Genomic DNA, 72,089 nt, shown 5'->3' with positions numbered 1-72,089 from the left:
TATATGGATATTCAAACTCGTTGTGCTGCTTGCCACAAAAAATGTTATCTTTGCTGCAATAAATGTAAGGTAGCACTAAAACGATTTTTTTATAAATATCATACAAACTAGATATTAACGATTTTTTTTTATTTTACTTTGTTGAAATAATAAGAATAAAAAACTTTGTTTTAAAATTTTGGTACTTTTAGTTATTTGTTATTCACAATCATTGATTATGCTACCGGGCTGATAAAAGGACACCCTTTTTTGAAAAATATATCGTATTTTTTGCAAAATTTATTCCATACTTTTGTCGTCTCCGGTGTAATTAATAAACGTATGAAAAACTGATTGCAACTTGGTGCAAAAATTCCATGTTTATTAATTTGTCCAACTATTGCGCAATATGGTGTTATATTGCGTAGTTGGCCGGTACGCTCTTATTGTGGCATTATCTTGAAGAGACAATGCCATTATGGTTTTATTAAAGGTGGAAATAAAACACATTCTTTCTAAGAAGAAAAAAACTCAGCTTCAGAGTCTTAGAAAGATTCAGAGCCCTTCTAGGAAAGTGCTCTAGGGAGCTACCCTACACGGGTAAAACCATGAGTTAGACCCTACTATCACAACTGACTTGAGATCCGAAAATGTCCCATATTTAAAGATAAATTAACTTTTATATGAAACTTTTTCATTTCTCAACCAATTAAATTTAATTATGTGTTCCAGAAGGAAGGGCGATGAACATCGAAGTGCGTGATTGGTGGCACTTGATGACACTTCATTTCTGTCAACCTTACCAAGTCTAAAAATTAAATATCGCATCAAAATAAGGGAATAAAAGTTTCGGCCTTAAATGGGTTAAGTGATTAAAGTAGAGCACATGTTAGCAGATTACAAAAAAACCTGAAATGAAAAATATTTTGCAATCAAAGAAAAATCTTTAATAAGATAGACAACGAGTTGTTATAGAAATATAGAAAACAATTTGTATTAGTTTCAAAATAAGGCCTGGGACTTACTAAGCCTAACTAATAAACAAAAGTAATGGTTTTTATCTAAAATCAACAAAAATTTGTAATTAATATAGAGTTGTCACTAACTAAATGCCACAATATTTATTAAAATACAATAACGAATGATATCTTTCGTGAAATAAGGCAACGATCGATTATTGTCTAGTATTCCATGTCACTCGTCGAAGGTGGTGAATGTTGTTAATTAAAGGAATGGGTTATGGGCGACGACATTAATAAATTACTTGACCAAATACACAATATTTAAAAGAAACATAATTTACTTAATAAATAATTAATCACAATGAATATCGCAAATAATAGATACAGTCGAAAGTGGTGAATGCTATTAATTGAATAAATGGCCTGGTGAGAATGAAGTCAATAATAAATCACTTGATAAAATACATAATATTGTTCTGAAGCTATTTTCTTGTGGCTTCTTAATGTAGTTAGTATTTTTATTATGAATAAGCCACAATTCAAGTTTAAAACTAGTTTATTATAATAAACTTATTTTAAACTTAAATTGAGGCTAATTCCCAATAAAAATAGTAATTGCAAATTCGTAATGTTCATAATAAACTCAAAAAGACAAATGTTTAAGATTACACAAATACACATTTTTTTTTCATGCAAAATATTTTAAGTTTAATAGACGTCTTATAGCTGAAGATCTAGGTATGGCAGGGATAACGGAGAGAAACTTTTAAAAGTGAGCTGCGCACATGCCTAGAGAGAAAGGTATTTGATCAGTGCGTCCTCCCAGTCTTGACGTAAGGAGCAGAAACACTTACCTTAATAAAAGCAGCAGCTACAAAACTGAGAGTCACGCAGAGAAGAATGGAGCGGTCCATGTTAGGAATAACTCTGCGAGACAGAATAACCAAGTGACTGACATCATCGAGAAGATAGCCAGACTAAAATGGAGATGGGCAGGACACATAGCCAAAATGACAGATGGGCGATGGACAAAGAGGTTATTGGAATGGAGGCCAAGGGAAGACAAGAGAAGCGTCGGTCGATCACCTACAAGATGAACTGACGATTTAAGAAGACTCAATAAAAACTGGATAAGAGCGGCGCAAGATAGACGGGGAAACATGAGGAAGAGGCCTGTGTTCAGCAGTGGACTCTTGAGGCTGGATGATGATGATGATGAGACGTCCTATACTAAATGAGGTGGACTGATCATAAATCTATGCTTATTTTTACTCCAGTACGTCAGATTTTCAGGAAAAGTGTGTTTAAAATTTTTCATAGAAACTTCCAAAAAGACTGGGAAAATATATATTAGTCCAGTCGTCAGAGAGTTGACGATTTTAATTATAGGACCCCAAAGTAAAGGGGCAGCACGGGTTCTGCGTATTTTCCCATGTTAAATCCCATAAAAAATCGCTTAGGTCCATTCTGGTCATTTTTGACGCTTTTTGTGGTGGACGCGCGACGGCTCGTCGGATCGTGACGTGTGTGGTATCGTCGGAAAAGGGAGGGGGTAACGAATACGCTAACACAAAAAACAAAGATGGCGGCATTGCCAAAAGAACACTAAGCTTGTAACGTCTAAACGGCTCAACGTTCAACAATGTGCAAGGTATCGATGGAAAAGGGAGGTAGTAATGAATATGTAAAGATGAAAAACAAACGCAAAGACAATGCCAAAACGGCACTATATCGTTTCTCTGTTGTTATTAGTCAGATTACTATATGTAACACGTTAAATAAAAGAGGATGGGATGTCAAATATGACTACAATAAAATCCAACATGGCAACATTGCCAAAACGGCACTATATTGTATCCTCGTTGCTATTGGTCCGATTTTGACGTATGGGACGTCAAATGAAAGAGGATGGGATATCGAATATGACAACAATACAATCAAATATAGCAACATTGGCAAAACGGCACTATATCGTACCAAAATGGGAGAAGAACCTCAAAAATCGCTCGCGTCGATTAGCTAGATGGAATTTAGATCTACAACATTACGACTTTGGGGTAATATACACAAAGAGAGTCTTCAACAAGGTAGGAGATATTGAGTTTGCTCTCTAAAAGGTCTACTTGCCACATGGTTTCAATATCGATTCCCAATAAATGAATTCTAACTACAATAATCTTGTAGAAATATTTTTATTGTATGGGTGTAGTGATATTGCTTTTTGGCCAACTAGAGTGGCAAATACTTCAATTTCACGTATCGAGTCCTACATGTGTACTTGATAATGTTTTTAACGTCAAGTTAACAATAAAAATGGTTTTAAATTTGTTTATCCAGAAAAAGTTACATAAATTGCTAATTTAAAAATTAAAAAATACCAGATCTCGTGCTGTTTTTTAGTTTTTGTAAAAGTTGTTTAATAAAAGTAGCGTTTCTATTATTACAAAAAATGTTTGTAAGTCACTGAAAGAATATTCATTCATCAAAAATACTTCTAAATATTCATTACCAGTTCTTGGAATTTGGTGCCTATAGTTTTAAAAATATATTTTTTTTAATTTGTTGTCTTCTGAAAGTTATCTATGAAAAAAAATTAAATAAGTCATTTCTGAAAAATTGATTTTGCAACAGTCATAGCAAAAAATATTTTTAAAAGTAGACGCAACGATTTGCCAGAGGCCATTGTAACATCTATTGTTTAGTTGATGTTAATTTTTTCTTCATTTAACAATGTCGTCAAAATAAGTTACGAAATTAATAATATTCGGCTTTATATACTTACAAGGTTTTACGATCAGATAAAATCATATGCATACAAATATGATCTTCTAAATTATGCAGATAAGAACCGATAATCAATATAAACTTGTCAGATGTACTTATGTAATATTATTTAAGTAGATAGTTCTACATAACCCTGTCAAAATAAAATTAATCTTATTAATGAATCTATTAACAACACATACATACAGTTTAGGGGGGGCAAAGGCTCTCGTTACGTTCAAGAATTCTGTCGGATTATTTAATACATTGTTTTATAGGTTTATTTCCCCTCATTTGTATAATATTATTATAAAATATTATATAAATAATAATCATGGATAATAGTGACGTAGGTCATGACATATTCTTCTTCTTCTACGGCACTACAGCCCAAATTGAACCTTGGCCTTCTTTATTTTTTGCCTCCACCCTTGCTTGTCTGTGGCTGATCTTCATACATGGACTCCTCAAAGGGTTTGTGCATCGATGTTAACTGCGTCTTCCCAGTGCTTTCTTGGCTTTCCAACCGGTCTCTTTCCCTGCATTCTAGCAGTTCTATGCAGGTCTTCAGTGCTCTTTTTGGTAGCCTATCCTCTCCCATTCTTATCACATGCCCGGCCCATTGCGATCTTTGTATTCTAATGAAGTGTGACATTGGTGCTTCCTTATAAAGTTGATAAAGCTCGTTGTTGTATCGACTTCTGAAGATTCCGTTTTCCCTCACAGGTCCTAGTATTCTCCTCAATACTTTCCTTTCGAATGTGTCGAGTTTGCTTTTGAATGTTTCTTTCAGGACCCATGCTTTACTGCCATAGCATGCTATGTGTCGAATTAAGGTTTTATATATTCTCATCTTTGTATTTCGGTAGACATTTTTAGACCAAAATATATTGGAGGGGCAAAATAAGCTCTGTTTGCCTGCGTTATTCTCTTCTGTATTTCTCCAGCTTCTTATCCGTCGGCATATATTTCTACTCCCAGGTATGTAAACCTTCCAACCTTTTCAATGTTATCTTCATGTATAGTGTTTTATGAGACTATATTTCTTCTCGTCTGTATCATTATTTTTATTTTTTTTTGTTTTAATTTGCAGACCTAACCTTTTTGGTTGTGCTTTTTACTCTGCGTATGTTTCCTGTGCCCCTGTTGATGTTCTACTCATAATATTAATATCATCGGCATAAGCGGTCAGTTGAACAGTTTGGTTGGTCAGTAGGTTTCCTCATCCAGTTTGTATTTGCCTACAGTGCCAGGTACCTGCTTTAGTACCTGCGAAATTTTGAAAAAGTCTGTCCGATGGTTTTGTATTCGTAGACATGTCTGAGTGTCATCCATTGTGGCTTTAATAAGTCTAATTAGCTTGTGTGGTATTGCCAATTTAGCCAATATATTGTAAAGGTCATGACGTATGGATAATGAAAAAAGCAAAACATGGTAAAGGAAAATGCTCAGTACTATATATGGAGGTAAAAACACGGTGAAAAGTTAAGGACGACGAACAAACAGGGGGATTGGGCAACTGTATAATGAATCAAGCATCAGTCAACCCATAAAGGCACAAAGAGGTATGTGGCACGTAATAAGAATAGAGAGGAAGAGGGTGCCAAAGATGATTCTAAAATGAACCCCAATGAAAAAAAAAAAAAAAACGGGAAAGGTCGATCCAGACAAAGATGGTTTGGTAGCGTATAAAAAGATCTAAGAAAAGAAAGAATTGATGGTTGGGAAAAAAGAGCAATAAACAGGGATGGATAAAGGAGAATAGTAAGCCAATTTAGTAGGCAAGAAGCATGATTGGACAAGAAGCCACCCCAGTTGATACAAGTTTTGTAATACATAAGGATTATATTAATTGTATTTAGCCTAAGGCCTGCAAGGCCTTTAAGGCTTGTTGAGCTTTGTATATAAATAATATTCATGGAAAATAAATAATGCATCCCGATCGATTATGTCTTATTTAACTTCTTTAATTCCCTCGTATCTACAATAACTGTAGCCTTAACTTATTGGAGAGTTCATTTAAACTCTCCAATAAAGTCACAAATACATTTTTTTTTCTTCTTTATAATATATATATATATATATATATATATATATATATATATATATATATATATATATATATATATATATATATATATATATATATATAGATCCTCCAGACATTGGTGCGTCCTTACATTTATGTTTTTGCATGTAATGCTGCATCCGCCGCATTGTTGCGTCAATATACGGACGCAGTATTACAATCGCTTATATTTCAAAAATGGTCGTAACCAATTTCTTCTAACTGACATCAGAAGACACTCGTAATCCAAACAAGGGATGTGACAAACTTGCATATAGTTCTGAGTTATAGCGACAAATATATTAAGGATTTTAAGTGACGTAAGAATGGTGTTAGCATGAAATATTTGTGTATATATTAGTTCACGATATCTCCTTCAGGAGGCGCATGAAACAATGGAGTATAATTCATTGGTGTATATTATTTTCATTCTCTCGATTATTCTGCGTCATTTCAATTTGGCAACATTGCTAACCGTCTGAAATACCATCAAATATATAGATGTTTTGCATTGGAATAACAGTAACATGTAGGTAATAGAGTTTAAGTTGTAAATATATTATTTTTACGATATTACTTTGATTAAATTTCATATTTAAGCTTTTTACTAAAATGCATCATTTGAAAATGTTTACAGCAACATTCATCTAGAAGTTGTGGTACTTTACTCTCGTACTTTTGTTTTTTGTGATTTTTCAAGAATGTATATTTCCGACATGTGCACGGCTGGGGCTGGCCTTGCGAACAACTTTTATTCGAAAAACCTTTCGATATTGTAAAAGAACAAATTCAGATTCGGGGTGGTTAATTAGAGATAAATTTAAATACAGGGACAGATTTTTAGACGTTTTTCAAAAACTAGATACTAATATCTTTTTGTGCATGATAAACCTGATGATGAAAGTCGCATAACCCACCCACCTTGAAGCGATGTCAGGTACATGACGGGTCAACATCAGATTTTTTAACATTTTAACAGATAGGTGTTAGAAGTTTTATTTTATGAGTAGAGAATTGAACAAAATACGATAGTTAAACAATCCCTTCGGAACAAAATTAAATACTTCTAAAATGTGTATTTTGTACAATTATTTATATTTAATTTAAACACGAATGCACAAGTTTAAATTGATTTATTTACGTTACTTAATTTAACACAAAGATTGTTTTATTGAGTTTGCTTTATACAGTATCAATTAATCTATAGGCTGAAAACTGAACATACCAAGAAGAGAATTTTAAATCTGCTAAAAGATGAATGGTCCATACTAAATCATGACATCACTAAAGGAACATCTCTGAAGAATAAAATGATAGGTTGGTGTACATTCACGATTACTAACTGATGCAGTGATAATAGCACAGCCCCACAAAATAAAAAAAAGTGTCTACTACGCATTACGCTAGTGTTTTTCGATGTATTTTTGTGCGTATTTGTTAAATATTTATTAGTAGATCCTCAGTTAAGGAAAGTTTCTTTAGTGGCAAAGAAAGATTTATTGATTTGTAAATTCCGAGCTCGCTATTTAAAAACTCACAGAGAAAAATGAGAGAGCTTACTAAATCGTTGATAGAAATACACACTTTACAACCAATAATCAAAAATTTATATGATGCACTTCAGCCAGTATAGTTCGATTTATTTGTTGACGCTACTAAAAAAGTAGCAAAATATGATGCAGTCAGGAAAGTTTTTGCTTATCCTACATTACAATGAACATTCAAACTTCTTTAAAACAGTGCTGTGATATCGCCATATTGCTTATTCTGAAACGAAAATATCATATTTCCACGTTGACAACAGCTAAAGCAGCGTCAAATTTTAAAACTTTTAAGCAGTTACAGGAGGATGCTTGAAAGTTTGAGATATCAACCGTTGCTACTGCAGATTTAAATATTAAGAAATGGAACAAGTTAACGATTTTGGCGAAATGGAGCGCATGCCACTTCACGTTTATTCTGAAAGAAGTACTCATCAAACATATGAAGAGTTTTCAGAAGCCATAACACATACTGAAAAACATTGCCAACTAAATTCAAAAGAGTTGTGATTCGTGACAAACGAGGAAGGGGTGTTCCGGTGCTCTTCAGCATTGGCCTACAAGAACACACAGGTGTTTTGACAAATTGAAGAAAAAAGCTTTGTTGGTGATTCAAATATATATTTGTTCCCGAAAATCGGTACAAATAATCCTATGACCGGTTATAAAGTTAAGGAAACATATGTCAAAATGAGTGGAGTAAAAAATCCTGGTACCATTACATCGACGAGATTATGCAAACATTTAGCCACCCAAATCTTCAACATGTCGCCGAATGATATCGAACAACTAACAACTTTTATGGATCACAATAATGGCGTACATATACAGGTGTATAGATTGCCCGATGACGTATATAAAACGGCAAAAATTTTCAAGCTCTTAATGCTGATGGAAAAACGAAGCAGGGTGATATAAAGGCAATACTTTAGATGAAATCAACTTAAACATGGAGGATGAGTTATGACGAAACAAGTGATGCCGAATTAGATGCTAGTGAGTGAGTTAGTTTAAGTCGAACCTAAAAATGTTCCTACTATCAACAAAAAAAGTCATACTCTTGTGCCATGGACTTTAGACCAAAAAGAAATTGCAAAAATAAATCTTTACAGATCACATAAGAAACAAGACACCACCAAAAAAAAGAGAGTGTGAAGAACTTAAATCCAGAAATACAAATATTTTTGGCAATAAAACATGACTCCAAATTAAAGTTTTTATACGAAACATTTACCGGTTGAGTTAATTTGTGATGCAATTTTACACTGGGCTGACAATCACGAGATACATTAATGCCTGCCGCTAGTTTACGATTTATTCTTACTTCTGTGCTTATAGCACATTCGAAGTTATTTTTTGTTTTCAGTGTATTTTATTCAATATAATGTATTTTGTATTAGTTTACTATTGTTAACAATCTTCAGAGTTTCAGAGCTTAATCTTTAGTCTCATCTGAATCAATTTTGAAATAATCTTAATATACCGAAACGTTTTTTAAATTTTTGGTCTTATCAAAAATTGTTTAAAAAAAAATAATCACCACAGTTACAACTGTTTGCTACTTATAATGTTTTTTGAGATATTCACCTACTTTGAAGTAATCATTAGAACGAAAAAACTTTCAACTGCATTTTTCTCAAAAATTATACTGTATGATTTATATTTAATATTGGTCTGGGTATATAAATAATATGCTTTTTCGAATTTTGTTACAAAAAAATGGGATTTGTTGTTTAAAAAATGTCGATGCCATTACAGGCACCATTTTCTCATTTTAAATTAGTGATATTCCTGTGAGTCAATAATTCATGAATAACACTATATCAGTTTTTCCTGATTTACGATTTCTTTTCGTTTTGTCATTATGGAGTACTGTACTTTCCTTCATTTACAAAATGATGCTACTCATTATCTAGCAGACAACCTTGAAAATATAAGTTGGCATATTCTACGCAGACATATTTTCTAACAGAGTACAAATAGTATTTAGGATCACATCAAAATGAATAATAAACTGAACCGAGGTATTTGATAATGGCAACGTTGCGGATGCAGGAACAGCTTTCCTATGAACAAAAATACCCGTTGCGGACACAGAAATGTCGGCGTGCTATAATATGGTATATTGGGACGTTCCAACGATGGCAAAATATGTGGATGCAAAACTGCTGTCTTAGTGAAAGTAAAAATCATCTTCTTTATTCTTAAAGTATATAGAAAACTGAGTTGACACCGAAGTAGCCATTGTTGCAAGATAGTCAACAACAGTTTAAAATTTAGATATATTTCAATTTTTCGAGTGGACGCACAAACATACCTATAATAAAATGATGCAGCAATGATGGTAAGATTTATATATATATATATATATATATATTATATATTATATATTATATATTATATATTATATATTAAATATATATATATATATATATATATTATATATTATATATTATATATTATATATTATATATTATATATTATATATTATATATTAAATATATATATATATATATATATATATATATATATATTCCCAAACCAAAAGATTAATGAACACGAACAGTGTCCTACAAAGATCATTATTTGGAGCGATGGCTGTTGCTATCAAAATAGAAACATCAAACTATCCAACGCCTTACTCGATATTTTCAAAAAGTGTTCAGTTACCATAAGAGCAGAAATATCTGGAACTAAGCCATACCCAAAAGGAGGTAGACTCAGTACATAATCTAATAAAACGAAAGTTGATACGCAGAAAGGAAATCTACCTCGCTACTGATTATTTGCGTATTATGAGAGAAGCAAGGTATACTCCCTATCCTTTTTAAGTAGTTGAATTGACGCATACAGATTTTTATAAGTTTGGGTCAAATTTTTTTTCTAGCATAAGACCTGGCCGTAAAACAGGAGACCCAACGGTGACCGATATCTACCAATACAATCCAAATGGAACAATTTGATATAAACTGCAGTTCTCAGATACTTGGATCGACATGCCTCATCTTCAGCGTTCGATAATTACCAATGATCAATTGTCTCATCTTTACGAAGGCCCGTGTCCAATTGAGCGTACTAAGTATGCCCATTTACAAGAACTAAAAGAGTATATATTCCTGCAGATTGCAGATTATTTTATGAAAATTTGTTGCATAAATAAGTTTTAATTTGGCACTTACATAGAGAAATATTTTTGTATTTTATGCCTTATATTTACCTTCTATTACTTAAGAAAATAAAACATTAAAATATCATACAATTAGGTTTCGGTTCTTTATTACACTACATTATATGTCAAAAAATGTAACCAAGCGGTAGCAAGCAAATTATCTTATGTCATTAAAAACGGGTTTATAAGCCCTAGTTAGTTGATCTGTTAATATAACATTAATATTATTCGGCAAAAGTATAGTTTGTCCCAAAGAGGAGATCAAAAATACGAAAGTTCTACAATTCATATTATTTTTTTCATCTTCCGAAAAATCGTTTATTTTGACATACGACCTATTGGAGTAACGGCGACGATATGGCATTTTAGTTGCTATCAACAGATTATCACACACATTTCGTCTAAGGCCTAACAACTTCTTTTATAACTTAAACACCCTAGGTTTTAATAACAAAGATGTAATTTAAAGTTAATCTTATTACATTTAAAGGGTTTTTATCCATATATTCAGTGGCTTCAATCATGTAAATGCAGTAAGTGTTAAACCACATTTTTTAATAACATTGGTCAAAATTTTAACTTTCACATTTGCATTTGCTATATTCTGTGACGTAGCCCAATAGGGTTTTTATATTAATGTACAATTTATATATATATATATATATATATATATATATATATATATATATATATATATATATATATATATATATATATATATTTATATTTATAGTTATAAATCAATTTTTTTAATAAACATTTTTTATGATGATTGCCGACCTCCGTCACGGAGATGGCACTTAAAGAACTGTACTATTTGATAATGATTAGTAATTTTCAGTTGCATATCTATACAGAAAATCATTAAAGTTATTACAGTTAATATTGTTCTGAAGATATTTTCTTGTGGCATTACAAGTAATTACTATTTAAATGGTAATAAACCATAACTAAAGGTTAAAGTAAGCTTACTGACGTTTCAGTTTCAGTTTCCTTCCTCGTCAAATTGATTCGAACTAGTACATACCGCTGTGTGAATCGGTGTAAAAATTCGCTGTTTATCGCAGTAAATACCAGTTTTTAAAAGTATTTTAACATCAAAAAGTGATTAGTAATTGTTGTGTAGAGTTTTCAACGTCAAGAGCTGCAATATTATTCAGTAAGAAATTGTTTATTAATACTTTTCTAATCAAACCATTCAGCTGTGTTGTCATTTTTTGCCATATATGACATAAGTCAGTCCTATCAAGGACTAGCTTGGCGAAGTTTCAGACAGGCAACCAGTAATACAGATATGTGTTATAATTTCTGCGTATTAGTCGAAACTTGAATACAATAAAACCAAAAATAGTTACTTTTGACTACATAAGTAACAACTTAAATCAATGTTCTCCTACAGTTAGCAACACCATGTCTGGAAACAACATCATCAGTAATAATCCAAATTCATATGCAACTGCTACTATGTCAAAACAAAAACCGAAATATCCCAAAAAAAGATCAAGCCATATTAATACATGCTGAACCAAACTTATTACTACTCGATTACGTCAAAGTCGGACGTGTACGAACTCATCACTATATAGCCCCCCATAAAATTATTAGACCCTCGGAGATATAGTAAACTGATCACCGGCATCCTTTGGAGATTGGTAAACTCATCACCGCAGATAGGTAAACTCATCACCGGGATTTTTGCCTGGTTTCTAATGCGAAAGATTGCTCTTACCTGTTATACTTCTTGTTTATGTGATAATTTAATAAATTCAGAAATTATTTTAAGCACGTTGCTTTAAAATTTAACTGAGATATTAATATGTCTCACGGCTCATTAAATCTGCCAATTTAAATGGTTTTGAGATCTAAAAATTTAGTTGCATAGGATTTCGATAGTGAACTTTAAAATGAAAATATTTGTCAATATGTGCTATTTTTGTTTATATCGGAGGTAGTCCTTAACTTCGTTATTTGATTTTCATTGCATTTTATATTTCTTATTGAATTCTCGAGATAATTTGTTAAGCATACATTCGGTCTAAATCTTACCGTTTTGGCGTTATTTGACTATCTTAAAAATAATAGACGATTTTGGACAGTTAGTAAATATAAAATATCTAAAAAATAGGAAAAGCTGAAAACTTGAGTGTGCTATTAGTGCATAGAAGTCGAAGGAAAATTTAATTTTTGACACGTGCAAAGCTTTACATTTTATGGCATCATTTGAGGAAATTTTTAAATTTAAAGTAATTAGCAATGCATTTATTGTGACAGAATGCATCAAAATGCTTAAGTACAGTTCCCTGTACTTTATCTTTTAATGACTTGTACAAAGATCCCACGACTACAGTGCTTTTAAAAGCAATTTTTTTACATTTTTTGGTTAATTTTTGCCATTATTTGTAGGAGTCAGATGAATTGTTCATTTCATTTTATAAACAACTAACCTCAATTATTAGTGAAAGATACAAAATATTCAGTGTAAGATATTATTCTGTAATTTGTATTAATTTTGTTTATTGTAGCACCCTGATGATGCAAATAAAGATTTGCAAAAGCTTGGTAGACTAAAAAGAGTACTTCTTTGTCCCATCTTCGGGTGTCTTATCTGCACACCCAAATAGTCGTGTTTTGTAGTGTAACTGATCAGCGGTGACTACAAACGTTTATCGCTTTTTCAGTATATATATATATATATATATATATATATATATATCTACGGCATAAAGTAAACTCCGCCCATGTTAAAATTAAGGTTCAAGTGAGCTCCGCGGTGAAGTGGACACCGATATACGGAGCTCACTTGACCATTCCATAATATTGGCTGTGTCGATTCGTTAACATGTATAGTTTCATAATTTTTAAAAATTTTGTAGAGTCCATAAGTACCCCTGTATCATAAATGTATATCGCTTAGTTCACTTGTATATATTATAGGGGTCGTTCAGGTCTTTTTCACTGTATATTGGAACCATAAGTATATCGGTTTAAGTAAGCTCTGATAGTTTGGCAACTATGCGATTAAGCCGTATATTTTCACCGTATATTCTAAACGGTTCATACGGACTCCTTAGTCTTTATTTTTGTTATCATTCATACGCATTACAGTATATAATAGATATGTCTACTACCAAATACCTGTTTTTGGTAGGTACGTGCTTTTCTAAAATAGCTTTATAGATACAAAAGGATTTCGTTACCAAGTTGGATGTTTTTTTCATATGCGAAAATTTCCTAATGCATTTTGTTAACGTCAGTATGTCTTTATACGTTTTATTTAAGAATCCGATTAATATGAACTTGATTTATTTCATCCATCTATTGTTTTACGATATCTTGTAGCTTCTTTATTATTTTATTTCTGGTTTTGTTTGTATACTACATATAATTCTGGATAGGTTATCTTAAAATAAATATTTAAGTGCTAAAATAGATATTTTTGTGTAAAAATGGATAGTAGTCCACAAAAAATGAAAGAATGCTTAATTTATCTAGCCAGAATATATCACTTTACCAATATTACATACTTCTGTATGGTAAGGTAATTTAGGGGTAATATCTAATCAATATAAGTGGAGTTAGTGTCCAATTTGCAATGATTTTTATAAGCATTAGCTTACTGACTGTACTCTACATGTTCAGTTTAAATAATTAAACCTTGTCCCTTCAGAAAAGAGCAATTTAAATGACAAAGTCAACTAAGAAGGTGTGAAGAATCTTTTACCACCCCACATTCACACAAGTTAACCGGTGTTTGCAGGCAAGAGTCCTCCCGAGGGTTCAGATGGCGAGGATTAGCTTTTTTTTTTGGTATATCTTACACACGTGTTGATCTGGCCAGTTTTTTCTCGATTTTAGTCATAAAATGGGCTTGTATTCGTGGAGTACATGTTGCGAATCTAGATTTTGTTTCTTTCGTTCCTTAGCTACTTATCTTCGAATATTAGGTGTCTTGGTAGCTACGATATTGTAGAGCTTATGTATGGATGTGAGTCTTAATATCCGCTGAATTTGAATGACTAATTTATAGCTAAATCTACGAGTTAAGTATGTGTTGGTGTCATTCATACTGGCAAGGTATATTCGGCAGCAGAAGCATAGAATGCAAGCGTTTACGTTTTAAGGGTGGAAGGATGTGCTTCTCATTTTTAGCTGACAAGTTTGCGGAGAATAATACTTCTGGTCCTCAGTGTGCCTTTTAGTTTTAAACAAAGTTCTGTGAATGACTAAGTGTAATACAAACTATCTTCAAGATATTTATAGCAAGTCCAGAGTATAAGGATTTCATGACACTATTGGATGTTCAGATTTGTGAAAACGTCTGTGTTGGGGACATTAAAGTAGCACACCTGAGTTTTTCCGGGGTTTGGCTTAAAAACGATTTATAGTCTATTTTTATTGTGTTTAAAGCATGATTTAGATTTTTCTCCACTTCAGCAACAAAAGTTTTTGGTTGTGCAATAATAGATGTGTCGTATACATAATAAAAGTCCTAGTATTTACTGGTATGGATTGATGGTTTGTGTACATTTTATACAGTGTAGGTGCCATTACGCTACCCCAAAGGAGACCGTTCTTCGGCGTTCTCCATCTGCTATTCTTACCATTGAGAAATACCAAAAATCTTCTGTTGTGTATGCATACGCTAATAAAACAAGTAAGTTAATTACCTAAGGAGATATCATATAGATTTTGAAAAAATGCCCTCTTATTTAAGGTGTCGTAAGCTGCAAATTGCTGCTTAGATTGACAAATACCACTCCTCATAACTGATATCTTTCGTACCCATCTTTGCTGTGTTGGGCAAGATTTAGTATTTGTGACGTACATGATCTTCCCTGTCTGTAGCAACTTTTGTCTTTTAATTTGAGTTTTTCTTCTGTTTTACCTCTTGAGGAGTATTTTGTAAAGCAAAATAAATATATTGACCAATAGCTTTTGTGGTCGTTGGAGTTTTTGCCAGGTTTAAGCAAGGCAACAACTTTGTCTTTGCTTTGTTTGTCTACAGACTTTGGATATCAGTAACTGTTGTATTTTTGGTCCAAATTTTATAATAAGCTTTGTGCTCAGATCTTCAGTCAGTGCCGTACTATTCTATAATATATACGTAGATAGTGGATCCAAGCTCAACATCGTTAAAAGGTTCCTTCAGCTGACTGGTTTTGTCCTCTCTCATTTTAAGTTTTTCTTTGCTTCTTTGCCGTCAGAGATAGCACTTTCACATTTATTATGTGATTTTCAGCGATCAGCTTAATACCAAATACACTATTTTTTGCCCTCTATGTATTTTCTGCACTAGAAATACGTCACATTTGTGCTAAGCGCATATGTCTGATAAGGTTAAGTAAAGTAAAGTGTCTTTATCTCTAGATATGCCCTTAATATTTATAGACATAATTAGAATAATTGATCCTAAAAAGGACCGATTTGACAAAAATCATATTGAACGGGTGATTCTGATTAGCCGATTAATTAATTATTTATTACCCAGGGTACAACTGATTACGGTGGTCTTATTTGTACTCAAATTTTCGTAAAGGCTTCTCTTTTGAACCCCATAAGAAATGGCTAATTAACTTTTCATTAAAAATAATTTTACATACTCGACGATATTTCGAATCAGATTTGTATAGTAATAACTATAGTTAATATGGAGTCTCTTTGTGAAAAGTAAATGAGTTTGTAATATCGGTTACAAGTCATATATGAATGATAAGGACATAAACGGTTAAAATAAGTGCACAGAATTTTAACTAAATATATCGGCGCCATTGTTCAGGAGATGGATTTATCCCAGAGATTAAAGGTTACATGTATATTCCAGGTTCTATTTACGTATTTGCATTACTAAAAAAGTATATTTAAAATAAAGGCCTTAAGATATCTTTAGATTCTATGGAAATTAGAATCTATGGAAATTAGCAAATTAAAAAATACAGACATAATTCTCAATGACTAAATTGAGACAAACAGTTGTCTCAAGTATTGTTTATATTGTAAAGGTCATCGTCATAGTATAGTCAGAACGCAACAAGGTTCTATTGGCTTTTCTGCTTTTTGTCTCCTCATTCCTATTGAAAACTTAGCCACGTAAATAACTTTTTAAAAATATATGTCAATATTTCTGAAGTGCCTTTCAAGAAAACTTTTATTAAGCCTAGTTCGTTTGACTACATGTAATGGATTTGATAGTTCCCAACAGATAAGTATTGATTGATTGATTGTAGGTTGGATAGCAGTTGGTTGTACAGGCATGTGTTGATAAATATGATGGGTCGGTAGGTAGTCCCATTATTCCTAAATATGACCATATGTTACCTCTCCTGTTGATTCATGGACGTCCTAAGGGCATTTTTTCTCTCGGGGAATTCTCCCAGTTTAACTTGGCAATGCAGTTATTAGAAAGCCTTTGGATATAGCCAGCGTAACTTTGGCGTTGAGATTTAGTCTCTTGTATGACGTTGCTATCTTTATATATCTGTTAGACCTTGGCATTAGTTCCGGTTCGGTATTGGTTAGTATTCGGACCTTTGTAAGTTGGAAAATAATTCTGATAACTTTTCTAGTAATCCTGATCTAATTAATACCTAAGTTTTACTTACATTGTTTTGTCAGCGTTCTCGTCACATTTTCAGTCAATAGCACTTAGAAAGCAACTTACAAAGGTCCGAATACTAACCAATACCGAACCGGAACTAATGCCAAGGTCTAACAGATATATAAAGATAGCAACGTCATACAAGAGACTAAATCTCAACGCCAAAGTTGCGCTGGCTATATCCAAAGGCTTTCTAATAACTGCATTGCCAAGTTAAACTGGGAGAATTCCCAGAGAGAAAAAATGCCCTTAGGACGTCCACGAATCAACAGGGGAGGTAACATATGGTCAGATTTAGGAATAATGGGACTACCTACCGACCCATCATATTTATCAACATATGCCTGTATAACCAACTGCTATCCAACCTACAATCAATCAATCAATACTTATCTGTTGGGAACTATCAAATCCATTACATGTAGTCAAACGAACTAGGCTTAATAAAAGTTATCTTAGGAAAGGCACTTCAGAAATATTGACATATATTTTTAAAACGTTATTTGCGTGGCTAAGTTTTCAATAGGAATGACGAGACAAAAAGCAGAAAAGCCAATAGAACCTTGTTGCGTTCTGACTATACTATGACGATGACCTTTACAATAGCACTGGTTTAATCACTTTTTTATATATCCTGATTTTAGAGATTTGTATTAGACTTCTGGATTTAAAAGTGTTATGTGGGTTATATTTACATTAGTTAGCTACCTGAATATTCCATTTAATTTCTTGTGTGACAGCGTTATCTACGATACCTAAAACGCTGCAATCTTTCAAAATTATATGGGTTTATTGTTACGTTATGCCCTACTCTACGTCTTCTCTCTTGTATGTTAAAGAAAATTTATTTAGTTTTCTCATTACTTACTATCAGACCGTTTTTTACTGCTAATAGCATTATTTTATAGCATTCTAATATTTAATCTATGGATTAAATCCGGATAGTAAATAGATATTTTTCACTTTCTCGGAGAAATAATATTCTAACATACAAAATGCTATTAAATTGATAAAACCTTTCTTGCATATTATATTTACTTATGAGGGACAGCAGCAATATCAGTACCATAATAAGGCGTATAGTCCTGGACTGGCTAATCGTTGGATAATTGGAAGCATGAGTGTAGCAGTTTTAATGTTTTCGGGACTGCTACCTGGTATCGGGGAGCAGAGATATCAGTACCAAGTTAGTGCATATAGGAATTGCTAATTGAACTTTATTATTATTAAACAGCACTATATTTCCTAGTAAAATCGTCATGACTTTACAGTTAGACAAATTTTCGAACGTTGGTTATGGAAACATCATATACATACCACCGGATTCCCTAGATCGACATTCAGCAAAATTCTTTTAATAATGATACGGGAGTAAAAATATAAATATTTGGGAGCTTACATCAACAAAGGATTAGATTAAGACTAAGAAATCAGGGTACGAATAGAAATGGCAAGGGCAGCGTTCTGAAAATTCAAGCAATTGTTCTGTGACAAAAATCTGAATACTGCGCTGAGACTGAGGTTTGTTGAATGTTACGTCTGGTCTCAACTATTGTACAGAGTAGAAATATGGACGGTAAAAGCGCAAATAGTTAGGAAGCTTCAAGCCTTTGAATTTTGGATATACCGGAGAATGTTGAGAATTCCATGGACTGCCAGGGTCACCAATGAGGAAGTGCTGAGAAGGATGGGTCGAGACAAAAAATTGTTGAGAATAATAAAAGTACGCAGGACTGCATACCTGGGACACATACTAAGGAATATAAGGTCTCCTGCAGGCCATCATGCAGGGTAGAGTCGATGGCAAAAAGGGAATAGGTAGAAAGAGGAAGTCATGGCCGCGAAATATTCGTGACTGGACAAACATGACTGTAGACGAATTATTTCACATTGCACAAGACAGAGATACTTTTAGAAATGTGGTCGCCAACCTCCGTTAATGGGGACGGCATAGGAAGAAGAAGAATGATACGCTAAACAAAAAAAAACAGAGATGAAGATAGGCGCCAAGAAACTCTGTGTTATAAAACAGTTGAATAAAATACAGATTCTCGATTCAAATATTCAAAAATTTAGTGAACAGCATACTAAAATAGAAATAACGTCTATTTAAAATGCAATTCATTAATGGCTCAAGGTACAAAGCAGTCCTAGCATCTGCTAATGATATTGAGCTTATAAGAAACTCTCTCCCGTCCGCAAACGACATCTTCAACAAAGTGAAGAGAGCACGAAAAATGTTTCACTTAAAATCAACAAAATAAAAACCAAATACAAGCGAATCAACAGAAGAAAGCAATTCAATACATCTAGATAAAATATTAAAGTCAACAACTATAATTTCGAAAGTATGGAACACTTTAAATATTTTAGATTAATAATCACGGTTAATAATAATGTCACTAAAGAAATACAAAGCATAATTCACTTCAGACCTATTTTAAAACATGAATGTTTTTTAAAACAATAAGACCGAACATATTATATTATGTAATAATTGTAATAGATATGTTGGCTAGAATCAAATTACCATAAAGTCACCGAAATATTTTATCTGAGTAATGACTCACTACTGATTGCTACGTTACGTTATACGATACATTTATAGTTAAAAGCGAAATTATTAGGTGTTATGCCATGTATAATATATGTGTATCTATAAAGTATTATAGTAAGATATTGAATTTCCTACATTTAAAAATCGAAATATTGAAATTAGACAGTAAAAAATTATAATTTTAAGATTTATATATACATATGATTTATAAATTATTATAATTTAAATTTTACTACTTTGTGAAACAAATATTGTACATCAAAAAACGTAGCAATCGAAACATCGGAACGTACATTTATATATTAAATTTTTCAGTGTCAATGCATTAAAAAAATACTAATAAATACAAATGGACACTTGCATTTTCCAAGCTTATAACAGACACTAACTTAAGTTTAAAAATAATTAAAGCAAGTAATATAGATTACCAACATAAAATATTTAACTACATTAACCAAGTATTTGTGAAATTTCGGGATGACTAAATTGATTGATATTTAAATAAATTTCAAGTTCCAAAACTTACCTGCTGTAAAATTTAAAAATCTACGACTAATCAAATTATTGGCAACATCGGAGGAGTTTAGTTGTGTACGCAAAGAAATGTATACGGATCCCAAAAGTGTTTTAACCTATTACGGAGTCCACTTAATCCGACGTGTTGGTCGGAGTCCACATAAAGCGCTACCCAGATAATAATATACACGGTGTATATTCTCCTGGAGTTAGTATAATACCGTTTTAGTACGGGGCCCACATTAACCGCTAGATCTATATATATATATATATATATATATATATATATATATATATATATATATATATATATATATATATATATATATAGGGAGTCCAATAAGTCGGTACCATATGGAAAAAAATTATATTTTTAGTTTTATGAAAAAAATTTATTCTCTAGTTCTGAATGATCGAGAACTTCAATCATCAGAATCAGATATTAGTATTCTTCAGTCATTTAGGCGGTTCGTTAAACAACATGAATTTTATTAAGACTTGAGAATATCCACAAAAAAATTTAATATCTGATCATTGTATTCTAGGTTTTAGATCATTCAAAAGTTTTTATGTAACATAATTATTTTATATAACAAAATTCATAAAACTTAAAATAAAAAGGTTTCACATATGGTGCCGACTTAATTGGATACCCTATATATATATATATATATATATATATATATATATATATATATATATATATATATATATATATATACATAACAATTTGTGTTTGATTAGGATGATTCGCGAAAACCAGTGCGAAACAACTAAACAAAAACGGTATAAAATTTCTACTCACCAGTTGTATGACATTTAGCCTTACACCCTTCCGTCGCACAAGTCCACAAAAGGCAATTCGATTTTTTTAGAGTCTTTCGCAATTGAAATTTGAAATTATTGATAACCATAATAAGGCCCAACACCGAAAGGTACAAAGGGGTCTACTGATTAAGTTAAGATAACCATAATTTTTTGTCCGCGTTCGCTCAGAACGTAATCAATTAGCAGTTCACTATCCATGTTGAAGAAACAAGGGCAAATGAAGAGAAATTTTTCTTTTCGCATGATTTTAGGTAGCTATTAATAGAATTTTGTGAAATTCTAAAATAAGAACCAATAAATTGAAGTTGCATTTAAGACATCTAGATTTGGATTATTCTGCGAAATTACCAGAAACTAGCCGTTTGCAAGGATTTTATGATCTATACCTGATCCGGGGTGCAGGTACGCCAGTGATCAGTTTACCAATTTCTTAGGGTCTATTTTGAAAACCCTACTTTTATGGCGGTGATGAGTTTGTAGTATGTACGAGGGTATTTATGGTAATTGGTGATGAGTTTACGTGTACCCTCAAAGTCATAGGTAATATTGTTAGCCCCAAAAACATACGCTTCGCCTCAAGAATTTCCAATAATCGGATATGCATCTACTTAACAAATTCTGAACTCGTCGAACATATTTTAACAGAATCTCTTACGATTACAATCAACTCTGTAGAACTACCCGTAAGAAGACTGGTAACCCCGGCCAAAAGACTAATAATCTCCAACGTCTGTCCATCAATACCCCATGAAATTATAGAAAAACACCTTCAAGATCTAGGTCTTTAACTAGCTTCACCAGTGTCATATATTACAGCTGAAATCCCCGGTGATGAATTAACGCATATTATGAGCTTCAGAAGACCTCATAAATAATTTCATTCGACAATAATTCGTACAGAATATTTCTCTCTACTGACAAAATGGCATGTTTTCTATGCAAAAAACATGGACATACAGCAAATAACTGTCAAAATCCCCCTAGCAATCCTCTCTCAAATGAAGAAACGTCCCCAGCTGAACTCGTCCCTGTTACCCCTATATCAAACAATATGGCACCACCAAACACAACATAAAATTCGGTTCCGAGTCAACAGATAAAAACTGTCGATCTATCCACCATTTCTATTGCTACAAACAATGAATTTCTTCCTCCTAACACTGGTCAGAAACGAACTCGTTCTGACCTCAGCGATTCTACTTCCCAAGAAACAAACACATCTACTAACTTACCCATCAAAGACATAAAAATGCCTTCACCCGATGCAAACGTGCCTAAAAAGCATAAAACTAAAAAATCCAAGAAAGTCGCACCCGATCAGTCTAAATTAACCGCCTCCTCTGTTCTCACAATCAATAATCTTTATCAAGAAAATCCAAACTTATTCTCCTTACCGGTTGAAAATTTTATTGCCTTTCTGGAAAACTCATTCGGCAGTAATAACCCTCTACAAGAAGCACAACAGTTCACTCAAAATGTTTAATCACTACTCGAAGACATGTATAGAATGTACCCTTCACTGGAAGATAGAAAAATCAAGAATAGATTTACAAGAGTTTCTAAGAAAATTAAACAGCAACTTAATATAGACAATTTAGAAATTGGAAGCACAACATCTCAATCTACAAATATTGATGAAGATTATTTAACCGACTCTTCTCTGACCTCTCAACGTTCTCAATGTAAAAATTTTTTTAAATTTCACGTTAGTGCAGTAAAACTGCGATGAGTTCTACCCTCGCTTAGAATGCTTACAAGAATTAATCAATAATACAAAATCAGATATCACTGCCTTCAAGAAACCAATTTCAAGGAAACACATAGATGTAATCTTAAAAATTTTGAAGGTACCACTTCCTTCGTACTACGTTTACAAGAGCTAGTGTAGGAACATCTATCTTCGTGTCTTATGATTTATTTTCTATACAATATATCCTAACTACCAATTTGGAGGCCATAGCAATAACTGTCTGGTGTCCCGACCAAATAGCCATATGCAGTACATATATTCCACCTAATTACAACTTAACAGAAACCGAGTTAGATGACTTAATTCGCCAACTTCCCAGTCCTTTTATACTAGTTGGAGACTTTAACGCCTTTTAAATATTATGTGGGGCTCAAAGAAAACATTTGGTAGAGGAAAAACCGTAGAGAAATACTTGTCTGATGAATAGTGGAGCCAGTACATATTTTAACATCGCCTCATGAACTTACTCTTCTATCGATCTAAGCATATGTGATCCCAAGTCTGCCGATTTACTCTCATGGTATTCTTTAGATAGCTTATATGATAGTAACCACTTCCCGATAGTCATAACAAATAGCAATAAAAATATTTGCACCATTACTTAATAGAATATCGCTAAAGTGGACTGGAATAATTTTCAAACTAGCGCCGAAGATCATATTTTCTTACTTCAACAATCTGAAGATATAGATGAGGCAATAACTCTCTTTGATAACTGCATTATTATGTCTGCAGAAAAACATGTAAAAAAAAATAACAAAATGCCCCTCTAAAAAAGCAGTACCATGGTGGAATTCAGAATGTGAACTAATTGTACGTCAATGCAAAACGGCCCTCAACAGATATCGAAAAAGAAGAACTTAAGAAAACCTGATGTATTTTAAAAAGCTAAGAGCCAAAGCGAAATATGTCCTTAAAAAAAGCAAAAAAGATTCCTGGCAAAATTTTGTTTCTACAATTACTAGTGATACTTCACAATCTCAAGTTTGGAAAAAAATAAGACAAATGAAAGGTTATAAAACTCCTTCAAACATTCCAGCTATATCACTGAATGGAAAAGGTATAACAGATAACCAAACAATTGCTAAAACCATTGCTGAAGTTTTGCATGGAAATTCAGGTCTGAAGTCGAACAGATTGAAAGTCCAAATGACCAGAATATACAAATTCCTTTTGCTCCACACATAAGTAGATACGACATTGGCGCTATTAACCTTCCTTTTACACAAGAAGAATTAGCACTTGTCCCCCAAATATTAAGATTGGGGAAAAACCAATGAAAAAAAAATCAAAATAAGAAGTTCTGAGTTTGTAGAAGTAGAATACTTCAAATACCTAGGATTTACAGTAAGTAAATCCGGAGAAAGGAAATCCGAAATAAAAGAAAAAATATTAGCAGCGAATAAATCTTATTTTGCAAACAAAAGATTACTTAAAAGCAAAACACTGACTACAAAAACTAAGATGAGCATTTATAACACCATAATTAGGTCAATATTATTATATGCAGGAGAAACAATGACGATGGTTAAAAAATATGAAGAAGACTTAAGAATAGCAGAGAGAAAGATTATAAGAACCATACTAGGACCAATCAGAACAGAGCAAAATAAATATAGAAGCAGAACAAATGCAGAAATTAAGGAAGAACTTAAGAAAGACATTGTAACTAAAATAAAGCAATGCAGAGTTATATTGTTAGGTCACATTTGGCGAGCAGGCGATGAGGCAGTGACATACGCAATGATAGATTGGAATCCAGGAGGAAGAAAGAGAAGGGGAAGACCGAGATCAAAGTGGCTGCAAGTTGAAGAAGACCTACAAAGGGCAGGAGTCAGAGAATGGAGAGGAAGAACTAGAGACAGGAAAAAATGGAGAGATATTGTCAAGAAAATAAGATAAACAAAAAAACTGATCCACTTAAGAAATAGCATCTAGAAAGCATTCGCGGTTTAACCCCACACTGGGGTGTATAGCCATTATATATATATTTGTCCCCCGGTCAAGCACTTATATATGCAGATGACCTTATTTTATATTGTCAAGGAAAAAGTACAATTGCCACATGCAACGTGCTCCAAACCGCTGTAAATCAACTTAGCGAATGGTCAAAAAAAAAACGGATTAGCTCTTTCAACGACCAAATCAAAATTAATACGGTTTAGAAGAAGACTCTGCAGCCAAAGTCCAATTATCGCCCTTAATGAAACTCCATTGCAACTAGTTACTCACCACAAAATACTTGGTTTAACGTTTGACAGTAGACTAACTTGGAAATAACATATTAGTGTATTAAAGGGCAATGCAATAAAGAGACTCAATATCATCAAGGCACTATCAAAGTAAAAATGGGGTGCGGATGAATCCATCTTACTTAATATATATATATATATATATATATAGAGCATTAATCCGCTCAAAACTAGACTACGGCAGCTTCATATACATATCTGCATCAAAATCTGACTTAAAGCTACTAAACTCTGTGCATAACACTTCTATTCGTCTTTGCTTAGGTGCTTTCAAATCTAGTCCCATAGATACCCTTTACTGCGAGGCTAATGAACCACCTCTCTGTATTCGATGATAGTATCTCCTTCAATCTTACTTTGCTTCCGTATCCGCAAACCCATCCAATCCAGTCTTCCATCTAATAACTTCAACATCACCTCCGGAGACCCCGCAAAGGATCCAATCAATAAAAGACATCCAGAGATTAACTCTAAGAAAAACCATCGACCTTACTAAAACACATCCCTTCCCAATCCCGGATACTTCGCCTTGGAATAGACCAATTCCACATTCAATCACTTCTCTATTAGAATACAGTACACATGAAACATCAAGCCTTCTCATAAGACAACACTTCAAAGAAATCATAAGCAAGAACCAATTCCAAAAAATTCTGTATACAAATGCCTCCAAAAGCAAAGCAGGCGTTGGATGTGCCGTTACCATATATGATGAAATAATAAAATCATCTTTTTTACCAAATTTATGCAGCGTATACACTGGAGAACTTTATGCGATACTAGAAGCTTTTTAAAAACTAAAAACAGATGATAAAAACCAAGCAATATGCACAGACTCCCTGTCGTCGCTACAATCGATAAAAAGTCTATACTCTCAGCCTCCCTTAGTCCAAGAAATCCATAGTACTTACAGTGCACTCGCTTTTCAAGGTGTAAATGTCACGATCATCTGGCTACCATCCCATATCGGCAACCCCGGTAATGAAAAAGCAGACCAAACAGCCAAGCAAGCTTCTTGTGTAAACAGTCAATCCTCAAAAGCCCAACATATTCAAATCCATAATGACCTAAAGCAAATTTTCAAGCAAGAACCGTATCATACCTGGCAAACCCACTGGAACACAATCAAGAGTGTCTTACATGAGATCCGGCAGACTGAAAAATTTGAACTTCCAACTATCTCTAGAAACGAGAAAGCTGTCATCCGAAGATTAAGAATAGGACATACCCGACTCACACATGAATACTTAATGAAGTCCGAGCCGAAACAAAATTGCCAAATCTACTCTAGTGTATTAACTGTGCTCAAATCATGTAAAACACATTCTGATCGAGTGTCCCCGGTACGCAAAATACAGAGTGCAACATAAACTGAGGTCTAATATCAAAGACGTTTTAAACTCACCCGATCAAGTCTTTGACCTAATTGGTTTCTTGAAAGACATTCAGTTGTCCAACAGAATATTAATGACCCCTTGTTTTCCATGTACTTTACCTATAACTATATTATTTAGTCATAGGTTCTAAGCTTAGTCTACAAATGCTAGGTCTAGCATTTGTAGACTACGAAAAAGCTTTCGATACCATAGAACACACGGCCGTAATAAACACAATGCAAAATTGTAGAATAGATAGCAGATATAACAACTTAATAAAAGAAACTATGAACCAAGCTACAGCTACATACTACCTAAATGAAAATGAACACACGAACCCTGTACCATTAAACAAGGGAGTCAAACAGGGAGATACTTTATCACCCAAACTGTTCACCTTAGTTTTGGAGGACGTTTTTAAAAACCTAAATTGGAAATATAAGGGAATAAACATCAATGGCCGCTACCTCAGTAATCTACGATTTGCAGATGACATAATCCTGATAGCTACTGACCTACAAGAAATGTAAACCATGCTTTTAGAACTACATACCGAATCTTCTAAAATAGGACTGAAAATGAATTTAAACAAAACAAAAGTCATGCACTCCGAAGACACCGTGACAATAATAAACGATAAAGTTATAGAAAAAGTTGAAGAATATATATACTTAGGACAAAAAATAATACTAAATAGGGAAATTCAAACTGAAGAAATAAAAAGAAGAAGAAAGTTAGCTTGGGCAGCATTCGGTAAACTGAACTATATACTCAGAAATCAACAAATTCAATTACATCTTAGATCTAAAGTTTTTGATGCATGCATTATTCCGATATTAACTTATGCGGCACAAACATGGACAATCACAAAAAAGAATATGAATATACTTGAAAGAGCAATGCTAGGTATATCACTTAAGGACAAGAAAACACATGGATAAGACAGAAAACCAAAGTCACCGATGTGGTGCAAAAATCATTAAAGTTGAAATGGGAATACGCTGGACATGTAGCTAGGAGCGATCTAAACAAATGGCACAGATCAATTTTAACCTGGAGACCATACCAACACAAAAGACCCAGAGGCAGACCTCCTATGAGATGGACAGAATATCTGAAAAGGACTGCCGGGAAAAATTGGCTACAAGTAGCGTACAATAAAAAACAATGGAAAGGAAGACTTGAAGAGGCTTATGTTCAGATGTAGACGTGAATGGCTAGACGAAGAAGAAGAAGGTTCTAAGCTTATAGATTAACTTTAGCAATTTGTTAGCAATTTAGCAATGTGCTTATTGTAATTATTGTACACAATATTGTTTGTGTCAATGGTCATTGCAGAGACACATTAATTTAAATGAAAAAAAAAAATTCAGTTTCCGAAATGGAAATTAAAACGTCAATAAACTTAGTTTAACCTTTAGTTGTGGCTTATTTCCATGTAAATAGTAATTATTACAGTTATTTAGTGGCTAAGTTATTTAGTCGTAATAGAAAACGTTTTCTATTAAAAAAACAAAATACATGCTAGAGTATGTTGGTAAGATTCTTAATAAATCATCGTTTACGTACTAAAGCTTTTTAGGTTATTTTGTAAATTACGGAGATAGAAAAGATAAATAAAACACAAAAGCTAAGACAAAACATATAATGCGTTGACAAAAATTGCATAATATAACTTAAAGTGCACAACCAATAAATGTAGCAATAGCAACATATTTCACTCAGTTAACAATAAATAGTGAAATGAGACAATCACACAAATGAAAGTAGATATATAAAAAATCATAATATCGATCAATTAGCCTTGTTCTAGCATAGTCGTCAGCCATGTTTACGGTTTACAATAATTGTAGGTAAATATTTTGGTAACAGTTTCCATTACCAACCCAAAAAAAGGAAAACAAAGATATAAAACAGCTATGAAAGATCCTTTTTGGATTAGTAATGTGTTTAGGCGTAAATATATCAGTATTATACATAATTATATTTTTAAAAGGCTACTAACTATTTATATTTAAGATATTTAAAAACTAAATATTTGAGTTTAACAAATAATTAAAATAGTATTTTTAATTCTTAAATATAGAAGATCTTTGAAAAGTTTTTATTTTAAAACCAGTCTTTAAAGTTGAACTCAAAGTTGGTCTTTTTAATAAAACAAAGTAATTCCTAAAATTTTTATGTAAACCACTTTTTTCTAAATAATACAGTAAAGAAAAAAGGTGATTAAATTATTTTTATTACCAATAATGAGATAAACAAATCTTTTCAAATATATGTTGTTTCATAGAGCTTTAAATCTCTAATATCTGTTAGTTTTTAGAGTTGAAAGAACACAGTAATGGTATGACCAGTGAATTTATTTTTAAACTGATTAATGAAAAATAGGAGTGACAACTTGTTTGCTATACTTCTAGAGATTCAAAAAATTCAAAAGATGTTTAAAGAAAAAAATGAGGTAAATAGTTATTTACCTTAATTTTTGTATTGGAGACAAAAGATGAATATTTCTAACAAATTCGGAAAAATCGAATGGCCTAAAATTATTTATTAAAGGTCTCTTTGGGGCCAACAAAACCTAGAATAATAAATTAAAAGCATATTCAAATCCGTTTTGATCTCGATATCTTTTTTAACCAACGGTTTCAAGCAATTATTAAGTGAGATAGATAAGTTTTAAAAACTAACTTAAAGATTAAGGTTGGATGTTAAGTTGAAACAGTTTAGTTGGTTTAGGTTTTGAATCACTTGCTTATAAATTTTCTATTAGATTGTGGTGATGTTTATTGTGGAATAAATTAAAGAAAATATATTAAAAAAATTGGTTTTCAGATAACAAAATAATATTTAATTTTATGTCTTGTATATGAATACTGAACCAGAAGGAGGCAAATGACAACCATTTGGCCAAGCGAGCAAATGCTCTAATTAGAATGAACCTTTTCAGAGTCTTAATGAGGGACAGAATTCAGTATGTATGGACTAAGATAGAAATTTACTAATACTTCACTGATAACACTAGTTATATCCTTATTTCATAGAAGTTTTATGCGTTTCTTACTCACATGAGAATAGAAAAGTTTCTTTTCTATTCTCATGTGAGAGACAAAAACTCGTAAGCTATTTTTGGCTGGTTTAAAATAAAACTGAAATTTTAAACAAACTTTATATTTATATTTTATTATTTACGCCCAAATAAAAGGACATTATATAATATGAATGATTCTCTATGAATATATACATTGGCAGAATGCTTAAATAAATATTCTTATATAATAACGTTGCTTGATTGGAAAAAGGTAACTGGCGCGTCGTCGGTTTTGATGGGATCTGAAAGAGAATATTGATTAATGGAGTTATTAATTTGATTATAGGCAAGATATTAAATATATAAATATATTTTTAGTTTTAATGAGTATAATAGTGATTTTCCAGGTCATAAATTTACAAAATAATTTAAAAAATATGAAAATTTGATTACTATTAAAATATTAAAAAAAAATATGAATATAATTAAACTGATTGAATAATGTACCAATCTTAATTCAATTCAAAATATGACAAGTTTTGCAACTAAAAATATCCAAACATGAAGGAATAAATATGTAGTAAATTAAGTCATTTGAAAAAATTTTTGTAAAAGCAAGAATCAATGTGAATCAAGTTATTTTAAGCGTATATTATCTTTACCAAAACCTCCTTTATTTAGAGTATTGGACATATAACTTCTTCTTTTAACATAATAGTTAATTTGACATCTTCATTTATTTGGATTTCAAATAATTTCCAGTTGTTTTCTGCTAAACTACAAATTCTTCTTTATCTCTTTGTAATTTAGAGTATCTAATTGTTAGATTGTTATTTAATGAGTCAAACGCAAGATCCAAGCAAAAGTTCATAATCATTTGTAGTTTAAACAATGGGGATTTAATGCTAGGATCAAGAAAATTATATTAATTGAACGTAAAGGATATATTATACCTACGCTTCTAATAACGGTATCCATTTCCGTTTCCTCCTCCATTACCTCCTCCATTTCCACCTCCATTACCACCGCCGTTACCTCCTCCATTACCACCACCATTACCGCCTCCATTTCCATTTCCATTTCCATTTCCACCACCATTAGCTCCTTCTTCAGCGATTTGGTCCAAAAGCTTTTGGATTTCTGGTGGGATTGGGGGTGGTGTGGGGAGGTGGTCACCGACTGGTACGAAACCGTTTTCGTCAGCAGTGTATTCCACTTTGATTTCCGTTCCATCTGGGGCTGTGTATGAGTAGGAACCTACTGCGGATTGGATTCCTTCTTCACCGCCGGGTTTGAGTTCTCCTTCTTCTTGAGCTTTGATGCCATTGCCTGATTCGAAGCTGTGAAAGACAAGTGAAAACATTATGTTAATTGACAGAAAAGTATATAGTTCACAAAAAACGTTTAATTACATGGTTGAAAAGGTGTTTGACACTAAAATAGTTAATACCTTTGATATAAATAAAACAGCAAAGTAAATGATGGAAATCATACATAACTATCACAATAGCCAACAACTTAAAATACAGGAAGACGCTTTTTGAGCAATCCGAGAAGGCGTTCTTTTGGAAACATAATTCCACTGTAGAAAGTGCCAATAGTAGGTATATAGGATGAGTTAATGTTTCACTTAGAATGAGTGTGAGACGTGTGAATTAAATTTGGATAGCCAGCTTAAACTTAACTAGATTTTTTAAAACTTACAGTGTAGCAAGGATGTAGACTTGCTAGGGTAACACTAAATTACCTTGAAAAGTCAAAATTAAAGTAGTACTTGGGAATGACCAGGAGAAACCTACGCTTGTCAGTTGATTTTTTAACTGGTCATTGTCAACTAAGCAAACACCTCAACCCACTGGGGCTAGTAGACAAACATCTATGCAGGAAGTATGAACGAGAAGACAAGACTGTAGAGCCTGTCCTATGTGAATGCCCAAATTTATCGTTAATACGAGAGTACGCGTTTGACGAGTCCTGGCCTACACCTGCCCACATAAGGGATATGTCCCCTGGTGACTTATCCATCTTCCTAGAAATGGCAGAATATACAATGAGCTAAGGACAACAGCTCCCTGGAAGAATGCACAATGGCTCAATTGTGGCCTAAGTGCTGTGGAACTTAACTCGCCCTCCCTACTCTATACATACAGAGAGATATTTAAAGTGTATTTTAAACGAAAGTAATTCAGGACAAACCAATAGTTTGACTAATTACGTAAATTTATGTCTAAAAATAAACAAAAGATATATTACTGTTAATATATAGGTACTCTACCTCCATTTATAACTTCCATCGCCATTGTTGACATTTTCGGATGAAATAATTGGGATGACGTCACCGTTACCGTTTCCGCCTCCATTACCATTACCATTACCATTTCCTTTTCCATTGCCATTTCCATTTCCTGGAGAATAATCAATAAATATACGCTGTAGGTTATTAGTGATAAATAATATAAAGCATTTACTACAAATACAGCTGAAATTTAAATTTATTTTTGATAATCATTACCTAGATATTTCTAATGCTTCTAACAACACCACGAGAGTCATTATTGGACCAAAACAGAAATATATGGGATTATTAAATTAAATGAAGGGTGCGATATTGTACGATTTGTGAAATGTCAGGGTCTGTAACGGTTGGGACATGTTCAGAGACAAGGACATATAAAAGCAACAAAGAAAATTTTACAATGGAAGCTGACAGGAAGACGAAAGATAGGAAGACACTGGAAGAGATGGTGGAAAACAACCTGAAAACTATGAAAGTAACACAATGGGGAGAAGAGCACAGGAAAGCTCTAAATGTAATGACATAGTCACATACGCAATGAGCCATCCATGGTTATGATGGCAAAAAAAGAAGAAGGCCAAAAACAAAAATAAAATGTTATGGAAAATTTGACTGTATCTAGTTTTTGGCTCAAAAGTCCAAGTACTATATAGTTTTATAAGCAACAAGAAAACATGTTGTAGAGAGGGCTATTGAGTAAACTTTTAAAACCACTTTTAGTTCCTTACCAAAGCACAAAATGACGACAGTATAAAGCTCATATTTTAATAGAAACTTTTAAGACTCAGATTTATTACATTTTTCGTAATAGGTATGACAATTATTATAACAGATGTATCAAGATAAAGCAGGTACTTTACCTAAAATCAAGAAGAAGGTATGACAAAAAATTTATATAGTTTTTCTGACTTCTATACGCATTTTAAAAAATAATAAAGAAAACAGTAATATTAGGTAAATACATCTTTTTTACGAAATTTTCATGCGCTCCAAAAATAAATAACGTTTCTTTAATTATACGATTCTTTCTTACATAAACAAATCGACGCTGCTTCGATTCGATCACACTAGTTATTTTCCATTGGGTAATCTACTTTTTATCAGCAAGTTCAACCTATCACGTTCCACATTCACGGTGCTTTGTTATTCTTCTTAACGATCTCTTTATGTATTTTTTTGTGGGTTGGGTAAGTTTTACAAACAGGAGCAAGTAGTTAATTTAAAACGTTACTGGGATCATGTCCACACATTTCGGTCGTGATGATTCTTGCAAAACAAAAGATGTGTTGGCTATCAGCAAATAATGTATTCACTTAATATATAAAGTGACTTATTTTAAGTCTAATATCCGCTTCTATGTATTTTCTTATAGTACATATTATATTTTCGATAAACGTTGTGGTTTTTCCCGTCTTGTCATTTTTATTGATTAGAGCGCCCTTGAACGGTTCCATCTGATTTTAGAAGCATTTTTGTAGTTATTGTGCCTGGATTGTTTTTTTATTGTAATAAAGATCTAAACTTAATAATAAAAAAAATTCTTCTTTTTATACAAACAAGCAATTGGGCTGCATAAGTCCTAGGTTCAACCGCGTCAAATAATATATCGCTTGTACTATTTCGGCAACTTTAAAACACTTTAAAACGGTACTTCTGGCTGGAACTCTGAAACACGAGAGGTCAAGTTTAGCACGTTTAGTACCATCTTTGGGTTATAAGCTTTCATTCGAAACCTTCTTAGTCATTGTATTTGTTCTCATACCGGAGGAGTTTTGTTTACGGACGGACAAACAGAATGGATAATTCAAAGATTAAACATTTTAGCGTTATAAAATGGGTAAAAGCAATATATAAGTTTGCCCGATATATTTATTTTTTTTTTATACCAAAGGTTATTCTCGTGTCTCCAAGTATCTTCAACTTCTGTTGCGAATACATTTAACTGAGACAGCACTCCACGAAATCACATAAAAAGTGGAAAACACAATATAAAATAAAGGAGTAACTATAGAAGGCTTTTTGGATATGATGGGGGTGTTCGACAACACTTCGATAATATCTACAAACTAATGCCCCGAACCGTATAGGAGTCGAGGATATTTGTTTAAACTGGATATAATCTATGCTCAGGAATGAAGTTCAGAAATACAGTTCTAAATAGAATATATGCACGGAAGAGTTTAAGATGTTGAAAACAAGGCGGAAGTTATGTCTTCATTGCTAAAGCATCTGGTTATGAAGAGACCAATAGGGACTTTAAAAGCAAATAGTCATAAAACAATTGGATCTGAGAATGATTTGGTAATTATTTTGCAAGCAGAGTATAATACGGTGGTCAGGGATCTTATGAACGAATGCTTAGAAATAGTATATTGGACTTATTTGGAGGGGCTAAATATAAGTCTATACAAATCCACCATAGTCGTTTGTATACGGAAATTAGAGGAGTTAGAAATCCTCTTAAGCTTCAGTGTCAAAAAAGTTAGTTAAAGGGAGAGGTAAAATTAATTGGAGTTATAACAGACTCGAAACTTACCTGGAACCAGCAATTATAAAATAACAAGCAGTGTAGGGCAAAACTTATAAGGGTCAGACGCATGTATGGAAATAAATGGGGATTTAAACTCTTAGTTACTTAAGCAGAGACGATGTGGTGAACTTTGACTAATGTGATAACTAGTGTCACGCGTACTTCTCTAACAGCAGCTATAGAGGCGTTATTAGGCCTTTTTCCTTGTAATTGGTAATACACAAATAGGTAAGATTAAGAGCCTACAGAAAAGACAATCACTAAAACTTCTAAGGACTGTGACGAAGAATTTCAAAGATACAATTTTAAGAATTCATATACAGTGTCTATTCCAGACATGAATGTATAGAAAAACTAGAAGTATCCCAACCTAAAGCGAAAGATTTGATACACAGACATATGTAAGAACAGAGAGGATGTGACGGCAGCAATATACTTTAAAAATCCAAAAATTAGTGCAAGCTTTGTTTTAGGAAGAAAGGCATTATCAAAGACTGTAGTACGTAGGGCTGTAAAGAATTTGTTTCGAGAAAGTTATAAGCTATATTGGAAGGGAATTCCACAACAAACACATGGCAAAGTCTTTATTGCAAGACGTTGTACAAAAGAAAGAGAAGAACTGCTCTATGTAAGCAGGAACAAACTGAGAACAGTAGCAGGAGTGTTGACCAAGTATACACTAGTAAGAGAATTTTTGAATAAAATAGGCATTTACAATGGAGACCTTTACTGCAAACTCTACCAAAGCGAATCGAAAACTGGAAAACACGGATTATAGAACATTTAGTTTTTTGTGAATGGTTTTAGCTGAGCGGCAAGATACTGGCTTTCTAAACCAGATCCCACGAGTTCAAATCTCGGCACCAACAACGACATTTTCATTTTTAAAAAGAATACGAGCCCTTCACCGTGCTACGGAAAGTACGTAAAGCCGTCGGTCCCCCTGGGCTAGTGCGCATCGACATTAGCTACTTAAATCAGGATAAATGAGGCAGTTGGCGCCGGAATCTATCCGAAAGAATTTCCCTGCAAAAATGCCATACGATATTACAATATTATTATATATTATCTCCTATTCCATTTCTATTGTAACTGTTGATATAGGTTTATAGTATATCACTCTTATGATATTAACCGCATGGTTGAAATCAGCAGCTTAGTCATCGCCAAGAGGTAAATAACAAAAAACAAATATCAGCGAAAATAAATGTTAAAATATAGATGCATATAATTGTTATTGTTAGGTAATCTACATTATATTATTGGAATGTTCTTTTTAGATGTTCTTTTTACAGCCATTTTCTACTATATAATTCATGCAGCACTATGTAACTAATTAAAAATGCTTATAAAAAAGATAAGCTTTTTATAGTTATTTAATAATAATGTTGAATGGTATTGTATTTTTGATTTTGTTAAATGTAAATTGATAGTGTGCTGTAAGACTGTTTTACATGATGTCCAAAATTATTTGCATATTATATATTATATTTAGCCAAGCTCTGTGGGTATAAAATGTTTATTTTGTATTGTACGGGGAAGCATTTATATTTTCAGCTAAAGTCGTGATAATTTCAGAATGCCTAACTTATAACAAAGCTCTTCCAAAAGAAGTTACATGAAAAAATAATATAGACGGTTGTAATTAATCGCACAATGATTTATTTGCTGTGGCATGGAAGAAATTACTTATTCTAAATTTATCTCTGGATAATATTAGGTTTTATTGAACTTTTTTTATTATGAAGGAAATCAAGCACAGTAAAACAACTACTAAGAGGTTAAATATGAATCTTAATTTAGATATCGCGTAATAGTAAGATCAATATAAAAAAGAAGCTTACGTTTACCATCAGCTAGATGATAAATGTATTATCAACTTACGACGGATCATACTTTCGGCTTAAGGTGCCAAAATTAATTCCCTACTTTCATCAGTTTATTAGCAACCGAAGCGAGAATAGGACTGCCCATTGTTCTTCCACATACTTGTGAAAGAAGAAGAAAAAATTGCATCTCAAGAAAAACATATGAAAGAATGGTACTTTTCGCGTAATTGTAATTGGTTTGTTTACTCATTTAAGGCATGTTTGACGTTCATAATTTTGGTCATATCCTAATCGACCCTATCCTATCAATTTTTGTTCCTTTTTGTCGTCCATTGGTACATATTATATAAACCAATGACTGGTGGTGTATTTTTCTGAGAGGTGCATGTCTACCAAGAAGGATGTAAGTAAGATTTTTAATACTTTTAAAAAATCAAAACACTTATAACATCATTAAGAAGCTAGTAGTTTAACGTAAAGTACCATCAATAACAGAGATATTTAGAAATAACTAAAAATTAGAACGAAGAAAGAAATATACCACTTTGGAAGACAATTTAAAAAATATCAATAATTATTTCTAGAATCGACTACTAATAATAAAAGAAAAATATTGAGTTCCTAAGTATCTTGATGTGTGGTATGTATGTCATGAATTAATGATCTGTGTCCATGCATTCTGCTCCAGATAATGACTTTAAATATGTACTTTAAGAATATAAAAAAAACTAGGACGGAAGAATATTCTAATTCACACAATACAAAAATCTTCATTTTATGTTCCTGATACTAACTAACTAATTATTTGTACATATTTAAACATTATCAAATCAGTTACCACCAAACTTGCCACCTCCACCTCCTCCTCCTCCTCCGCCTCCGCCACCGCCGCCGCCGCCACCTCCTCCAGGTCTAATTCCACCACCTCCAGGTCCAAACGGTGCAGTCAAGCCTGGACCACCCCCTGCCCCTTTCGCACCTGGTGGAAGGTATGTGTTGTCTAAACGGGCAGCTGAGCAGATTCCCACCAGCAGGGTTGCGAGTATCTGAAACAATAAATTATTTCCTTAGTATCAGACAAAACCAAGTTATTCTTTATTTGTATGTATTATCTATATCATGACAAGGATTTCCAATCTTTCCATTTATGGAAAGCCAAAGTTTACTAATACATTTTTAGGTCTGGAAAGAAATAGTTGGATTTTTAGTAAAAGATGTTTCCAATTAAGTAGCATAATTTAAACAGAAATTTACTCTGAGACAGATAGACAAGACATGAACCAAAATAACACTTTGTTATAAAAGGATAAACGATACTAGCAAATTACGCATTGAAATGTTAAGGTAAAACCTTTATTGTATATTTGTAGTATATAAAAGGTCGCATACGCAATTTGGAGGTTTATCATAGCAGATGAAGAAAAGACATGGACTTTTTTCTTTTAGTGTGCCTAAATGTTGGCGATCATCATGACAATCTTTATCTTGTCTGCAATAGCGCGGAGAAGCTGCAAAGATATTGTGTTGAACCATGCTCTGAGGTTTTTTAACCACGATGCTGTTCTTCTTTCTAGCCTGCAGCTTTCGAGATTTGATGGTGGTCAGTATTTCTCGATTCTTCTTGGTTTTACTGAGGATCTCCTCATAGGTGACCCGGTCACATACACACACACACACAAACACACATCTCAAATGCTTCCAATATTTTGCACTTATCTTTGTTCTACACCATAAAACAGAACAGAGAAGTAGTAGTACCGGAAAAGTTATGGCTTTTAAACATAGTTCTGGTTGAAGTTGGATCTAGCTTTTTCAACCTTTTATCTCCTGGTTGTTGGTCCATTCTTCATTTATTATGGTTTCGAGGTAGTTGTAGTGCTTTACTTATTCTATTGGGCTATGGTTGACATACAGTTGACGATCTGACTTTTTTTAATTATCATAAGCTTGGTCTTCTTTACGTTTACATTGAGTCCGTATTCTTGACGCTAATACGTAAGTAGTCCATATTTGTTTATAAGCACTTGTAGGTCTTTTAGGTTGCTCGCAAACTAGGCTGTCATCTGCATATCTAAATTTGTTTAATTGATACGCGATTAGTAGAATGCCCATTTTTAATTTCGTGCCGATTCTTGCAAGGTTTCTAATTATTTTTAGATTTTGGTTTTTAATTTCTAATTATCTTAGTATTTGCATTACCTTGGGGTGCTGTGCTCAAACGTTTTCTTGTAATTAACGAGACATGCGTATACGTTGCAGTTGACTTCTCTGCTGCTCTTGCATAAGACATGTACCGAAAACAGAGCATCTCTCGTATCAACAGCATTTATGGAGCCAGACTGGTTGGAGGAAATTTGACATTTACGCAGCTTGTACATTCTATTATCAACTATCTTTAGGAACAGTTTTAGGAGGTGACTCATAAGACTTATTTTACGGTAATATTTACATTTCTTGGCTCTTGATTTTTTGGAAAGTGCAATAAACTTAGACTTTAGCCATTCTCCTGGTATTTCTCCAAAGTTTTGTATATTGTTGAACATTTTTGTGTATATTGCTATTAATTCATTGCTTTTTGGTTGTATATTATCGGAAATTGCTACTTGAACTGTATGATTGCGAAATAAACTTTCTCCTGTAATATTCTTAATCCATCATTTATCTCTTTTCCTAGCTCAAAGCTGTTATTTATTTGGTCTTCTAACAGTATTCCTAGGTATTCTTTTCACGTTATTATTGTAATAATGTTTCCATTAGTATCAGTTAGATTTTTTTTATGTCGTCCTATTAGTCCATCTGTGAGTTCTTTAACTTCCATATGTATATTGTGACTATCGTACTTTAACTACAGGGTATTAATTTCTTTACATCGTGTTATGCGCATTTTTGCGCATGAAAAGGTGCGAATTTTTCTAGGAGGACTTCTCCTCCGTTTCTAACTCAAACTTCATGTGCTTTGAGGTACTGTGTGTTTAATATCCGATCTTTACCTCGAAGCTTGGCATTAATTCTCTCATAATGATCAAAAGATTCTGTACTGTGGAATTTTCTATATGATTCTTTTAATTTTCTTATAAATCTTAATTCCTTCCTCCTCTTCATACACAGCATACATGGGAAATATTGTATATAACAGAGAAGTTTAAAGAAAATAGTAGCATATGCAAATATTCGTGGTTCTGATTGTGAAAAATCTTACTTTGAAGGATTAAAAAGAACAGCTGCGAACAAAGAGTTTTCTACTGTAATCGCTAACCTAGATTAGTGGAGATAGCATGCCAAGAAGAAAATTTTAGAAACTACTTAGTCTCTGAAAAAATATTTGCGTCAAAATTTATGAGCTTTCATGAAGTTTCTTCCTTATTTCTAAGGTCTTAAAAGTTGTCTTCTCTAGAAACTTGGCAATTTTTAGAACAGTGCTAGAATTTCTCTCTCTTTTATGTTCTGCTGTAGTTCTAATCGTTATATATTTTATACCCTATATGAACTTGGGTATAACAGTAAGACTCATCAGTAAATTCAAAAGAATATGATTAAGGTTTAGCTGCAAAAATATCTAAAACGTTATGAAAGATGCAAGGAATAATTTACTTTTAGAATAACTAAAACGTGCAACAAGGAATCTTTAGATGTAGGTTTTGGATGATGTATTTTGAAGAGTTTACGCAAAATATTAGCTGCCAATTGTTTTACTATGAATAATCTATTGCATTTTTCATGCCCAAATATTAAACTTATTTTAGAAATACTTACTAATTTCAAAAATATCTACCAGTGTAAGTGTCCAATAAAGAAATTAGATTGTATCTAATTTAACAAATACCTATCAAGGAGAAAACAACTGTTTGTAATATAATGCAGTTTTTCCAAATTTGTAATTGACGCAATTAGTCAACAAAGAAATAAATATCACTAACACAAAGAAGCGACTCCATAGACGACGAAAACAAAAATTACAGCACACCACTTACTAATGATGACCGATTAAATCAATTGGAATTTCTTTACTTAAACGTGCTGTAAAATATATAGTACATATATCTGCATAACAAAGGAGCTTATAAACGTGTAAGATGGTAATAAATTAGGTGTTTATTGTTGACGAGAATATCGAGAGTTCTGGCGAGAGATAAAAATATTTTCTCTAATAAGGGGGCAAATGTAGGACTAAAAAAATGCCCTATTTTTAAAAATATGATATGAAAATAAATGGTTGTTTCAAATACAGTTGGCTCCAGAATTAAAACTTTTTCTAAATACTTTTTTAATCAATAAATATGCTATAAAAGTATAAAAGTATAGAAGTATCAAATTTCTACAGTTGATTAGCATTTCTTTATAGATGTAAAATCTGACATATAAAATAAAATATTTTAAATAGATTAAAAGCGTTCCAGTTGTGGTGTAACTACCGTATGCTGAAAATCCCGTAGGTAGCACACATATTCAAAAGAGGCTATATATTAAGAGGCTACCTAAAGAGATTGAAATACGTATAAACGGCTTAAAGATCCCCTGCATCGAAATTAAATCTAAGACCGTCTTTTTTTAGAACGGAAACGATTGGTCAGACGAAATCTACTGCACTGGCTGCGTAACCAAAAATATGATTAAGCTGATGTGACACTGATCCATTTTCTTATTGGGGCATGACCTGCGCAATAATGGACAGTGGGCCGGTCGAACACTTGAGCAATTGTTTTATGTAGCCACCTACCGAGAAACATTCCAGCAACTTCCAATTTTTATGATACCCAATGCTTGAAAACAATAGTTTCAGACAGGTAAAAAGTTTGCAATCCAAATCCTTGAAGTTATTTAAAAGGATTATGGGCAACAGAATTATTACAAATGACTAGTAAAATAGAACAGAGAAAATATGCTATCTGGGCTGCAATGTAAGGAATACTTTTGGAAAGAAACAAAGAGGAAAGACATAAGAGAAATGTAGTTACAAATCTGAAGTGGGAGTTTGCATGACATATTGCAAGACGATAGAAAAACAAAAAGAATACAAAACTTATTAACTATATTATATTTTGACAAAAGGAATCGAGAAGGATCACAAACAAGTTGGTATGATAACTTTAATTTGTCGGACTAAATTAAGGGAGGCCTCTCTTCAGTTCTGAATGAACAAAGGCTATGACAGGGGGTTTATTCTTATAAATTAAGACTCATTCATATGAACAATTTAGACATATATTATACATTTTAAAGTAGACGACTTTAAAATGATATTGCCAATATTGCTGAGTTGCGTTCCTGAGACGACTTTATTGTAAGATAGTTAATTCGATTACATGAAATTAAGTTTAACTTAGAAATATTATTCAGAAAAATCAGGGCATGTGATTCGTCTTTAAAAATACAACTACATGCCACGATGACAGTTAAATTCCTCTGATAGTGATTCTATAGTAAATCATGAGGAAAACACCAGGAAAATAACCTCACTTTTCAGGTAATATAAACTAAGAATGTATGAGAGTTTTCAAAAAGTTTATTAGTTATTGGAGAGCCAAGTGGATGTTGTCAAACGGATTTGAAGTAATCACAAAAGAACCTACAAGTAAGTAAAGTGAACTAACTGTAAACTACAAAGTGATGTGATTATTCGAGGCACCAAAGTATTTCGGATATAATAACGAATTCTTTGTAAAACAATGACTTTACTAAGTAACTAATGAGTCACTTAATACACATACTATAGCATACATAATATAATATATACTATAAGTCAAGTTGTATAATATAACACGATGAGTTTAAATCCCGTTGATTTGGCACGGCACTATAAAGGAACGCCTATGAATTCAAATTTATTGCATGATGGACCATAGCAGTGAGATCTATCGCTTTTGCAATGAACAAATATCCTTCCATCCCAAGATATAGCAAATTCGTCTGATTAGTGAAAAGCAGAAAAATGTAAAATTCTGATAATGTAATAAAGTATCTGTAAGACATTCTAGTTTCCTTTAATATTTGTTGTAAGTTTAAAAAATTATTACTTAAAAGAAAACTTGTCCAAAAATATTAAATTTAAATCAACTTAGGACATATTAAAGAAGAAATGCTCATAAGCTGTAAAGGCAACTCCACATAAGCTCCAGAATTTATACTTTCCTTTTATGGAAAGCGTTAGTAGACAAAGTGTATAATAGACAAAACACAAAGACAAAATATAACAATAAAAAAAAATTAATCTGGGATCTTATAACATGTTGAAAACTATTGTTTTAATTATTTTTTCAAAAATTTCAAATTTTTGAATGTGACTTACCAGCCTCATATTTGACATTCTAAACTAAACTAAACCACAAGAACTGACTGATATCGTTAAGTCTTATCGAGTATATATAGTTAATTGTTGTCACAGCAACCCCACTCTGGATTTGAAATATTTAGAATAGCGAAACCAGATCGACTAATTCATCGTAAAAGTGCAAAGATGCACCCAAGATGCATCTTGCACCACGCAAGTATATTATTGACATTACGAATGGCGGAGGAATGCGAGCATATCACAATCTAAGCTGGTGTGTTTTGCATAGTTTAAGTAAAAATTTGTTAGACTGTGAAAGTTTTTAATTCATTGTTATAGATTTATGAATGGTTATAAATCGGGTTACACATTTTCTTAGAGGAATCGTGTGCTTTAAAAATTCTTGGCGGGTAAAATTAACAAATCATCAATTGTTGCTAGAAAAGGTACAACATATTTCGTCATTTAGACTGATTTCTGAGGTTATAATTTTTATGATAAATTTAAATAAATTATTCATTTTAATCTTTATTTCTAGGTTGGATTTAAAAGGATTGAGTGACAAAATTTTCGGAGAAAAAATGTAAAATTAGTAAATGTCGGACGAAATAGCAGTAGACTATCAGGAAAAATGCTAAAACAAAATATTTTTAATTTAGTTTTGGTTTTATTTTTAGTTGTATATATGTATATATATATATATATATATATATACATATATGCTACATATATACATATGCTATATATATATATATATATATATATATATATATATATATATATAATATATATATATATATATATATATATATATATATAATATATATATATATATATATATATATATATATATATATAATATATATATATATATATATATATATATATATATATATATATATATATATATATATATATATATATATATATATTTCTACAAGAATAAGAAAAAAGAAGTACTTGTGACTCGTTTGGAAAAAATATATAACTGTTTTGGATAGGTTGGAGTCAATAAAAGGGCTATTGGTTAACTATTTTTTATCTCGAGCTTGTAATTGTGTTTAAAATTATTATCAAGAGCTGCTAAAAAATACAAAATATCTTACAAAGTTGAACTAGAAAGAAAAAACAATTTTTGTTAACTCACCAAATAAAATTAGTTTAGTAAATAAAAGTGCTGCTAATACATCTCAAAAATAATTAATATAAAAATGTCCTAATCTAATAAATGCTTCTCTGAAATTTTAGTATAATTTTGAAAACATTTTTTTAATTAACAAAAACAATTGAATTTATAAATAAGTTAACATAGCAACCAATTACAAATAAGCCTCAATGTCATAAATGCCAACTTAAAATTTTTATTTTTGACAATTATATTGCCAAAAATAAAATTTTGTTTAAAAATTGTTTTTTGTTTAGTAATAAAAAAGAAGAAGATTTATTCACCATTAATAGATGTCTAAAAAAATGTAACAGATATATGGAAAATTAAATCAAAATGTGACATTTTACAAGTTTTATACATAAATTATAAAGAAAGAATATAATTATAAATTTTGCTTAGATTTTGAATTTCTGATCTTTTGTTTAAATTATCACTTTTGCTAATACAAACCATTTCCAAAAAAGTCCTTTTGAATTTATTACTTTCACTACATACAATTTTAATGTTATCAAAATCCATAATATGGTCTTTATCGATTACATGCTCTGCCAAAGCACAAGATGGTTTTTTAATTCTGCAATCACTTTTGTGATAAATAATGCGATTTGAAAGATTTCTTCCGGTCTCACCAACATATTCAGCCTCACACTGAGTACAACTAATGCTGTATACTAAATTCGTTTTTTCAAATTTGTCTATAGGATACTTAGTTTTGGAATATAAAGATGAAATAGTTTTGATGTTCTTTGTTGCTATTTTTATATTGTCAATAACCTTTAGTGTTTGTATTAATTTAGGTGTTAATGATGGTATAAAAGGTAGTGAATGATAATAGATGTTCCGATTGTTGGATACAATGTTCTGAGATTTAGCAAAAAATGGTGTTAAGTTATTTATATTAACAATATTAGAAAAAAGCATCCTATGTAGCATATCTGGATGATAAGAGTTTTCAATTAAAATATTTTTTAACAATTGAAGATCTTCTTGTAGATAATCTGGATGAAAAAGCTTTAAAACACGTTCTTTTAATCCTGTTATAAGGTTCATTTTCATCTTATTTGGATGATGAGAGTAATAGCTTATAAATCTATTACTACATATGGGTTTTCTGAACCATCTGGTTTTCAACATATTGTCTGTATTTCTTACAATTCTCACGTCACGAAATGGTAGATAATTATCTACCTCTTTCTCAACTGTAAATTGTATATGTTGATTATGATTGTTGAAAATGTTGACTGTTTCATGAATTTTGTGTTTAGGAAGTGCCAAAACTAAATCCTCTACATATGTTTTAATAAAAGGAATGAAAAAAGTGCAATTGTTGATACAATCACTGATAACATCATCCATGACATAGCTACTTAGAATGGTTGAAAGTCTAGATCCCATAGGACTACCAAAAATTTGTTTATAAAAGACACCATTAAATATAAAAATATTATGATGAGATGTTACATTAAAACTAACTATAACATAATTTTGTGGTAAGTGAAAGAGCTAAAATCAAATGAATATTCAATGTAAAAATTGTTGTTTAAATTATAAGCATTAGTTAAGATGTCAGTGAGGAGCTGTGCTATTGGTCCATTAGGAGGGCATAAAGATGAAACAATTGGTCTCATAGATAAAGTTAATTTATGTATTTTAGGTAGAGCATAAAACCGTGGAGCAATAGAATTATAAATTTTGAGCTCTTTTGATTTTTTATTATCAATAAATTTCTTTCTGTTTAATACATTACATTTTATTCATTACAACAGTTACGTTACCTTTATCGCTTTTGACTATGTAAATTTCAGGATGGTTTTTAAGAAAAAGTTTAGTTTGTGCAAAGTATTTATTTAAAAAATGATCTTTGACTTGTTTATATAAAAAGTTTGTAATAAAGTTTGTGCACTTAGATCTAACAACATCCTTTTGATTATCATTAAGTGGTCTGATTATTGATTCAATATCAGAAAGTAAATTAGGAACTCTAATATCAGATTTGAAAGGACATAAAGAAAATTTAGGTCCTAATGCTAAAAATTTTTTAATTTCAAAAGGAAAATGAATAGATATTAGATTTTTAAACCATTTTTCTTGAAATTTTATCTTATCAAAAGCTTCTATTTTTAACTTATTGAACTTATTAATTTGGATTTTTTTGATTTTATGAAATTCTGTGTTGTATTTAATTCTTTGTCTACGATTAAACTCATTTACAGTGAGGTCCTAAATTAACGGATATATTAGTTTTATACAATATTATGGATACAAGTTGAAAATCCTGAAAGAGGTCAATTTTTATATACGAAAATACACTTTCCCAATGACATTACTCAAATGTATCTTGAAGTCCCTAGGGGTAGTAGTTACCTCTGAAAAATTTTTAAATGGAATGGGGTAGCGTGTTGTATGGTGTTTAAAAGGGTTTTCAATGCTCTATTCAGCAATGTAAATATTTTTCTTTTTTGTACAAGGATAGTCAAGGAAAAAATTATATATCTACTAGTTATTTTGTCGAAAAAGTAACCTCGGACTTTTTGTTTATTTTGTAAAATAATACTGCCATAGTACGAATTTAAGTTTTATTAACAATAATTTCAAGAATTTAGTTTAAATTATGTGCTTAAAATGATCACCGTTCATCTCTTGATAGAAAAATAGACGGTCTTGAAATTCTTCGATAACATTTTGCAACATATCTGCGGTGATTTCATTAATTTTTTTCCTTATGCGGTGCTTTATATCATCAATATTGGTTGGTTTTATCATTCAGATTTTTGAACTTTGATCAAATAAAAGGCAGATATCAAGCACATTTTTATTAATTAAATCTTGCCCAAGTACTTTCGCTTCCTAGAGCATCTTCAGAAGCAGTTCGTCAATTTTGGCCTATCCAACAATTATAGAATGTCATAAACACAAAATTGTACATCACACTACAGTACACAAGGACAAATACTTTAAAGTTTTTTTTTAAATAGGCGAAGCTACATTATGGTCGGCATCAGGAGAAAGAGAGAGATTATTTGATCAAAGTTAATTTATTCGAGCATTCAACCTTATATCAATTTATTTAGATTTTTGTTTTTAAATTGCCCTACAGGAAATAACTCAGAGGAGTCAGATCGCAAGAACGGGGTGGCCATTTAATTTCGCCACACCTACCGATCCATCGATGAAGACAAGTTTGATCAAGAAATATTTGTACTGCTGCTGCATAATGTAGTAGGGCTCTATCCTGTTAAAACAAATATGTTTCTATTAGTTTTTGATGAATAAACAGTATCTGGAAAGCGTTATCGTAAATGAAGTACAAAAACATTTTGTAAAAAGTTCAAAACCCTCAGTCTAGTTACTGTACCCTCAAAGAAGTATAGTCCAACTATTCTGTTATTTATTATGCCACACCAAACGTTCACTTTCTCAGGATACTGAGAAGCGTGACCTTTCCTCATCCAGTGCGGATTTTGCTTACTCCAATATCCAAAATTTTGTTTGTTGACCATTCCATGTAAGGTAAGTGTTGCCTCATCTGACCAATGAATATTTTCTGCCAGTTTTTGGAAAGATCTTTAGCAGTTCCAAATTTTCGGATTTTTTTTTCTATTTTACTCACCGTAGACTGGGAAATGTGACGTTCAGAACGTACTTCTCGTTAAATAATCTACATACCTCACAATGTGTTCTTGTTTTATTATTCAATCCTATCAATAATAATATTTATATTCTCTGGGATTCAGTTAAGCTTATTTTAAAATAATTTAAAATAGTGTTTAAAAATTCGGGGGAGTTGGCTGTCTCCCATCGCACGCGTCCCCAGGTGATGGATAGGAGAAACTCTAACGGGTCATAGGACCGGTGGGTAGTTGGGAACTAAAAATAACATTTGCGAACAAAAGCAGAGAACAGACTAAGATATGGTAACCCTAACAGAAGAGTCTCTGGCCCTCCATGTTGGGGGTTGGGCTGGAGTCTGACAATATCTTCCTGTAATAAAAAACATATGTTACGGAACCTCAGAAACTATTAGCTGAATGGAACTCAGACCATGACTCTGCAAACGAAAAATGGAATTAAGATTAGGAACATAAAATACCCAAACCCTGTACCGAATTGGGGCACTTACATCTTTACTAGAGATAGTGAACACGTACAAAGTAGATATTTTAGTACTGCAGAAAATACGGTGGACGGGAACTGGAACTCTTGACAAGAGAACCAATTCCATATATTACAACTGCAATGAAAGCCAACACATAGATGGGGTGGGATTTATTGTAAACCGAAGAACAAAAGACCTTATTGTTGACTTTAAAGCCTTTAGTCATAAAATGTGCTTCTTCTTAACCTGTCCCATCCCTAAGGACATTGGCGATCATCATGGCCTATTTGACTCCATCTGCAGCCGTTTTGAAAAGTTCTATTGACGTTTTCACACTCCATTGTCTCAGATTCTTCAGCCAGGATGTGCCTCTTCTCCCCGGTCCTCTTTTGCCTTTCACCTTCCCTTGTATGACCGGCCGAATCAATTCGTATTTCTTGTTTCTTAGTATGTGACCAAAGTAGCCCATATTTTTTTTATAGTGTTGAGTATTTCTTTATCTTTTTTCATTCTTCGTCTACTTTGCGTTTCCGCATTTGTTATGTGTTGTGTCCAAAATATTTTTTTCCACATTCTGTAATAACACCACATTTCAAAGTTAATGAGTTTTTTCTCTGTCACCTTTGTAATTGTCCAGGCCTCAACTCCATACAACAGGACAGAGAACACGTAGCATGTCAATACTCTAGTTCTAATTTCGATGTTGAGTTGTCCGTTGCATAATACTGGTTTTATCTTATTAAAAGCACTTTTAGCTATCTCAATACGTCGTTTTATTTCCGTACTTCTATCCCATTCTTCATTTAGTCCGCAACCTAAGTACTGATATTTGTGCACCCTGCCTGAAAGTTTTCCTTTAGCATAAACACTGTCTTCCTCAATCTTGTTCTTGCTTACCACCATGATTTTTGTTTTATTTGTATTCAGTGCCATTCCATACTTTTCGCAGTATTGGGTAATGCGATCAACTAAGATCTGTAGTCCTTCTCTGCTATCCGCAAGGAGTATTGTGTCATCTGCGTATCTAAGATTATTCAGAAGTGGTCCGTTAATAAATATGCCTTCATTTACGTTTTCTAATGCCTCTTTAAACAATTCTTCTAAATACATGTTAAAAAGTAAAGGGAAAAGCACACATCCTTGTCTTACTTCACGATTTATAGGTATTTCTTTCGATTTTTGTTGGTCTATTCGTATTATGGCTTTCTGATATCGGTATAGATTGGCAATGATTCTTCGTCTTCGTCATCTAATTCTATGTTCTGCAGTATTGTTGCTATTCTTCAGTGTTGTACTTTGTCGAAAGCTTTTTTGAAGTCGACAAGACATATGAATACATCGCAATTGACATCTCGACATCGTTCGATTAGTGTTTGTACAACAAATAATGCTTCTCTGGTGCCAAAGCCTTTTGTGAATTCCAATGGGTTTTCAGCTATTCTATCATCTAGCTTTTATTAGATACGTTCATGTATCACTCGTAAGAATACTTTTAGAATATGGTTCATCAAGCTAATTGTCCTGTGCTCTTCATACTTCATTGCGTTTGATTTTTGGGGTATTGGAATAAATATTGATATAAGCCTTCTTTCGGAATCTCTCCCGTATAATAAATGTCATTAAATAATTCTATTAGTGTGCCCATATGATTTTTTGTTAATATTCTTAGGAATTCTGTTGGTATTTCATCTGGTCTCATGGCCTTCTCATTTTTTATACGTTTTAGCGCTTTCTCAATTATTTTGTCTTTGGTGATTGGTGGCCCATTTCATCCTCTTGTTTCAATGACCTCAATTTTCTCGTCGTTTTCGAATAGCTCTTTTATGTATTCTTTTCATCTGTTTATTTTATCTATACATTCCGTCATTGAATAAGAATCCCATAAGAATGTGCTATTTGCACTTAGAAGGGAAATTGTTTAATTACAGATCATAATACAGAATTGTTTGATCAATAAACATGCCCCAACTTATGACAAACCAGAGGAAATAAAAGAACAGTTTTTCGAAAACCTAGATCAAGACTACAGGAGATGTCCCATAAATAACATTAAGATTGTATTAGATGACATGATTGCAAGAATAGGACGAGAGCGAATTTTCATGACCACGATAGGTAAGCAAAGCCCACACAACATCAGTAGCGATAATGGATTACGACCAATAAACTTAGCAGCAGCCCTAAATATGACAGTCGCTAGAATCTATTTTGAACACAAGAACATACAGAATGTAACCTGGACCTCTTCTGATAAAAGAACAACGAGTAACACCTTAATAGATTTAAATGGTGGGAGATGCGACAATTGGAAAACGGTACTCGGAAAACATCACCAACAAGCTAAGAAATCAAAATGTGAATGAAAAAGGCCAGACAGATATAGAATCATACAGGACCAGAATAAAGAAAGACATTGAAGCAGCAGCGAAAGAGGAAATATGAACAAAAATTTGTGTATGTAAAAATCATTGGTTTGACGGTAAATGCAAAAATGTAACAAAACAAAAAAAAGGAAGACTACAAAAGATGATAACCCGACGAACTAGAACAACTGTAAATAATTACCAGCCAAAGAAACAAGAAGAAAAGAGGATACACAAAAAAACGAAACCACCTAAATGAAAAACTTAAATATATAGAAAACCTCAACAAAGAGAAAGGATTTAGAAAATTCTATAAGAAAGTTATCATCAACCGAAAAGAATTCAAGACAACCACAAGACAATGCAGAAATCAGAACATATTAATAACAAGGAACTTAGAAACTTAGGAATAAGAAACCAAGCAATTAGCATAGAGGAAGAAGAAGAAAACCTAGAAAATGAAAGAGATGAGGTAAAGACACAGACGAGAGGGAAGAGGAACCACCAACGATTCTCGAAGGTAAAGATGCATTAAAAAACTAGCCAGAAACAAATCACCCGGAATAGATAATCTTCCAGCTGAACTATATAAAGAAGGTAGCCATATCATAATGGCATTACAGCAGCTTATAAAAGAAATATGAACACAGAAATCCCTCCCCAATTATTCTTTTTCTCATGGCGCCGTCTCCTTTCGAAGGTTGGCGATCAAAATTGCAATTGTAGTTTTGGAAACTGCTGCGCGAAAAATTTCTACGGATGAGCGGTCGAACTAACTCCTCAGGTCTTTAAGCCACGAGTTCTGGCGTCTTTCTACTGATCTTTTGCCCTGTACTTTTCTTTCTAGTATAACTTGAAGTAATTCGTATCTTTCGCCTCTCAATACATGACCCAAGTATTGCATTTTCCTCTCATTTGATTATTCTTAGTAATTCTTTTTGTTTACACATGCGATAAAGTACCTCAACATTAGCAATTCTTTGTACCTATGAAATTGTCCAAATTTCACATCCCTACAGTAAGACATGCAAAACGTAACAGTTCCAATGATTGGAATATTGGAATACTTTGCATCATACACAAAAAAGAAGATCTTTGAATCCTTTAACCACAGAGGAATTACGCTTCTAAATGCAGCGTATAAAATATTTTCCACAGTACTATGTTACCGTATGGCACCATATACAGAACGGGTACTAGGAAAATGCCAAGCTGGTTTCAGAGGTGGTTAATCGACAATTTATCACATTGCAACCCTAAAGAAAATTTTGGAAAATACACTGGAATATGAAATTGATACTCATCACATATTTAAAGACTACCTATTACTTCTAGTCATCCTGTGAATAGAAGTAAAATGTTCAAAGCAATAAAAGAGCTAGAAATGCCAAATTAGTTGGTAAATTTAACAAAACTAACTCTTGAAAAAGTTGAATGTAGATAACGAATTTAGGGGAACTATCTGAACCTTTTACAACAAATAACGGGCTGCGCCAGCAAGACTTTCTCTTCTGTATAATGTTCAATCTGGCAGTGTAAAAAGTAATACGTATGTCACAAATCACAACCACTGATTCAATATATAATAAATCAGTGCAAATCCTGGCCTATGCTAATGCTATCAATATTATTGGGAGAACGGAAAACGCTGTACGAGAGGCGATAAGCAAGCAACCACAAATCCTACAACTACTTGTTATAGAAAACAACGTCATCGAAGAAGTGAACGAATTTGTATACCTGGGAGCGGTTCTTAACACTGAAAATAATACTACCGCAGAGATAAACCGCAGCATTTGCATAGCCAACAGTTACTATTTTAGGCTCAATCTCCGCAAATACGCAATTATATCGAGAAATACGAAAATTAAACACTACAGAACAGTAGTACGCCCAGTGATAACATATGATTCAGAGACCTGGACTCTAACAAAAATATTGAAAACATATTTTCGAAAGAAAACTACTAAGGCGAATTTATTTAGCAGTAAATGACAATGAAGTGTGGATAAGGTGGTAAAACTTCGAACTTTATAGAATATACCTACCAGGAACCTGATATCGTAAAACATATTAAGATAGGACGTCTGCGGTGAATAGGACATGTAATGCGGATGGAACAAAATGATCCAGCTAAAAAAACGCTTCTTGATAGACCTATTGGACAGAAAAGAAGAGGAAGACCTAGAGGTTCCTTGATAATATCGATGAAGACATGAAAAATATGAGAATACGTGCTTGGCGGAGAAGCTCGATGGATAGGGACCACTGAAGAACAATTTTTGAGGAAGCTAGGAGGTTTAAAAATTACTAATGAAACCTATGTAAAATGTTATATTCACTCTATTCTTCTTTATGGTGTCGAAGCCTGGACTATTAATGTTGACTTAATGAGAAAACTGAAAGCTTTTAAGATGTGGCTTTTTGGGAGAATTTTGAAGATACCATGGACCGATCATATAACGAACGAAATGGTCTTGCACAGAATGGGAAGAGATAGAGAACTTTTGACCACCATTAAAAGGCGAAAGAACGTATGTTTGGGGCACATACTTAGAAATGATAAGTACGAATTGTTGCAGCTGATTGTGAAGGGTAAAATCGAAGGAAAAACGGGTCCTGGTAGACGACAAATATCCTGACTGAAAAACATTCGCGACTGGACCGGGTTGAACACACAGATGGTCTTAAGAAAAGCAGAAGATAAAGACGAATTTGCAATGGTTATAGCCAACCTTTATTAGTGGAGACGGCAATAGAAGATGAAGAATGAAACCTATTTTCACTTCAAATAATTAAGAAGGTCTAGCGAACCAATATTAATTTTAAATACGTCTTCTAATATCTTTTTGTGATATATAAATGTCATATAAAGATCCGATGTTCGTTTTTGACAACAAAACAACTAATCGACCAGTCAATCGTGAAAGATATTTGAATCGGTGACTTTTTGATGAAATGATATAAAATAATTTTTTCCTTGACTATCCCTATACACAAAAAAAATTGCATTGCTAGATAGAGCATTGAAAACCCTTTTAAACGCTGTATCACACGCTACCCCTTTTTATTTAAATTTTTTTCAGGGTTAACTACTACCCCTAGGAAGTTAAAGATACATTTGAATCATGTCACTGGGAAAGTGTATTTTCATATATAAAAATTTACCTGTTTCAGAATTTTTCATTTGTAATATTATATAAAATGAATTTATCTGTTACTTAAGGACCGCTACTTAAAAACTTTTTATTTTCTGAGTGTGTCGGTCTGTTGTAAAAATACTTAACTATGGCAGAAACTGCTTATTTTATAAACATGGCATTATATAATTATATTTCATGTATACACTCATGGATTGAAAAATTGGTATCTGACATGGACAGATGACATCTGGCAAAATATCCACCATGGTACATTTAAATACATCCTGACTCAACCTGACAACCTGACCTGACCCATTCACTTAAATAAGTGCCTTTTGTATTTCTGCTAACGTTATAAGTGATGCATTTGATTTTGTTTGTTCCCATTTTAAGTTTTACAGAAATCCTCCATTGCACAATAATTCGAAAAAATCATCCAACTAAATTCTATCAGGTTTTTCGTAACTCAATGAAATACAGAATTGCTGATATATAATGGTCGACAGATTTTTTAACGGTGTACATAACCGTTGTAGTTTGACCTTTCTGCACCATCTTCTTAATGTTGTTATGACAGGTAAAGGATAACCATGTTGCCCTTTTTGTGGATTTTTTGGTTTTTTGACCTGGTTGGAAGTGAAAAATTTATGAAACACTTGATTTTAGTTTATAAGTCATTTAATTTCTTGTCCTAGCTGGAATATGGTTTTATCCTTGATATCATCCTCTGTCATAATGCTGAAATAAAATAAAAGCAATTACTATTACAAACTTAGTGAAAAAATAAAAATGAAAAAAATTAAAATTAGTTTTTTTTCGATTTGTTTGAAACTGAGGTAGACAAACTGGTATAATGAAATGATTCAAAAATTTCCTACCTAACATCTTTTCTTAGAAGGGATACCGTTGATAAGTCTTAAAATAAGTTCTTTTCAGAGTCGTTGTCTAGGATATCTTTTGATTCTCTTGAATGATTGAATGAATATCTACAAGACTCCCTTCACCAAGGCATTTACTAAGTATAATTTGTCAAATAAAACTTACATATAAACTAAATCTTAATATGACATTTGTGAGAATCAACCAAAGTTAAACTAAAACTTTCCTTGGTTTTCTATCCAGTATTCACCTAGCTAAGTCGGATGCTGAAGCTGAACCAAGAGGATTTTGAACACTTTCCTTCGATTTCCTTTTTTTTAAACGTTCTTGTCTTTTTAAGTTGCTTTTCGCTGGTTTTCAAAAGGTAAATGTAATGTAGGCACTGCATCTTCCTTTAAAAGACGGTGATTTTTAGAAGAAACTCCCATAAGTTCCTGTTGTAAATCTTTTTTGAAACTATCTGCAGTAAAATGTTTTTAACAAATCCTTCCGTTTTTAGGAATAAAATAGTCCTTCCATTTACATGTTTCTACCCAAAGTATTGCCATCTTTGGATAGTTTGGGAACCGAAAAAACATAATATTTTGTGAACCATTTTACTTTAGTTATCACTATTATATGGGGAGCGTCTATTCAAAATGACACATGTCCATCATTAAGTGCAAATGAGATAATAGTGGGATTCTATGAAAATTCCTAAACTGAACAAGAATATAAGGTCAGAATCAAGCAAAATACATCTTGTCCTGTATTAAACACATAGGAAGATATACATATCCGAGCAAAACAGCACATGTCCCAATCGAGTAATTTGATTGTATATTTAGACCAAAACTACTAATGTCCATGAGTTCATAATATGAACTAGTGCAAATTCTTTTTCAAAACAGCACATGTCCACAAATCAAAGTTTTCTATATTAGGCTTTTTTACCTATTTTGTGTGCGGATACTCGGTCATAGAGGGCAATACTAATCCTTTATAATATTTTAAAGTGCTTGTTTACAAAAAAAATACGATATCTTTACGTTTTGTATCTGTGGTTAACGTATAAAGTGCTAGCACGCAGCGTACAATCATTTCGTTTCAAATAGGTTGTTTTTGTTCTGCGAACTTTTAAGAGCTACATAATAGTTTTACCTTACTCTTTATAGTTGAAAATTATTTAATAATAAAATATGGATGGAACTGTGGGGCAAATTAACGTTGGCTCTAGAAAACGTTCGAGGCGAGATATTTTAAAAGAAGAGAAGAAAAGGACTAAAAGGTAAGAACTATTTTTAGCAATTCGATTACAAAATTTTAATATGCGTGTTCATTAAAGGTATACCAACAATGACACTCGAATGAAGAGATTCGAACGTCCTTGTAATCATAACTGAAAAAAACCCTAATTGCAATTCAGTTTCGCTAGAAGAAATTAAGATACAGAAGGAAAAACTTTATGGATATTCCAATAAAATTGATCAAGACCAGAAATTGAGCCATTTTATCTCAGTGTGTCCAGCCCAGAGGAGACGTGGAAGGGATAAAACATAGGAAAATAATGTTAAACCTAAATCATTTCATGCCTTCTAATATTTCCGTACAAAAGGTAATACAGTGCCGGTGTGTAAAAAGTTTCTTATGGCTGCTTTAAATATTTCTTCTGGTCGACTACGCACAGTTACCAGATTCCTCGAAAGAGGACAGATACCTAAAGAAAGACGTAGTGGGGATATAATTTCACGAAAAATCGTTGACAAAAAAACCAAAGTTAAAGAATTTATAGCTTCAATTCCAGCAACTGAAAGTCATTATAATCGTAAGAAATCTTCACGAATTTATCTGGCGTGTGACTTAAATATCAACAAACTTTTTCAAATGTACAATAATGCGCACGACGACTATAAAGTGAGCCTTTAATATTGGTTTTAAGTCCCCAGCGTGCGATGCATGTGGTACTTGTCTTAATTTAAAGTACACTTTACTTCAAGAAATAGGTGAAAAAAGAACAAAAACGTTGACCTATTTACGAATTCATAAGTTACGTGCTAATGCATTTTACGAATTAGCGAAAGAGTCTCCTACAAAAAGCATTTCGTTTGCTTTTGATTTGCAGCAGGTCCATCCACTCCCGAAAACTCAAATTAACTTCTACGCATTTTATTGTGTTGGAATGAACAGTCAACATCCATCATTTTATACCTGAGTCGCAAGCCAAACGAGATTCCACTGAAGTTGGATCAGCCTTAATACACCATTTTAGCTCTTTGGATTTAACAAATTGTGAGCAAATACGGCTTTTTTGTGATGGTTGTGGTGGCCAAAATAAAAATTCGTATATAATGCATATTTTGGGCTGTTGGCTTTTAGAATCTCCTGCGTCAGTCAAAACTATAATAATACATTTACAATGTTCGAGGGCATAGCTACCTTCCAGCAGACCGCGCATTTGGAAGGGTTGAGAAATTATTGAAACGCAAAGACGACTTGATCACAAGTGTGGAAGAATACAATAAGGTTTACTCTAATATCGGAAATTTTATGATGTTAGAAAAGGATTCGAAATGTGAACCTTGCGAAGAATGTTCCGCATACCATGGACAGATAGGGTGAGAAACGAGGAAGTCCTAAGAAGAGCAAATACTGAGAGAGAATTGCTCAGCTTGATCAAGGCACGAAAGATTGGATACCTGGGCCACATCCTGAGAGGGGAAAAATACGCAATCCCTCAACTAATTATCCAAGGAAAGATTGAGGGCAAGAGAGGAGTAGGTCGCAAACAAATGTCGTGGCTGCGAAATATAAAGAACTGGACAGGCGTAACTAACACTGGCGAACTTTTGCATGCCGCAAAAGACAGACGTCTGACCTTAAGATAATTCGCCAACGCACTATAGGTGCACGGCACCATAAGAAGAAGAAGAAAAGGATTGGTTTTTATACGATATAAAAAACATAACGGATGATCTGTACAACAAAATTATAGGAATAAAAAATTTTAAACGCATTGAACTCAAAAAGTTTACTACAAAAAACAATACTACAATAGTCAAGTACAGGGGCTCCGAATTTTATAGATATCAAATCCAACTAGATCCATATCAATGCTTAGTAAAAAGAGGCAAAAGTGAAAGTACATTCAAGTTAACACAGCTGTCAATTTTAAACGAAATTGCGAAAGAAAAGTAAAAAGACGTACAGCAATTGTTGGAAAAACAGTATAATAACGATGAAAAAAAATTAAATGGGAAGATCTCCCAGAGCTGATATTTTTTAAAAACATTGCTTATGGAAATTCAATACAGAATTTTGAAGAATCATCTACAATAGAGGTCGATGAAGAAGAGACATGCGATTGCTTGGAAGTAGACTGGGGAAAGTTTCACATATAAATATTGAAGTTTATTGTTTATTTTTATAATTTAAAATGATTTATTTTTCTTTCATTTTCTGCATACTAATAACAATTTCATGTATTTTACCAATAAACTGTTCAAAATAACACATGTCCGTCACTCAGTTTAGTCAAAACTGCACATGTCCATACTGTCTGAGCAAAACCACACATGTCCAAATTAAAAACAACTATTTTTCATTTCTTATCAAACAAAAAAAGTAATTACAACTGTATTCAATTACTTTCCATTGTGCAAACAGTTTTTGTAACATATTTCAAATCTACTTTAAGTGGACATGTGTAGTTTTGTGTGGACCCTCATATAGAGCTATTGAACACCTCATAACATAAAAAAAACATGCAAAATAAAAGCAACTCACGCAACCTTTATGGCAATCAACGTGCTAAAGTAAACCGAGGTTATGTTTTATCTCTCCACGTGACGTCACACGAGATCATATCTTCTTTTTGTCTTTGTATCATGATATGTATATACAGGCATAGTGTTATGTATTATTTTAATCAGTCTCCAGGTCTATAGATGATATTCATACTTTTAATTGGACTAGTAAATATTTATTTTTTGACTATAAGCATATTCCTAGAAATACACTTCTTCAAGAAATTAACGCACCACTTCAATAAATCAATTTTATTTGTAAACAGGCAAAGAATAAAAAATAAAGCTTCACCAGATTTATTCTACATTTTATTAGTAATTATAATAGTTTGTCTAACCGTCAGAAAATGTTGAAGTACAGGAGAAAAAAAAAATAAAACGGAAAATCCTAAAAAGTAATGATAAGAAAAGTAAACTAAAATATGAAAAAAGTCTTAATAACGAGTGTTTCTACCTCTACTACGTATAACAGCCTCACATCGTTGGTCCATACTTAAAATTAATTGCCGTATTTCATTTTGGTCTAGTTCTCTCCAAATCTGGATCAGCCTCTCTCCCACTTCCTGTAAGTTGTTTGGTTGGATCGTTGTCGCTCTTAATCGCCGACCAAGGATATCCCAGAGATTTTCAATCGGATTTAAATCCGAACTATGTGCTGGCCATTCCATAGTGTTAATTTCTACCTCTTCTAGATAATTTCTGACGATCTGTGCAGCGTGAGGTCTGGCATTATCTTTCATTAGTAAGAAATTTTTACCGATATAAGGAGCGAATGGTACTACATGTTGCTCCAGGATCTCCAATATATACCTTTTAGCTGTAACAGGTCCCCTTTGTATGACCACTAGGTATGTACGTGCGGTCAAAGAAATACCACCCCACACCATAACGGATTTTCCACCAAAAAATGTGGTGTGTGAGAAGTTACACTGAGCATATCGTTCGTTGGGTCGTCGAAACACACGAACACGTCTGTCGTTATTGTACAAACAAAATCGGAATTCATCAGTAAATAGCACTCGTTCCCAGTCACTCGTTCCCAGTCAGCCTCTAACCAATTAACTTGTTCTCTGGCAAAATGTAATCTCCCCTCCGACGCTCTGCAGTTAATAGAGGTCCTCGGACGGTAATCCTAGGTGATAAGTTGTATTCCCTAAGTCACTGGCGAATAGTTTCAGTACTAATTTGTATAGCACGCACGTCCCAAAGCTGAATTTGTAGACTTCGATGTGTTACAAAACGTTGTCGAAGAGCAGAAATTCTTAAAATTAGATCTTGAATAGGGGTAGTTACCCGGTTTCGTCCTTGCCCTGGTCTGCGAGTATGATCCCCTATTTGGAGGAATTTGGAGGAAACACCCGTGAGACACATTAAACCGACGGCCAATTCTTCGGTAACTCCAATCTTCTTCACACAGTATCACTGCTTGGTAGGAATGGGAAAAACCTACCGGTTTTAACCGAAAACCGGTTTTTTTACTTCGCAATAACCGGTTTTATCGGTTGTTTTTTTGTCCCGGTTATAACCGGTTTTTTATTTTTAAAGTAAAAACCGGTTATTAGGTTTTTACGGTAATTAGAATTAGGATAGGTATTATTTTGGATCCCAATCATAATTCTTTTTCTCAAGTAATTATTCCAAACAAAACCATAATTCAAATTTTATTTTATTTTATAAATATAGAAGCAAACTGAAAGTGTAAACTTGTAACCTATTGGATTAAAAAAACCGAAAACCGGTTTTTGTAAAAACCGGTTTCTTTGGCCGGTTATAACCGCCAGGTTAAACCGTAAGCAAAAACAAACCGGTATAACCGAAAACCGGTGTTTTGTCAAAAACGGCTATCCCTACTGCTTGGGCACATTCATCTTGGGTTAAATTACGTGATTGATGCTCCATTGATAAAAACCCGAATACAAATGGCAAGACAAGCTTTTGTGAAATTCAGACCGCTCCTATGTAATCAAAACCTAAATTTCGAAAAACGCTACAGAATGGTCACGTGCTACATATGGTCCATCTTGCTTTATGGCATGGAAACGTGGACTTTGAAAAAAACATCTATCAACAAACTTGAAGCATTTGAAATGTGGTCATTGAGAAGAATGATGCGCATACCTTGGGTGGATAGAGTTCGAAACGATGACGTCCTTAAGAGAGCCGGCGTGGAAAGAGAACTCTTTGAATTAATTAAAAAACGCAAGATTGGTTACCTTCGACACATATTGAGAGGAGCAAAATATGAAATACCACAGTTAATCCTACAAGGGAAGATCGAAGGTAGGAGAGGAGCCGGCCGCAAACAATTATCCTGGTTAAGGAATATTAAAGAATGGACAGGAATACACAATACAGGCGAGCTGTATCACGCCGCCAAGAACAGAATTCTAGTAATGAGATAGTCGCCTATGCACTTTGGTGTATGGCATGTTAAGAAGAAGAAGATGCTCCATAATAGACACAATTAACCATAATCAACAATTAAACAGTAGCCAAATTAAATTCGTGAACAATTAAAAATTAGTATAGTTATAGAATTAGTACATTTTTTGCTTCTTTTTGTTTTGTTGCAAAAAAAACGATAGCGATAAAACACAGTCAATAAATATAGAGTGTACGGATAGCATATACAAGAGACTTGCAAAATATAATATTACAATGAAAATTTTTAGTTACGATAATAAAATATTTTAATATTTCCAAGTGGTGTGTTAATTTCTTGGAGAAGTGTATATTCTAAATACGATTCTGCAATAAACTTTTTAAGGCCCCACGAACCCAATCGCAAAATATAGTTCGGCGCAGTTAATAAAAAAAAAAGAAAAATATTTGTAAACATTATTTATTGATTTGCAATAAATGTGCCAAATTTAGTTCAGATACCTTACGCAATTTAGTTTTTCCATGCTAGGTATTCTTTGAAATATAAGAATTGCTAAAGTTATTTTAAAACCATAGATATGATATCTATAAAGTAGGCAAGCTCTTACAACGAAAGTTTATATAAATTTTATGACTTTATTGCTAAACCATTTTTGATGAGTTTATATTGCATTTATACCTCGTGCTTATCAAATACAGAAAAGGTGTTCCGTAAAAGGATATTTGTTCAGCATTTGTATTTTATTTATAATTTTAATTGGCGTAATAGATACTTTGGAATGAATTTGTCCTTCTATTAAAAAATATCTCTTTGACGTCAAAATATTAATTACTGGAGTAGTAATTGAATATTTTTTATTGAAGATCCTTCTTAAGTTTACAACAAAGAAATAAAACCATTTTTTCCAACTGTTGATACGTTATATCGTTATATATTGATTTATACCTTAATGTTATGGGGTGAATATTTTCTCAACTGCTTTTTATTTTTTCCAAACCAATTAATATACTGCTACTATAAAAAAAGATATAAATTTTCTATTTAAGCTGGGCATTCACGTTCCGAATTGCGGTCCCACTTAGTAGGACTACTAGTTGGATATTCGTCTCCACTCATGCTCCCACTTGCTATCCAAATAGCAGTCCAACTTCAGTTCTAGTTTGTTTTAACGACGCGACAGTGTACATCACTTAACCAAAAAATGTATCTAGTAAACACTACGCAAAATATAATTAGGAGGAGGAAAATGGCAGCATGAAGAAATAATTTGTTGATCGTGTAAACTATTGTGACACGAAATTGCTCAATGTCATTGGTGAGGATAATTACAAAAACTACCTCAGAATGGACAACTTCACTTTTTCGCTGTTGCTGGAAAAAGTTGGTCTACTCATTTCAAAAAAAGGATACCGTCATGCGTGAATGTGTCAATACTGAACAACGCCTTCTAGCAACTTTACGCTTTTTGGCCACTGGAAGGTCATTTGAGGATCTGAAGTTCAGCTATAAAATATCTCCACAACTATTGGAAAAAGTGATACCAGAAACTTGCAGGGCTATAATAATTTTTCGTGCAATTGAAAAATATTTTCTATTATTTATTTGCGAAATAGGGATCTTTGCTCAGCGATGTCAGGGAGGAAATGTCAGTTACAAAGTGATCTTGTCGTAAATTTACTATTTTAATTGGGAATAAGCCACAATATGAGTTAGAAATTAAACGTATTTGACGTTTGGGCTTCCACTTCGGAAATTTTTATCAAAATATTCCGAAATTGAAGTCGAACCGTCAAATAAATTTAATTTCTAACTAATATTCAGGCTTATTTCCAATTAAAATAGTAAAGTTGCATAAGATGCCACAATAACTTTAGAACAATATACAGAAACAGTTACTTCTAATTTCAGTACAACAATGATTTAATTTTCGTTGTTAGTTGATAATTTTTCTGTAGCCAATCCGGAGTTTTGGAAATTGTACCTGCGTGGGAGTGTCCGAAATAGATCTACAGAAAGAAAAATGATTTGCCCTAACAGAAAGTAGATGATGATGAAGAATCGTGTATTTTAATAGGGGTAATTTTCGTGCAATTGAAAGTTTATTTTCTATTAAATATTTTCGAACTGGGGATCTTTGCGTAAATTAATTCATAGAAATCTCATACGTAACAGGTGCCGAAGGTCAATTTCAGATTTCTGAAGTGGAAATTGAAACGTCAATAAACGGACTTTAACCTTTAATTGTGGCTTATTCTCATTTAAATAGCAATTACTTTAAAATGCCACAAGAAAATAGCTTCAGAACAGTAAGAAGGTCAACTGACTGAGGAAATTTTCGGCTCGACCTGTGATCCGACTTCTAACTTCACCATTCAGGCTCCCACTTCGTCGCCAGTCGGAAGTCGGACCTTCAAGTCGTTCCTCTAGATGTTCCGACTCGTACCAATAGTTGTCCAATTAATTTAACCAGCCTACTTACGGTCCGATTTCAGATCCAACGGCGGAAGTTGGACCACTAGTCGGACTAAAAATCGGAACGTGAATGGCCTGTTTAATCAGTCTATCAAATAATGTTTTTATTTATTTTGTGTACCATTTTCTTATTCAATGTTTCTTAACCCAAAAAACAAGCCACATTTCTTATGGCTTATATTGTTATAGTTTACTACACACCAAAAAATATGGTACTGTGTGTCTTTCAGAATGAGATCCTTTCTAGTTTTTATTTTGTTTACCTTCATCACTCCTTGTTCTTTTAAGTGATTGGAAATTTGTACCTATATCTAAAAGAATTTCACATAATGTGACATCTTTAGCTTGCTCGGGACATACATAAGGAACAATACTGACTTTATTATTCTCTAAAAATCTTTTAAAAGAATTTATAAATTTTCACTAAGCATTTGTTCTAAATAATCATTTTAAATTATTTTACCGATATTTACTTGTTTTACTTTACCGTATGAATATGTAGGTAAGATTAGGTGAGGTTCAACCATGGGTTCAATAAATAGATATATAATACCTAGAATCCGCACTGCAATATAGGCTCGTTCCCCCAGTGTTACAGACAAAAATGATGCACAGCAGTCCCTGCATCTCTTTCTAATGGGCGAGAGCTATTTCCCACGTGACCTGTCCATTGCCAGATACAAGTCAGGTAGCAACTTAAATATAACTTATATATTTGATGTAATAAGTCAAATAATAGCTACGCGGTGTTGTTTCTGCTTTTGTACATGGATAATCGAGCTTCGAATCTTGCACTGATTTTTCTTTTTCTATGCTTAATTGGTCGACACTATAACCTTCAATTAGACTTTTGTCGCTTACTTCAAGTTTGGTCATAAATTTAGTCTTTGAGGTGTTAATTTTAAGACCAATTGTTTTTAACACTTCGCAAAGTTTTTTTTTGTAACATTTTTATAGCTGTATCAGTAAATCTTAGAATCTTTCATTCGATTGAACAGTTATTCAAGTACAGCTGTAAGTAATTTTGGAAAGATAGGATCACCCTGTCTAATTAAACCATTTATCCAGAACTTTATCCAGTCTTTATAAAGCCAGAAACAAGCTACACTTGTCTCGTAGATACTCTTAATAAAGGTAATATAACGATAGTCAATGCGGTAGTCAGTCAGTTCTATAGCATTAAATGCCTTTACGTATTCTACGAATATAGAAAAGATGAGCTGCTGGTATTCTGTGTTGTATTCTTTCTAATATTGTTTTAATAACTTGTAGATGATCATTTGTTCCATATTTGGAAAATGTTCTCAAGGTTGGTAAATATCTAGTTTATTCACACGACGTTTTGGTATTATCATCTTCATGTGTCGTGTGTATGTATGGGAAAGCAAACTAATAGATTTAGTAGTTCTTTAGATCTGCTGTCACCTTTTTTATGTTTTCAGATTTAGCCATACGGCTCACACTCCCTTTAAGAGAAACATTCACTTATCCTAGATATCTTCGGTATCAAAAGGATTGAGCACTGGTGGGACTCTTTTCGTGTTGTCGAGTCCTAGGTGACTTGATGCGTTGGTGTATCTCCAAAAAATTTTTGTACTCGTCTGGACGTCGAGAGTAGCACAGCTCTCTGCATAGTTTTATATAGATGTTCATTTACACTCAGATTTTTATATGTTTTAGGAGGTTATTCGGAGTAACTCCAGTAGTAAAAACAATAATAGGTATCGTCTGGGTACTTTCTATCCTCCATTGTCTCCTTATTTGTATTTTCAGATATCTGTACTTGTTGATCTTTTCGTTGTATTTAGCACGCACATCGATGAGTGCTGTTCGTATCGTTAGTATATTAACTTTTTGTACGAGATTTGGTCTATTATAACCTGCTACACGATACCAGTGTTGCTTGAAGTTATTATTCTCAAGCATACTCTTATGAACGTATTGATAATATGCGAGATAGTTTGTTTGGAGCAGTCCCAGTTTAAAAACTATCTCTTGATGAAGGATCTTTACCACTGAGTCATGCTGTTCCTTATATTCAGTTGCAGCAAATGCCTGGCAGCTCCCGGTAAGATGTTGGATGGTTTCTTGGGCTTAACATTCATATCGGCATTTGTCGAGTGTCTTTGACGATAATATTTCAGGTAGTTTTTGGTTGTAATACCCTGATCCTGAATGGCAAGTAATGAACCTTCTATTTCAGAGAACATCTTTCCTGATGTCAACAAATAGTTCTACGCTATATTGTCGACATGGACTTAACTGACTTCATTGAGATGTCGCCCGTGATAAGGTTTAACGTTTAACGTCGCCCATCTAGGTGCGCATTTCTTCGTTCTTATTAAGATGGTTTGTACACATTTCTGGTTCCCTCAGGTTGATCGGTGTTGTGTCATCTACTGCACAAATCACGCGATGTAGAGAAGATGAATTGGTCTGCATCTAAAAAAGTATTTAAATTAGTTATTTGGTAAATCCGTTTTAGTCCGCCTAATAATGACAAATGAGTGGCTAAGCGCAGAAAATGCGTAGGTGTTTAGTGCCTTAAACAAACTTTTATTATTAAGATGTGAACGGAGCAGCTCTATCGAACCTTCCGGGCTCAACCTTTTCGTTAATTATATGTAGTACACGATACTTGTCTAGTCCGAAGTGCAAACTAATATCATTTGAGAAAGTTTTTACAGTTTTTAGCATTTGATCTCAGTGTTTTTGAGTGGAAGCCATTAATTTCAAATTATCTATATACAACAGATGATTAAGCTACTTAGATTATTAAGCCACTACAGATGAAAAAGATATAATTAATTATCAATATAAGCATAAGAATTCTTAGATGTTACGTCTTTAGTGTCCTCCTCTATAGAGTAGAAAGCTGGAGCCTTACAGAAGATGTCATAAAACGATTAGAGGCATTTGAAATGTGGTGCTACCGACTATGTTGAGGGTCTCATATATACACCACACAAGTAACATAACTATTCTCCAGAGGCTAAGAACACACAAAGAAAATATTAACACCATAAAAAACAGAAAATTGGCTTACTTTGGCCACATCATGCGTAATGAAAAATACCGACTTCTACAGTTGATTCTACAAGGCAAGAATGAGGGTAAGAAAAGCCCTGGACGTAGACGTATATCCTGGCTGGCCAATCTTAGAAAGTGGACTGGTCTAACGTCAACTGATCTATTTCGAGCTTCTGTGAATAAAATAAGATGGGTCAATGTGGTCGCCCACATCTCTAGAAGATAGGCATATTTAGAAGAAGAATTAAAAAACCTGAGTCAGTCAATAGCTGAGATAGTGAGTTCATCACTAGGCAGAACCACAATGGACTCAGCGAGTCTTATTGGAATAGGCCGCAGTTAATTGTAATATATTCTGTTTCGATATTGTTTCCACCAGGTATTTGGAGGTGAATTTAAGACTTCCAATCTATCGTTTTATGTCTTAAGAAGGTCACTATATCATCGTCGACAATATAAATACATTTACAAGCCATTCATGCGGCACTGAGTCAAAGGCTTTCTTTTAGTCAATAAATTAAGTAAAACGGTTTCTTTTTTGGTGAATGCCTAATTAGAAATTACTGCATCCCTACTGGGTTGTTCTTTGCAGCCCATGGAACCCTTAGTGCATCCTTTCTGTTGAGGTTCTATGATGTTGTTTAAAGCCCAGTGTTGGTAGGTTCTCTGGGCTATACAGGATGTGACCAATTTATATAAAAATTGAAGATAAGTAATTAGGAGGTTGAATCTTGGGTACCATTTTGATCCTTCGGTATAAGATAAGTTATTCCCTGTTAGGAATGATTTTATTTCCTGCGGATTAAAAAAAGTGTGATTAATTAATGCTGATAAGTACTCCAGAGAACACTTCAAAATTTCTCAATCCAGAAGTTTTGAACTCCGTCTGGTCCAGGATATTTCCAAATATGAAGATCTTTGTTAATAAAATCTTCATCTTATTAAAGTTGTTTCTTAAAGTTGGGCGTCGTATCTTTGATCCATCCAGCATTGGTGTTAAGAGAAGCTGGTGTGGAATGTTGATTTCCCCAAAACTCTTGAATGTTTTCTTGACTTAAGTATGAATTATTGGCACTTTCTACGGTGGAATTAGGTTTCTAATAGAACGCCTTTTCGGCATGACCAAAAACCGCATTGCCGCATTTTCTGCTGTTACTAACTTTGTGCTTTCTTCGTCGCCCTGAATAAACGGAGAGTTTTATTTTAATGTTTACAAGACTCGTTGGGCTGTGTTGTTCTCTAGATCATACTGCAAGTATCTTGCAGAGCTCAGAATTATTTCTTCAGACCTTTTGATTACTTTTCCACTTGTTATTCCTCGTATATATTTTCTTATGTCACCAATATCCTTACGCAATAATTCAATATTGTTTGGAGGCCATTTTTCCCATGCAACTCTGTTATCTGTCCTTCCGACATTAATACACTGTCTTGTTTTGATCTTAATTCCCATTACATTAGCTATTGGTGTTACTGCACAGTAAATAAGCATGTGCAAATATTTAAGCGTATGAGCTTCTACGACGTAATTTGGTAGGACTTCAGTATTCATAATTTGTAACAGAACATCTAGTTTTTTAGAAGAGTTTATTTTTAGTAGCGGTGGTCTGCTAAGTGAATTTGTTCTATTAAACTCTTGTAGAGCACATGCTATTAATTTAGCTTACCAGGATATGACGTAACTTGTTGTCATGTTGTGTATTATTTACCTATCTATCTTTTATCTATCTATCTACTATATTATGTATTATCCAGACTTAGTCATACTGCTCACACTTCCTCCCAAGGGAAAAATTTACTTATCCCAGATACCTACGGTATTAAAAGGATTAAGCTTTTTTGTTATCGAGCCCTAGGTGACTTGATGTGCTGGAGTATCTCCCAAAAATTTTCACATCCGGACGTCGCAAAGAGTACAGCTTTCTGCATGGCCTTACAGAGATGTTCATTTGGACATAGCTATTTTATGTTCTCTAGAAAGGTATCGCTACGTGAATAAGTGTTCGTTATGTATTATTATTATCAGATTTAGCCATATGGCTCACACTCCCTCTAAGGGGAAAATTCACTCATCCCAGATACTTACGGTATCAAAAGGATTGAGCTCTGGTGGGACTCTTTCCGTGTTATCGAGCCCTAGGTGACTTGGTATACTGGAGTATCTCCCAAAAATTTTCGTACACATCTGGACGTTGAGAGAAGTACAGCCTTCTGCATGGTCTTATAGAGATGTTCATTCAGACCTAGCTTTCTTATGTTTTCTAGGAAGTTCTTCGGAATTACTCCAGTAGTAGAGAGAATAATAGGTATTGTCTGGGTACTTTCCATTCTCCACTGTCTTCGTATTTGAATTTTAGGAACATTATTGTTGTTCGGTATCGCCACCTTAATTATTGTTGTTTGTCTCTTTAGTTTATTAACTAGTATGAGATCTGGTCTATTATGTGCCACTGTTTGGTCTGTGAGCACAGTGCGATCCCAGTATAGCTTGTAGTTATCATTCTCAAGTATACTTTCAGGAACGTATTGATAATATGTGAGATAGTTTGTATGGAAAAGTCCCAGTTTGATGGCTATCTCTTGATGAAGGATCTTTTCTACTGAGTCGTGCCGTTTCTTATATTCAGTTGCAGCAATTGCCTGGCAGCCCCCGGTAAGGTGTTGGATGGTTTCTTGAGCTTGACATCCATATCGGCATTTGTCATTTTGGACCTCAGGGTCTTTGACGATAGATTTCAGGTAATTTTTGGTTGGTATAACCTGATCCTAAATGGCGCGTAATGAACCCTCTGTTTCAGGGAACAACTTTCCTGATGTCAGCCAATAGTTCGACGCTTTATTGCTGACGTGGTCATGACTGACCTCATTAGGATGTCGCCCGTGAAGAGGTTTACCCATCCAGGTGCGCATTTTTTCGTTCTTAGTAAGATGGTTTATGCGCATTTCTGGTTCACTCAGTTTGATCGGTGTTGTACCATCTACTGCACAAATCGCGTGATTTAGAGTAGATATCTCAGCCTTCACCTGAAAATGAGTTCTTAAATTAGTAATGTGTTTTTCTAGTTGCTCACTTATATCCATAAGTTCTCGTCCTCCTAAATACCGCGGTAAGAGGTGTGTTCGTACTTTTCGCTAAAGATTTTCTATATTCGTTTTTGTCCACTTAACAATACCAAATAGGTAGCTAAGCGCGGAACATGCATAGGTGTTTAGTGCCTTAAACAAATTTTTACTATTAAGGTGTGAACGAAGCAGCTATTTTACTCTATGCATAAACTCAGTAGTTATCTCAGTTTTCATTTGCTTATGGTCAATCTTCCGAGATTGCTTTAATCCGAGGTATTTATACATATCATTTTCACCCATGGCCTCGATGTTCTGACCGTTTTGCATATCGAATCCACCGGGCTGAACCTTTCCTTTGATTATATCTAAGACATGGCACTTGTCAAGGCCGAAGTGCACACTAATGTCATTGGAGAAATTTTCCACTGTTTTCAGCATCTGATACAGGTTGCATCGAGTAGAAGCCAATAGTTTTAAATCATCCATATACAATAGATGATTAAGCTTTGATACAACAGTAGTGTTATTTTTGATGCTAAAACCGGTGTCAGTTGAGTTCAGTAGCTGGGATAGGAGGTTCATCGTTAGACAAAACCACGGTGGGCTTAACGAGTCTACTTGAAATAGGCCCCAGTTGATTGCAATATTTTTAATTTCGATATTGTTTTCACCAGGTATTTGGAGGTAAATTTTTGTCTTCCAATCTGACATTATATGTTTTAAAAAGGTCATTATGTTATCATCGACTTTATATATTTTTAATATATCTACAAGCCATTTATGCGGCACTGAATCAAACGCTTTCTTGTAGTCGATGAAAGCAGTAAAGAGATTCCTTTTTTTGCTATATGCTTGGATAGAAATGACAGAGTCGATAATAAGTTGTTCTTTGCAGCAGATGGAACCCTAAGCGCACCCTTTCTGTTGAGGCTATATGACATTGTTTAGAGAACAGTGTTGGTAGATACGCCGGGCTGCACAGGATGTGAGTAATTTATACAGAGCTGGAAGACAAGTAATTGGGCGATACTTGGTTGGATCTTGTGTGTTATTTTGATCTTTTGGTATTAAGTAACTTGTTCCCTGGGTTAGGAAAGATGGTATTTCCTGCGGATTAGAAATACTGTGATTAATTAATGCTGATAAGCACTCATGAATACTCCAGAACTTCTTAAGCCAGAAATTCTGAATGCCGTCTGGTCCAGAAGATTTCCAGTTATGAAGCTCTTTGATAATATTTAAAACTTCTTCAGTAGTAAAGGGTTCGTAGCGAGCAGTAACGTAGTGTTGGCAGTTGTGCGCCGTATCTTTGATCTATCCAGCATTGGTGTTAAGAGCAGCTGGTGTGGAAAGTTGATTTCCCCAAAACTCATGGATTTCTTCTTGACTTGGGTACGATTTATTGGCACTTTCTGCAGTAGAATTAAGTTTCCGATAGAACGCCTTCTCGGCATTCTGAAAAAGCATATTGTCGGATTTTCGTTTGTTACTAATTTTGTATCTCCTTAGTTGGCCTGACTAAACGGAAAGTTTTTGTTTTAATGTATCCAGGCACTGTTGTGCTGTGTTGTTTGCTGGATTATATTGTGAGTGTCTTGCGGTGGTTATTATTATTTCTTCAGCTCTTCTGATTACTTTTCTACTATTTCCTCGAACATATTCCGTAATTTGACCAATGTACCTACGTAATGCTTCAATTTTAATTAGCAGCCGTTTTTCCCAAGGTGCAACTCTGTTATCTGTCCTTTCGATATTAGTACCCCGTCGTGTCCTGATCTTAATGCCCATAACATTAGCAATTGCTCTTGCTGCACAGTAAATCAGCATATGCAAATATTCTAATGTATAAGCTTCCACGATATAATTGGGTAGGACTTCAGTGTTCATAAATTGTAACAGTGCATCTAGTTTCTTACAAGAGTTTATTTCTGGTAGCGGTGGTCTACTAAGTAGGTTTGTTACATTAAACTCTTGTACGGCACGTTCCATTTCTCGTATTTACAGGTTAAGTTTCTTGCATGAGAGGCTCGGGAATCTGCTCATTAGGTATTTTATTATGGACTTGATCCACAACTAGCTCTTGGTTATGAATCTCCCGTTCGACTTCGCTTTTGATGGTATCGCGTCTAGTCTCTGGGATACGATTATTTCTTATAATTACCCGGTATTGATCTGCTATTCGCTGTTTAGAGACTTGAATTTCTGGGTACTCCCTGCAAAATTCGGCATACAGATGTTGTCGATAGCCGACTGTGAGACGCAAATTGTTTTCATTTATAGACACAGTCCATTTCATGTGCTGCCTCGGTCGTCCCGCTTAAGTGAGCGCCGGCTGATGTTGCAGCGCAGCATCTTCAGCGAGTGGAGCTCTTGTTGTTGTTTGGCTCCTTTGTGGTTGTTGTTGTTGGGCAGTAGCTCATTGTATGACAGGGGCCTGCCTCCTCAACACCCTGCCACCGGCGTCCCGCATGCTGTCACGTCCTGCGCCGGCTCCAGACGTGCCCTGGCGATCCCCAGGTAGCGACCCTAAACATAAATCATTAATCTCCATTTTCATGGGGTGTGCATTTTATACCTACTGCCAGGTGTCAGTTTTTATTAATTAATTATTAATTATTATTATTAATATTATTATTGCATTATGTCATTGATAGCGCGTTAATCCTCTTGTCAACCAAGCATTGAACCTTTTTTTCAATCATTTATGCAAGTTTTTTTCTTTCTTTGATTTGTTATAACCATCTCAACTTCTCCAGGTGATTTATGGGTTTTTATTTTCGAAAGAGCTCACTATATTTCCACTGTTGTGATATATGTGATGTCTTCTAAGCCTTCATTATGAACGTTTGATGTGTCAGGATCTAGAAATTCTTCTCGTTTATACAATTTCAAATACAAAGTTTAAATATTTTTTTTTTAATTTATTTTATTGTCTCAATCTTTATTTACCAGATTGCAAATATGTTTCTCTCCCTGGTTTAGGAAGATGAATGCAAAAAAGATAATTGTCATCCTCGCAAGGTTTAATGGAGACGTTCAGCTATTCCCGCTACGTACGCATTATTCCTGTATATCCATCATCAAAAGACTTCGTTGTTAAGTGTGTGGGAATAAGACTGTGGGGATATTCTTCTTGAGTATCTCGTTTGGAATAAAAATTATTATTTATTATTTTTCTTTGAGTAATTTTTTATTATTCTTATAAGAGAAATTTTTTATATCTAAATAGTTAAGATTGTTAAAAAAAAACAAAATGCAGTTTGTCTTTTTTTTTCTTAATAATCATCAAACAGTCACTTTCCGATAATATTTTTGTTTTGAAATTTTTAGAATAAAGAGTAACAAATTCCATAGACACCTGCAGAAATGTGTAAAACATAAGTAGCTATAAACTATCCCT

General features: G+C 33.2%; 1 protein-coding gene across 1 annotated transcript; it reads right to left on the bottom strand.

The window, feature by feature from the left end:
• Window positions 1-29,202: 29,202 nt before the first annotated feature.
• On the bottom strand, window positions 29,203-42,363 carry LOC140446374 (uncharacterized). Its single transcript, XM_072538917.1, has 5 exons — window positions 42,326-42,363; window positions 36,878-37,085; window positions 31,660-31,789; window positions 30,342-30,724; window positions 29,203-29,686 (listed from the first exon to the last, which is right to left on the bottom strand). Exons 1-4 carry the CDS (start codon window positions 42,341-42,343, stop codon window positions 30,346-30,348), a joined length of 735 nt encoding a protein of 244 aa, XP_072395018.1. The 5' UTR covers window positions 42,344-42,363; the 3' UTR covers window positions 29,203-29,686; window positions 30,342-30,345.
• Window positions 42,364-72,089: the final 29,726 nt, after the last annotated feature.

Source organism: Diabrotica undecimpunctata, chromosome 7 (assembly GCF_040954645.1).
Source record: "Diabrotica undecimpunctata isolate CICGRU chromosome 7, icDiaUnde3, whole genome shotgun sequence".
Taxonomy (NCBI): domain Eukaryota; kingdom Metazoa; phylum Arthropoda; class Insecta; order Coleoptera; family Chrysomelidae; genus Diabrotica; species Diabrotica undecimpunctata.
The sequence above is the reverse complement of the archived record's forward strand: the minus strand, read 5'-3'. Positions and strand labels throughout refer to the sequence as shown.

What these genes read in the sequence shown, in the direction of transcription:
- LOC140446374 (XM_072538917.1), bottom strand. An exon ending in TGGAGGTGGCAAGTTTGGTG is followed by an intron (nt 31,790 to 36,877) that starts GTAACTGATTTG and finishes ATTATTCTCCAG; the next exon opens with GAAATGGAAATGGCAATGGA. An exon ending in GATGGAAGTTATAAATGGAG is followed by an intron (nt 30,725 to 31,659) that starts GTAGAGTACCTA and finishes TGTCTTTCACAG; the next exon opens with CTTCGAATCAGGCAATGGCA.